Here is a 72,089-nt window from a genome sequence, read left to right on the forward strand (position 1 = left end):
GAAGAAAAACAGAAGTAGAATGTTTGCATTCTGACTCTGAGAAAAGTAAATTGTTAGTAGCTGCAGGGAATGAAATATTTTGTTTCCAAGGAACAGCATATATTTTCTGTTACACAAACATTCAGTGGAAGTATGGGGAGGAAAAGACTGAAACAAAAGACAGTGTCTATTACAAAGAAAAGGGGGAAAAGGTGATACATAAGCACACATGCTACATAAGATCAGTGTCACACCATAAGAACTCAGAACTTCCTTCTTTCCTGTTCCTTTCATTCCCAGATTTCCCATCCCAAACCTTCCCTACAGGTCAGGATCAGATCCTGTAAGCTCAGGATCACATTCTTTCAAAATTTTAGCATCAAACTCTAAAAACCTTCAGCAGAGACAGGATTTTATGCAGGATTTATATGGACAGAAAGACATTGAATGAACATATGACAATAATTCATTGATTTGGATTTTATTAAGAAACTTATTTTATGTGCCTGACAAAATGTTATGAATAATGTTTGTTTTGTAGTATATTTCAAAGTCCAAATACAAAGAGCACCAAAGAACAAACTGCAGACTGCTTTATTGTATTGACTAAAGAAAGCAGAGTATAATTGCTGAAACTCCATAAATAAATGAAGTAATATAAAAAATATAAAAACAATTGTTGATAGAAGGATTAACCTTTACCAAACCTGAAGCAAATATTATTCCCTCTTACAGAAATAAATGTATTCCCTTTTCCATAAATAAATGCCTGCAGTATATTTCATATATGAGTGGCTGTTTATGGTATGATTCAATATACTTCAATCTGCTACCTCAGTTATGGACATGCTGGTTTTATTTTTCTTCTTTTGACCTTGCAATAAGACACTGACAAGAAGAAAATCATTTTTCCTGTTTACTCAGTTTTAGCTGAGAAATAGGCCCATTTAAGAAGGCAAGTTTCTGTGACTGTGATGCATCATTGACTTACTGTAACCTTAGGCATGCTTCTTCTGTCCTCAAGCTCACCTTCTGTAACCTGAGTGTATAGGGATAGAATAAGAAGTGTTTAGGAGACTAGAGTTGCTGAAAGATAACTGTAAAGAATTAATGCTTTTAATTTCTTTAGACATTTGTGTAGATCTGAAAATCCCACTGCTCTTTGCTCTGCATCTTTGAACAGGGAAATAAAGATAAAAGTATGAATTGTTTTCCTTGTTTTCTTATTTCAGTTAAAACCTTACTGTTAACATGTTTTTATTGGTTTTAAGTCATAAGATGTCAGACCTTCTTGTTTTCCCAAGGATCATCAGCCAAAGGTTGGTTTTCCCTAAAGCTCAGGATGGTATTTCATTAAAGCTTTAAAGCTAAATTAGTTTTACATATAGACTTTATAATGAAGCAAAGAAAGTGAATAGTTTTGAGTATAAAATTATTTACTTATTCTAGGAAAGCCCTGTGTTTAGTGTTAGAAGGAAGCAAATTTATAGCTGTTTTAACTAGTTTATCAAGTTTCACAGAAGTGTTTTCCTATGTTTATTTTAAAAACTCCTTTAAAAAAAAAAGTTTTCCTCTTTTCTGTTGTTATACAAATAACCCTAACAGTGACAGAAGAAACATTTAACTACAATGAGGTCATTTTAAGAGTTAACCTTAAAGCAAGAAACTAAGCCTCCTATATGCCGCCTTTGTTACAATGGATAGAAAGAAACATAAGAGGCAGTGGTTAAGACCACTTCAGCTTCCATTCAAACCAAAACTGTTTAGAGGAGCTTTTTTCTCTACAATTTTAGCTTTCATATTTCTATCCAGTTGCTGATCATTAACAGGTGGACTCTTCCACAAGCATTTGCCCAAGAGGTTTTATTTCCCGGAAATGATAATAAAAAATTCTAGCAGACCTTGAAACAAACAGATATATATGTTTTTTTCAATCAAGATTTCATATGCAGCAAAAGCAGTATCATGTAAGGAAATGGATATTTAGTCCCACTGACTTCCAGAAAAGAATTCATGGAACTTTTATTACATCCTTCTCATACTGGTAACTGGGGAAAGTTAGCAACAGAGCTTTGGAGAATAACTGTGTGCCCATGACTTCAACACACAATGCTACACTAAGACCTTAGCATCACAGTAAAATTACAGTGGTTTCAGGAAGCAGGGGAGAACAGGCAGTCTGGACAGCTCTTTTGGATATACTCATAAGATTTATTTAATCTAACTCATCTAGGAATTCTGTTCATGTCTGAGGGTGATCACCATAAGGGTCCTTTATAGCAAAGGATGGAAACTAGGGATCTTCAGAGGATAATAAATTGCACCCTACTTCCCCAATTCCAATTCTTCTCCTAGGCACCAAACTAGACCTGAAAACCATTTGTATTCCTTTCTCGCTTTTGAAAATCATAGCTTTTCAGGTTTTAGTCACAGTCCAACTGCATGTTTTCTTCTTGAACTAGCTGCTTAAACTACTATGATTAATTTCTAAGATAGAAAAATTGAAAATTTTACTTGAGGTCCAACCTCAGCCATTGCAGTAGATAACCCACTCTCCTCAGTTTGCACAGTCTGAAGAAAATACGCCTAAGATGCCTGTAACAGTTTTCTCTGTACATAGCTGAGAGCATACTGTACATATTTGTGGTTTATTCATCCTTTCATGCAAAAATACAACTAGGTAAACATGGCATTTACTCAAATTTTGTCTCCTGAGAAAAAAATTAGTGTAGCGTGAAGAGCTATACATAGCTTGTCTATGAGGGTCTTATCAGTGTCAAAGGCCTTCCTGAAGTCCAGGTACACAATATCCACTGCTCTCCCCTTGTCTGCCAGGACAGTCATTTCCTCATAGAAATTATCAAGTTGCATAAGCATGGCATCCCCCTGGTGAAGCCATGCTGACTACTCATGATTTTTTTGTCCTTAATGTGCCTGACTGGCCTATAGTTCCCTGGGTCCTCCTTCTTGTCCTTTTTGAGAATAAGAGTGTCCTGGTTTTGGCTGGGATAGAGTTAATTTTCTTCCTAGTAGCTGGTACAGTGCTATGTTTTGGGTTCAGTATGAGAAGAATGTTGATAACACACTGAGGTTTTCAGTTGTTGCTAAGTAATGCTTAGTCTAAAGTCAAGGATTTTTCAGCTTCTGATGCCCAGCCAGCAAGAAGGCTGGAGCGGCACAAGAAAGTGGGAGGGGACACAGCCAGGGCAGCTGACCCAAACTGGCCAACGGGGTATTCCATACCGTATGATGTCATGCCCAGTATATAAACTGGGGGGAGTTGGCCAGGAGGGGCCGATTGCTGCTCGGGGACTGGCTGAGCATCCGTCAGCGGGTGGTGAGCAATTGCATTGTGCATCACTTGTCTTTCTTGGGTTATATTTCACTTTCTTTTTATCTTCCTTTTCATTACAATTACAATTATTATTATTATGATTATGTTTTATTTCTATTTCAATTATTAAACTGTTCTTCTCTCAACCCACAAGTTTTATTTGTTTTCGATTCTCCTTCCCATCCCACTGGGGGCACGGGGGAGGAGTGAGTGAGCAGCTGCATGGTAATTAGTTGCTGGCTGGGGTTAAACCACGACAAGTAGTTACGTTTGCTTTCCTCCTTTCTTCAGGCACTTCTCCCAGTCACCATCATTGATCAAAGATTATCGAGAATGGCCTCGCAATGACATCTGCCAGCTCCATCAGCACTCATGGGTGCATCCCATCAGGGCCCATGGACTTATGGATGTCCAGCTTGCTTAAGGATTACCTGACCTGATTCTCTTCCACTAAGAAGAATCTTCCAAGCACCATCTTCCTTGCACCACACTTTCCCTCTGGTCTCTGGGACCTCTGAAGGCCGGTCTTGCTGGTAAAGGCTGAGGCCAAGAAGGCACTCAGTACCTCAGCCTTTTCCATGTCCTGACTAACCAGGTCACTCATCTTGTTGAGCAGTGGGCCCACATTTTCCCTAATCCTCCTTTTGTCACCTATGTATTTATGTAAGCCCTTCGTGTTGTCTTTGATATCCTTGGCCAGTTTCAGTTCCATTTGGGCTTTAGCTTTCCTAACTTCATCTCTGAATGCTCAGACAATGTTTCTGTATTCCTCCCAGGTTACCCATCTTTGCTTCTACCCTGTGTATACTTCCTTTTTGTGTTTGAGTTTGGCTAGGAGTTCTTTGTTCATCCACACAGGCCTCCTGGCATTTTTGTCTGACTTCTTATTCACTGGGAAGGAGCTCTCTTAAGCTTGGAGGAGGTGATCCTTGAATATTAACCAGCTTTCTTGAGGCCCTCCTTTCCTCCAGGGCCTTATCCCAGAGGAGTCTTCCAAGGTATGAAAGGCATGCTTTCAGAAAGATGCAGCCTTTTCATTGCTAAAGTAATTTATATTCTCATTCTATTTCTTTGTGTTACTCATTGATGTATCGGTAAATATTAGACGAAGGGAAAATTATCAGAGAAGTGTTCTAATTTCTGTGAAAGCAGAGGCTGTCTCTCTTCTTCCTGTGCTGTGTCCTTCCAAGACATCATCTTTGATTGAGTTCAAGTGCCACAGAGACTAGAATCCATTGGACTCAAGAGCACTGCCAAAACTGTACGTTAGACTATTGTAGCAGTCACCTGTGAAATAGAGTTGGGGAGCTGTCAAAAAACAGAGCTGCTCATAAAAGACAATCCTTATTTCAGTGAGATAAATCTAGAAGTCTAAAACAATATTGAGAATTACCAAAAATAAAATTCTCCTACAAATGTGTTATCAAACAGTTTTTTCAGGCTCAGGTGAGAAACAGTGAAAATACATTTAATCACTGTAATTGATTACAAATTAAAGGAAAGGCTGCCAAAGTGGAGCAAGCAGCTGCAGTGAATCTGTGAGAAGGAAATGAAATGATGCCTACAGGTTACTGCATGCTTCATAAAAGTTATTTATAACACCCATTTTTCATTAAAGCCAAACAACAACAGAAAAAGATAGCCTGAACAACCCTTATAATAAATTCAGATAAAGTTGGCTGTGCCAAAAAAACAGGTTTATTGAGCACATTCATTGCATTTTTGGAGGGTGTGGGAATGTGGGATATTAATTATTGTGCTCTATGCTTTGAGAACATTAGCAAATAAGCCACATATTTACTATAGTTCAGTCATTTTGACAGTTACGAGGCTGCAAACCATACCTGAATACTGTTAATAATATAAAGTGAATACTGATAATAATATAAGGCTTTATCTTTCAAAATTAGCTGGCAGAGGCAAGTAATTTAGTAAAATTTGCCAACCTTGATTATCTAAATTTCAGCCACTTAACAGTTCCTCTTACCTGAAAAAGACAATATACCCAACACCATAAATAATAATGAACATTCCCTCAAACTATCCAAAAGCTCAGTTATCTAAGCTGCCTTGCTGACCCCTAGGATTTTGGGGAAAATCAGGTCACATTGTAGTCTAGTCTTAGCTACATGTTATTCAGTATTTAAAACAGAAAAGGAAAACACAAAAGGGAAGGGAAAATACAAAAAGGAAAATACAGGAGAAGAGTACTTCCCTCATTATAACAATTATGTTCTTTTAATTTTAAATTAAAATTGCTGTGAAAACTAGCCATTCCTTGTGACACACAAATTACTAGAACTTATCTGATCAAACTCAACATGAACCTTATTATTGTTTTATATTGGTTTTGTTATTTGGTTTTGTGTGTGTTTAAGATGAAAGACTAGGTCTTAAAGAGGAATTCTATACCTAAAATTTCACACAATTCCATAGGTGACTTTTGGGGGACTGTCCCTTTGAGAGAAATGTGGGAGCCCAGGCTCTGTAACCAGTCCCTGAAAAGAGTTAAGGTCTCACTGGAGACCAAAATATACCAGGACATTGTGAGAAGTCTGACCCAAACTCAGTGAACTCTGTGTGAATTTAACTGAGAGCTTCCCTAAATGAAACACTGAGGAGAAACCCAGGTCTGAAATCCTGCCTCTTGCTTACCATGGCCAAAGAATCTGTGTGACCACTGTTTGATCAGCGCTGAGAAAGCACTATCCTTTCTTCCAAAGGACACTCTTTCACTTCACACTTTCCAGGTCTGCCCACATCATAGGGTTGAGGTGAGTATGGATCCTTGTGGTCAGTGTGTTCTCACAACAAGCAAGGAACCCAAGCTTAGTCTTTTCTACTGCCTATAAAGAGCTCAGATCTTGTATTCTACTTGCCAGCAGAGCACCTAAATTGCAACCTAAAGCACAGTGTGTGCAGGGACTCTCTCAAACCCTTATATCACAGCCTTGGCCATGGACAGAAAGGAACTCAAGGCAGTGTGGGCCATGAAGAGACCAGAAGGAGGAATTAACCCACTAGTACCTCCTGAGTGAGGAGGCTCCCTCACCTGGAAGAGGAACTTCTAAGTGTATTCAGCTCAGAAATCTCAGTATCACACACTGAACCATTCTGGGATACAGAGAAGAAAGAGGACCTGGATGATGGACACCACGGCTCAGTTAAGGAGGTGTTTCTGCAGCACGCCCAGCACGTCCTGAGCAAAGCAGGGAAGGGGTTTGCTGTAGACTTTGGCCTGACATCTTTTACAGTACAGCCCACTTGTATGTTGGAGATCAAAGCTGCAATATATGAGCATGAACAGTGCATGTCAAGCAAGCATCGTATGTCTCTGGCATTGCTCTTTCTTGTGCAAAGCGGTACACAGTCTTCTACTGTGAGGATAGCAGGAGCAGTGGTCTCAGCCTGACCAGCAATAGCTTCTTTCCGTGGTCTAGGAGAGTCTTATCTTTTTGCACACTTGTTCCCTGATAGGAAAAGAAACAGATGTTTTTCTGCAACTCTGAGTCTCAGGACTGATTTTCTGGAAGACCTTTATGCGTGATATATCTTGGATGCTGCTTCATTATCACCTGGCCCAGGAAAAATACCTTGCTTCTTCTCACGGTAAAAATAAAGTCAGAATTGTCCCTGATTATTTTTCATAATGGAATATAATCCAGTTAATGGGAATACACTCAGACAGGGAGGGACACTTTACTGGGACTTCTTACAAGATACCAATTTAATCTAATGGTAAGGACTATTGCTTAATTGAGATAAGATTGGCATAAATTCCACCAATAGGGTTACAGTCAGCTGGTCCCAAAGGAGTGCATGGTGCTCAATTAAGTGTTTAATCAATGCAAATTTCCTAGCTTATGTCAATTAATAAAAAGTAAGTATATTAATAATAAAGTAATAACCAGCAAAGCATAGCATTTATGAACCAAAGTATTCCAACATACTGAATAAATACTGTGTTATTTGTAAGGTAGAAGTTACCATCGCAAATTACAGGAAGAGAAATACATGTCAAATAAAAATGAGAAGCTGTTAATATACACTGCAGTGATGACAGGTTGAGGATGGAAATACACAAGTGTTTTGTTTATCAGATACCAGAATCATCTGGTTCTGAATGCTGAAGCCCTCCACGCAGTATGAGCTCTGCAATGGAACAGGGTTGAGAACAGTGATCATAGAATCATAGAATGGTTTGGGTTGGAAGGCACCTTTGAAGGTCATCTAGTCCAACCCCCCTGCAATAAGCAGGGACATCTTCAACTAGATCAGACTGCTCAGAGCCCCGGCCAACCTGACCTTGAATGTTTCCAGGGATAGGGCATCTACCACCTCTCTGGGCAACCTGTTCCAGTGTTTCACAACCCTCATTGTAAAAAATTTCCTGCTTATACCAAGTCTAAGTCTACCCTCTTTCAGTTTAAAAACATTACCCCTTGTCTTATTGCTACAGGCCTTATTAAAAAGTTTCTCCCTATCTTTCTTATAAGCCCTCTTTAAGTATTGAAAGGCAGCAATAAGGTTTCCTGAGAGCCGCCTTTTCTCCAGGCTGAAGAACCCCAACTCTCTCAGCTGTCCTCATAGGAGAGGAACAGCCAGAGACTTCACAGCCTCACTGTGCACCCAAAAAAGGTCAGCAGGAAGGAAAGGCTATAAGGTAGGTATTCTTCTAGATTTCACTGCCTTTAAAAATTGTCTTGTTATACAAGAGCTACTCAGTCGGCTGTACCCACATTTAGAGGAATGAAGCCAAGCCTGTATCCATAATGCCTCCTTTTCTTGGATCTGGGCACAGACCCAGACTGGACCTCCTTAGCAGAACACATGAAAAGCAGTTTTGCTACTCCAGAAAGAACAGTTCAGGTCCCTCCTGCCACCAGAAATGGAGATATAGAGGGGAGGGCAGAGATGAGGAAGACTGAAGAAAGAAATCAGGTGTTCAGGAAAATGTGGCTTGCAGCTTCTGCTACTGCAGCCATGACCAGCCTGACTTTACAGGACTTCAGTATAAAAAACCACAGTCAACTCAACAGCTCTTAGATTGCTCCACTATTCAACTTTTCTGTGCAGCAATTTTATTTTTGCTATGCCTAAAGCCAATTTAGTCTAGGCAGGTGACAAAACCAGAGATGTTGAGAAATGGATTTTATTCCTCTTCAGCATCAGTTCAGGCTGGCCTGAGGCTGCCTTCAAAAACAGTATGCACATTTTTTCTGTGTGATAATTTTGTTAGCTTTCAGCTAATGAGAATCACACTATCCATTGCACCTTTCATTATACAGTTGTATGACAGGACATAATCAGTGATTTCTGTGACGAGGACCTCTGAGACTAAAAGTTTGGCCCACATATCAAGTAGTTATAACAATATATCATAACAAGCATCTGCAAGGTATTCAAACCCAACATTTCAGCTGAAGCATTTTTCTTCATTTTCCTCTCAGACCACTACCAATGGTGCTGCAGGTATAAATTCATCCTGCTCTACGGCCATTTATACTCGGTTCTTCATTGCAGTGACTTTTCTCCATCAAAAGCTTTAATAACACACTTCTAGACTTTCCACTCCTTTCTCTGTCTCCTTTTCCTTGAAGAGTTCTCTTGTCATCAAATTTATCTAAAGATCACTTGTCATCAAATTGTTCAAGGACCTATATCTTATCCAAAATTTATCCTGACACAGAACCAGCTTGTTCTTCTGGATTTGGGGCAGGGGGGAGAAAAGGGGAAAAAAAAAAGAAGAAAAAAAAAAAAAATCAAAGCAAGTCCCTAACTAGAGGAATGTAAAGAGAAAAATTCAGATATCTGAAGATTCACCAATAATGACACTACATTAAATATTCTGTATGCATTGATTTTGCTGGTTTTTGTTTTAGTTTTAGATTTAAACAGTGAACTTCACTGCAGCTAGTACATAATGAATCAATGTCATCTATAATGACATATGTAGGCTGGCAAACAGGAATATAGCCAAGCAAGTTCTTTTATTCCTACCCTTTCTTGTAAATGCCCCTATGTAATTCTTTTGCAGCAGGTAGTGAGATCTATCTTTTATTTTCACAGACTGCTAGCTCTTCTCTTTAAGTTGTGATTATTTTAACAAGATTGATTGATTGTAAGGAAATGTAAGCACTACTTTCTGGAGAAATCTTGTAAACCCCTTTTAGCGATGCAAAAATCAGCTCATGTTAATGGTTTTATTAGTCATTTCTGTCAAATCAAATACCTTCTGCTATGGAGCAACAATGCCATTTAGAGGCTTAGAAATATTTAAATGCTTTCAGTTTTCATTATTGCAGTGAGTTTTTCCACAGGTTTAATTCAGTACTGTTCTAAATACATTTTACTAAATAGTTAGATTATGAAGTTATTGATTTGCATAACAATCCTAAAGCTTGTTCTTCAACCTTTCTCGAGGAAAAAAACCTCAACAACTTCTTTTTGTCTTTGAGAAAAGCCAGACTTGGAACTATAAAGAGATTATGATCCTACAGCAAGGGTTACATGTTGTATTAAAATTCTATTCAAATCTCTTCAGTGTAGGTTGCTGTACAGTGCTCATCACCATAGTTTCTAAGAAACATGTTAAGTGACAAACATCTCCAATGTATTTGTTCTCTTATACTTTTCTTGAGAAGAAGACTTATATGCAGTGAAACACTTGTTTTAGTGTTTTTAAATCTTGTAGACACCCATACCTTGCTAGTTGCCTGTTACAGACAGTGAGGCTAGAAAGGTGTTTAAAGTAGGAGGCATGCAACAGTGGCCTAGAGCTTCTGGAGCTGTTCTCACCATCGTCCTGAGATGGATGCAGAGAGCACTCTCAGGACAGACGAGCTGTATATTTTTTCTATGGAAAACTGCTTTGTATTAGAAAATCACAACTGCAATGAGTCTTTTGAACAGAGCATTTCTTAATCCTTTAGTTACTTCTGTTCACTGCTTTGAGCTCCTGGTAAGCCTCCTAACACAGAAAGAGACTTGGATTTAATGTGATACTAAACAGAGAGGAGGGGCAGGGAGGTCAGAAGACTTGTCTGACATAACAGCCATTGCTGCTAAGGAGGTATACTATAGTGTTCTGTACACACTGGGGTTTCCTAAATGCTAACGGCTTCATGGCAAGATATAGTATACTGCTGCAGTCAAGTTGAAAGCTGACAAAAGCATGAATAACTGAGACCAGGCCATTGAGAGTTATGATAGGACAGTTTCTTCTAGATAGCCAGAGATGATGGGAAGCATTACTCACAGATACTGTGATATCAGTGAAGATTCCAGTTTTGTTTCTCTGTTAGAAAACTAGATTGTTTAGTTGAGAATGCACACGTTCAACCAAAGAATACTACACCAGAGGTAAAAACTTAAATTGTTTTCTTTTCCCTACCAATGGAACATTTGTCTTGCTCAGATTTGAGTACTGAAAATCTGTATTATATCTTTGAACTGTCTACTACCTGTCTGCAGTGTTCAAATGTAGTGCAGGGTAAGAAGAAATTGTTTAGTACTTGTAAGTCTAAATACTAGTTACAGGCACAGGCAAACCAGGTCATTGACTATGGTGTCAATTATATATGTCAATTATATATGGTGTCAGTATATACTGCTGGGAGTAGCAGCTTTGCTGAGACCTTTCAAGGTTCTCATGAATACTTTGCCTCTGTCAGAGATAATGGAAATGAGCTGAAGGAATGCTGCTGAATACGTAGCTCTGTCATGTAACATCACAGCCTGACTTTTGCTGCTGCTGCCTCTAAGGGAAGAGGCAGCACATGAGATGGTAACTACTACCCTGGGCTAGAAAGGTAGTGTGGATGCTAAATATGACTAGGAAGTGAACTGACCTTCATGGGATACGAAAAGAAGGGTTCAAATGGCTGAGAGTAGGTTTCCTGTTTCTTCTCCCTTTAGGGGAGATTTTAATCATTTAAGGTTATTCATCTGGGTCTCTGTCATCTCTCTCACATGCAATAGTATTATATCATAAGCAGCAGTATTAGCTATTAGAAAGAGGATCCAGAAGGATGAAAGCCTTCAATTGACTCTACCTATTTAGTGGATGTTACTTAGCCGTGTCTTTACAGTGGTCTGCATCCTCTAGTATGCTGCATCTAATACATTTGTTTCAGATAGACAAGATCAGAGTTCACCATTGATTATGTGCTCTCTTTGCTCATTTGGCATGGTCAGTGTCAGCTTGCATATAATGTATCCCCAGGCAAGCTTTTTTAATTTTGGCCAGACTATTGCATGGTTCTGACAAGGCTCATGTCCCTGATGGTCTACTAAAATTTAAAAAACAGTATGTAGTGAAATAAACAAACCTGCACGTCACCTGTTGCAGCTGATCACCAAGCTTTAAAATAAACTCACCTTTTCTGGCTATAAGTTTTTCATTTCTGCATGTGACCAAAGTCCCACTATCACTCTTTCATTCTCATCTTTATTTTTCTATAAAAAGTAGCACAAGGCTTTTGTTACACAGCTTCTTGATATTGCCTCCATTTGTACCCAGTCAGCTGGATTTACTGAATACATTTGAACAAACTAAGACTGTATACTTAAGCAGCCTCCACTGAATTTCTAGTTTACATATTGTGATGATAATTTAAGAGCTTATCTTTTGTCCTCCAATATCCAGGATAAGGTTAGTTAAATGTTTGAATTGTGCTATGATTACCTCAAACCATTTGTTTTCCACTTGTTTACCTTTGAAGTATTTATGGAATGAAATAGCCTCACTTTTTTTTGGTTTGGTTTTGTTCGGGTTTTTTTTCCAGACAAAATGGTTCTTTTTTTTTTTCTGTCTTTTGGTAGCTGAACACATTGAACAGTTTATGGGTCCAGGTTACCTCTATACCAGGGAGGGAATAGTCTTTTCTAGGGTGTTCTTGCCATCCAAACTGCACTTCATTTGAATTCTGCAACAGCAAATAACTCTTTCTAGTGACTTTGCACTTGCTAGTCCAGGCCATCAGGTCTGCACACCGTTCAGAATTCACCTGTCTCATGCAAACCTCTTTGGCAACTACAGAAGGGTGGACAGCTGCCCCTGCTCCCAGGCTCCACTTCTAATTTGCGAGAACAACTACGTTGCTTGCTGATATCAGTGACCTCAGCAAACCAAGAAAGGCCTGCCAGCAAGGAGCCTGTCCTAGGCTAATTCTCTTCCTTTTGCCGGGAGAATGCATGAAGTAAGCAATAAGGCAAAAGTCTGTTGTTGGAACTTGTCTTCCACAGCACAGGGAATCCAAACTTGCCAGAATGGAAGGTTGCCTTCAACCTTTCTCATGCCTATAATGTACTGAGACATGATTTAGAAAAGTGTGTTCATAATATACAATATGTAATACAATAGGCCTCTGACTATTTTGGTAACCCACCAGTGGATTCTCTCCAGGTTCTCCACATCCCTCTTCAACTGGAGATTGGGGGACCTAAAACCCGACGCAATGTTCCAAATGCAGGTTCCTAGTGCTGACTACAGAGGGATGATACCTTTGCTAGCCACCTCTCTTGTAATACAGACTAGTAGCACACAGTGTGCTTCATTTGGAAGGAGTGTGATGTTGGCTCATATTTGATCCAGCATCCACCATAGCCCCCAGTCCCTTTCAGCAGAACTGCTACCCAGCAGTCCCTCCTCAGCCTAGTGTGTAAGGTTATTGCACCCAAGAGGCAGAGCTCACTGAAATTCATGAGGTTTCTGCTGGCTGAATCTTCCAAGCTTATCAGTCTCCCTCTGAACAGAAGCTCTACCACTCCTTGTGTCAGTCACTCTCCCCATCTCAGTCTGGTCCACAAATTCAATGAGGGAGCATGCTGTGTCCTCATTCACAGGGGTGGTTGAAGGTGCTGAAACTTACAGGTCCCAATATTGATGCCTAAGGTACTCTGTTGTTAGCTGCCAGCTGGATCTTATGTCCTTGGTCACTACCCTTTAAGCTCAGTGGTCTAGTCAAATTCCACTCCATCTAACAGTCCTTATCTTCCAAATGAGAAACCTGTGGGATGCAGTGTTAAAAAAAACCTTTTTTGATATTTCACAGAGTATTGTGTAACAAACTCTCCAGCTGCAACCTACTCTAGCCTATACTTGGTTCAGCACACAGCACAAATTTTTGGACTGTGGAGAGACCAGTACATACTGTTAAAAACCAATAGCTGGGCAAAAAAGTTAGGCGTCACTCACTTCTTCCCAGGAGGCTGGGTATCACCCTCTGAAACCAATCACTGATTACTGAAAAAACAGTCTCCGCTACAGTGAGAGCTGCCATGAAGGCATTGCAGTTTCACAGAATTGCAGAATAGTTGGGCTTGGAGGGCACCTCTGGAGATCATCTAGTCCAGCCTGCCTGCTCAAAAAAGGGTTATCTAGAGGAAGTTGCTCAGGGCTTTGCCCAGCTCGCTTTTAAGTATCTCCAAGGATGGACACTACATGTCCTTCAGTATTCAGTCATGTCCACAGTAAAAAAATTGGGTTGTTTTTCTTTTGTTATGTATAAATGGAATTTCCTGTATTTTAATTTGTGCCAATTACCTGTTGTGCTTTCACTGGGCACTGGTGAGAAGAGTCTGGCTCCACCTTCTTTACTCCCCCCCCAAGCAGGTATTTTATACACATTGATACGATCCCCCCCAAGCCTTCTCTTCTCTGGGCTGAACAGTCCCAGCTCTCTCTCAGCCTCTCCTCCTATGACAGATGCTCCAAATCCTGGCTCTCCAATGGGGCCATAGTGCAGTAAGTCCATGTCTCTCTTGTACTGGTGAGCCCAGAACTGGACCCAGCACTCCAGATTCATCTCTCCAGTACTGAACAGAGAGGAAGGAACCCCTCCCTCAATGTACTGTAACACTCCTCTTAATGCAGCCAGGAAGCTGTTGGACTTATTTGCCACAAGGTCACATTGTTGGCTCATGGGCAACTTTTTGTCCATCAAGGCCTCCAGTTCCTTTTCTGCCAAGAGGAGAAAAGGGAGTTAAAGCTCTAATTCATCAAGTTAATAAGACAGTAATATTTTCAGAAGGTGCTTTCTTTCGCGTCTTTTTCGAGTGGTAACATATCATATCAAACACTTCATTACCTTCAATTACATAGGCTACACTCACTGAGTACATTCCCTCGGTTTACTCCAAAATTCTGTCCAGACCATCAGACTTCCTCCCCTCCCACCCTTACAAGGAAGAGCACTGAGTGTTTTTTGCTGTGTCTGCAAAATACATCTGTTTGTTCACATCTATCATGTCCTACCATGAGTGTGCTACATGAAGGAGCCACAATATTGCTTTCTTCTCTCGCTTTTAGCAAGTAATCCTTGTGTCCCCTAGGAAACTGTGTCCACTTCCCTTTGGCCTCAGTCAAGCGCTAAGTTGTGAAGTAGCTGCAGTCCACCAGAGGCACTGTGAAGTCACTTTAGACAGATGCAGGTGTGCTTTGCTGAGCCTCCAAAGCACAATCCCTGTTAAGGTAATACATGTCTGGTGGAGATCTCATTTCAGAGAGCTTGACACCTCCTCAGAGTCTAAGGAACTGTTGCCTACATGTGTTCATAGCTGCAGCCTCAGGGCAAATAAAGTACCGAAAGATCCCAGAAATCCATAGAAAATATATCACTCCAGATGATGCTCTGGAGTCTGTAGAAGATACCACACTGTCCTCCTGCAGAGCTCCAAGCCTCCTTGTGGACAGCCTCCATGTGCAGTGTAGCTGCAGGCAAAATGGAATCTGATTCTTCTTTGAGACAGAGAGCATTATGCACTGTTGGCCAAAATTGATGTCCTCTCCTGAGCCCAAAGACAAATTTCTAGTTTATTATGGGGATGCTTACACTGGATTAATTTCCTTGCAAACTCAAATCTTGTCCCAGGATGACTGCATGGAAAATAGCTTTGGGCAGAAAAACATCTACTGGCACAGAAGTTACTCTAAGTCTAGGAGAAATAACAAGACTCTAAGGTCATCTTAAGTACTGGCAGTAAACTGTAGGCTAGAATCAGCAGAAAGGAAGGGGAAGGGGGAGGCGGAAGGGAAGGTCAGTAAGTTCAGTAAAAAACTTTTAAGTCATCTTGCTGAAGATTGATTACCTGCAACTGCGTAGCTCCATGTTTGATCTTTAACTCCTTAGGCTACAGTTAAGAAACGTGTGTTGAAATTTAGGTGTATCGTTTCAGTGTTTTCTTGTTTTGTGATTCAGAATGAAAAATTCACCCAGGCTTTGCTAAGGGATGTTACAAGTAACCGCCTCCTCCAGCAGTGCCAGCCCAGGACCCTCCTGCCCATCTGCTGGAGCTCAGCCCAGTGTCTGGAGAACCGGGGTCGCGCTGAGGGACACAGCTGCCACATTCCCATTTGTAGGTTCAACAGATAGTGAAGCTGAGCACATATCACAGACACACACACACGCAGACACACACGCAGACACACACAGACAGAGGACAGGGCCACAGCCGGTCAGACAGTTGGCCACAGAGCAGGGGGTGCCTGCGGCAGCCCCCCCACTCAGGACTCAGCCCAGCCACGTCCCCTCCTCCTGTGGGGCTGGCAGAGGCAGAAGGTCCCTGCTGCAGCACACACCCCGCACTCTCCACCTGCACCGGCGCCTTCGCCGATCCCCCCGGCACCGGCACGGACCCTCTGCCCGCCCGGCACCCCTGCCCGCGTCCCGGCCCCCCTTACCCGCCCCACGGGTCCCCGACTCGCCGGCCGGTCCCGCTGGGCGCTCGCTGCACACACGCAGCACTTGCACACTAGTTCCATGGGCACCCCACACTTGCGGGTCCCCCCAAATACCAGTATGGACTCTTCACCTGCCTGATAACACTGCCTGGACCATGGGCTGGTCCAGCTTGGAGTTTTCCAACAAATCCACACACACACCCCACGCACACCCAGTTGGGGAAGATACAGACTCTTGCTCTCACCAGCTGACACCCAGCACAGGGGCTGTGACCCACAGTCCTGCTCCAGCCACCGGCGCTGAGTCCCTCACTCACCTCACTCCCACCCGCCCCCCCCAGCAGCTGGCACTGGACCCTTGCAGCACTGACACACACGGGACAGAGAGACTGCAGAGAGATTGTTAAGAAAGGATTTAGTAAGACAGGACTGACGGGGGTGGTCAGGACCAGGGCTCAGCCAGACAAATGTACTGACCAGCCCTATGTTACGTGCAATCAGCCCCTTTTATACCCCTTTCTGTCTGCCTCTTTTTGTACCTCCCTGCTCCGCCTTCATCTGCACATTGCCTCATCAGTTGGCATAGTCCCACTGACACCCTTCCAAAGTTCTGGGGCCTCAGATTTGCATCCTTAGCTGTTGCAAAGTCCTGGCTTGCCTGCAGTTTCTTGATAGCCCATCAATTAGTCTGACTGACCAGGTTTGTTTCTGTTTATGGTCTTGGTTAATGCTAATTGATCGTGTTTTATGCCTGTGTTTGTTTCCCTCCCTTTCCTTATCTTCCCAACTGAGAAAGTAAACATCCTCACACTCCACATATCCTTACCAATTAGTGCGACTGTCCAGTTTTTTTCTTATCAAGACCTCCCTTACCACGTGTTGGTCAGGTTTGTCTCTGCATGATCTTGTATATGGCTTCTTTGATCAGACACCATTAAAGGAGCAGACATTCTCCTTCCACGTGCCCTTACAGGCTTCCATCTATAGTTGATGGATGAAGAAGGCACCCATAGAAGATGATTCATCTTTTCCTCAAGTAGAAGTCTCAGGGACTAATTGCTAGTCTTTGGGGGTGCATATTTCTTTCTATTGCCTTTTCAAAGGATGGAGATGACTGGATCACATACAACATCTAAGGTGAATCCCTCTCCCAATACAGGAAGGTTAATTGGGAAAAGCTATTGAAAGTGGCAAATTATAAGGAAAGTGAATAAATGGAGAATAATTACAGTCTTCTATTTACTGGTGCAGAAGGTTTTTTTATATATTATCTTTTGATATAATAACAGGTAAAAAGCAAGTTATTTGTAAAATGCTGAAATCCCTGTCATATTCAACCTTCAAAACTCCTTATCATGTACTGGGAAAAAGGGTCAGTTTTCATGGTTTTGTGACTTGTGTTGCAAAATGTTGTTGTATTTTTATTGACTGAATGATTGTATTTGATGATTTTATTAGTATGCTGTCTGGCTCATTACATCAAGACATATTTTTGTCTTCATAGTTTCAGACTTTATGGCTATTTCTTTGATTGCTTAACTGAAACGAATAAAATCGTAAAATTCATAACTTCAGTGATTTCTGTTTATAGAGATTTATGTACCATAGGTTGTTTGGGGATTTTCCTTCTTGTGTTTATCCTACTTCCCTGCACTCTTAGGGATGACTAATGGAGTACAAACATACAGTGTCCCTCAATGCTAGTATCATGCATATGATATTAAAGCATTAAAAAAAAAAAAAAAAAACAAACCAAAATACACCAAAACCACCACATAGAATCAAGTTGTAATTAAAAAATACAGCAAATAAAAATACCAGCTCCTGATGAAAGCGCTTTTAGTACATATACCGGGAATGTGCAAAATCCTTTTATTAATGTTGGTAGGTGAACCATTATGGTTTAGTTAAAATATGCATCCAAAAATTGATGTAGAACCACTCAGAGAAATTCTATGACCTGTTTTATATTCAGAAAGTTCAAGCAAATTTTAATGGTACTTTTTGGATTTAAAGACAAAATGGAGATGCCCAACATGTAGTGAGCTTGAAATCTCCGAACAGCTATCCTCCAGAGTTTTCATATATTTTCTGATTTATCTCATATTTCTTGTCAGAACATTTTACAAGTGTGCTTTAAGTCTTCAAATTCAGCTTACTTTTACTGTATTTTTATTGCCAGGCAAGAAAAGAGAGACTTGATACTGGAACAGAACTTCATTTCTGGTAAAGTGGCACATCTCTACTGACTTTATTGAGGTTAATGTATACAACTGCAGTATGACTTAAATAAATTTCCACCAGTTTTTGCTGGGTTTATCTTTGACTTTCTTCTGTTCCACAGATATAAGTACAATTGCGTCACAAGTCATAATGTGATTGGATTTCTTGCTCCTTGGGATGCCATCAGATAGATCTTGTAGCCAGTGTAGCTGCAGACTAAATACAACAAAAATGTCGGTTGTTTAAAATGGCAAAACGTGGATATTAGACCTCTAGCTATTCAATGAGAAACTCCTAAAAGATAAAATTTTACTCTGTCCTTTCCCTGCTTTGTTTTATAGATATTGCATGGATGATGTACAAGTTCAGGCTATGTGACTGTACAGCTCAGTTTGTGTCAGTGTTTTATCTCACTCTCACACTCTTTTTTGGTCTCTGCTTGAGAAGAGAAAAATCATCATAGAACTACCACATAACTATCAATATAAAGAATAACACTGATTTCACCACAAGTTTTGGTAATTTTGTTTTATAATATTAGCAACAGACTCTACACAGTGCAAGTATGCAAAAACCTGGACACATGTATGAATGTGTGCTCTTCAATATTACAACAACAGTCAAAGCAGGAAATCTCACCTTCTCCAACAAATCTGATGAGAAAGAGCCAATGTTTAAGGTATAGTCTTGACGTTTTACTGCTTGAAGTATCTGTACTGAGGGACTTTGTTAATGATACAATCTTCATGTCTTTGTGTAATGGACTACTGTAATATATTAAAACTTAGAAGCCAAACACAGAAAAAGACACCAAAAGGAAGGGGAAAAAAAGGAATAAATCCACTTTTCTTTCTTTTTTTTTGTCTTTTTTTTTTACTTCCAGTGATGTATGCCACTAATCAGGCTAACAAAAAAAAAAATCAATCATATTATTTAAGACTTTAAATGAGGTATTTAAGATAACTCTAGCAGCAATCAGGAGTGTATTTTGATCTCAAGTGGCTTAATGTACAATCAGCTAGATATATTATCGATGTCATCATGTCTCTCCAAAATATTACATTTTACAGAAGATATTCTATTCTATCTATCTGAGCTACTATTTTGCTCTGATGCTCTCATTCTTACAGCCAACAGGCAAAGTCTAGTCCACCCTGAAGTGTAAATTATGAACGGTTGCTTACCTGGCACAGATGGAATCCATTTCTGCTCAAAATCAATTTGTAACAGTACAGAAAAAAAGTAATTTTTAGATAAAATGAGGACCTGGTTCAGTCATTTACATTTAGATCAAGACCAGCACACTTTGGAAGTGGCCATGTATTTTGTTACTAATTCTTGTAAAAAAATTATACTTTCATTTTTTTATTAAGAAATATATTACAGATATATAGATATATGTATTAAAATGCACACAAATACAAACATGAATGGCACAATACTTCATGTATATATGTGTGGGGTTTTGCATACATGTACCTGTATTTCTATGAACTATATATATATATGAGTTGCACCAAAACAGATAGCCTTTTGGCCACAGACAAAACAGGAGTTTGTTCAAAGTGCTGACATCAAGATGGAATATTTTAAGCCAGGAACTGTAGTCCTTTAAATTAACAATGAGGGTACCTGCCATCTGCTTTGCTGTATGCAAATAGTGTCCAGAATTTTTAATTTCTGGCAAGGTACCAGTTTTGAAAGTTTGGGATCTCTGCTGCAAACATCAGTGAATACCTCAGAAGAATTAATCTATTTCCTCCAGTGCGCATGGGTGCAACTGAGAGTAGGTGGGTTGCCAGTCTCATAATATAGGTAAGCCATGTCCAAATCAAAGCCAAAATATCAGCCAGCCTGCCTTGCAAGACACTGTGGAACAATTAGTATTCATCTAGCCTTCCACCGAAGACATCAACTTTTCAGACAGCAAAGGTTAAACACAAAGACTTATCTCGGTCTTCCAGACTCATGTATCCTGTATAAACTGATTTGCCTAGCGATAGCTGTAATTAAATAACTGAAATTCCCATATCCCAGATGCTCTACATAACGTGGTTAAATTATTGTTGAGCCTTTTCATTCTTAAGTACTCAGAATAATACAATTACATTTCCAGTGTTCAGGTCATCATATTCTGTTCATTTTTGAACACTGTGAAATGAAGAATCACCAAGACTGGACATGTGGCTGTTTCTGCAGAGGAATCCCTGAGATTTTATACATCCATAGCTTCTACATTTGCAACATCTGATTTAGGATATTGGAAAAGCTATGAACCTAAATCTATAACTGACCTAAAATTTGCAAAAATTACTTCTTCCAAATCATAGCATAACTTCTCAGAAAACACTTCAAAATAGCCTGATATATGTCCCAAAACCATATTTTTGTTTGATATATATAAGTTAAAGTTCAGCTCTACTAAGAATCACTTTTTTTCTAGTCCCTGACCTAGGAATGCTGCCGTAAGGTTTTGTTCAATACTCTTATTAAAAGAGCAACTGTCAAGGAAGAAAGAAATATACATTATGCTTCAAACTGCTGGTTTTCTTTCCACAAGATTGCATTAATGTTGAAGAGAAGTCACAATGTAGAGAATACAAAAAATTAAAATAAGGCCAAAATACTAAGTCACCACTGGGCAAAATATTTCTCTTTCTCAGCTGAAGTAAATTCAATTCAAAGCAAAACATCTGGAGATGAAGGCATATTTCAGAAAATGGTATCCAAAAATTCACACAAAAGGGGCCTCAGCTGCCACGGAAGAAACAATCTATCAATCTTGCATTACCTTCACTGATGTAGAAGTAACATGAAATGCTATTAAATGGGCACAGTTCTTATTAATATGTTCAGAGAGGTTTGTAGCACAGAAAAAAAAAAGAGTCAGGATTTTTCTTTTAATCAAGTGAAACAGATGAGCTATAGTTAAGTTTAATACAACTTTAAAGCACAGTTGCTAAAGCCACAAAAAGCTTGTGGCCAGCACAGATATAGTCAGTGGCTGAACCCAATTGATTTAAATATTACGATTAAATATTTACTGTTGCTGGATGTCCTCGTGATGTAATTCATGTGAGTGATCATGGTCAGGAAAAACTTCAGTGAAAACTCTTCCTTAAATTCATTTAAATAAATGGACGTATTTCCACTAACGTGTTTTGGCTTCGGTTGGCTTTGTACCCACCTGTAAACAATCCAGACCTTTCAATAGCCAGGTTGAGTGCAAACATTTCAGAAGACCTTGTCAGGCCGTCCTCACCTTTAAAACAAAAATCTGGTCGTGTTGCCTTTGAAGTTAACAACCTCTCAAACAATGCGATGAATTGAAAAAAGCCATGAATTTTCTTCTTAGTAGGCTGAAAATAAAGATAGCCACAGGACTTCCCCAAAATACTTCTCAAAACATGTTACTAACTGGGCAAGAGGAGAATACAGACAAAAAGGCAACTCTGGCTTCTCTTAAAAATGTAGGCTACTTATCCTTAATTTTGGCTATACAGATTCCTTATCTATAATGGATGCTTTTAGAGAAAATTAGATGTTATATTTTATGCTTAAAAGTGTTATGCAGTCTCTAAAGTGTTTTTTCACTTGCCTCTTAAGCACCATAAAAAAACAGACTTCAAAATATCCTCCCCTTGAGTTGATAGAGTGAAACCTTCAAATAGCACTGCTTAATTAACACCTACAGTTGTTACTTTCCTCCGTCATTTATTGATGTAAATGGTTTCCATGCATTTTTGCACATGTACCTGGTGCAGGTGCCCAGGCGCTGGCAGTGGGGGGCCGAGGGGCGGCCCCTGTGAGGAGCGGCCGGGGCTGCCCCGTGCCGGACACAGCCGGTTCCAGCCGGTTCCAGCCGGTTCCAGCCGGCTCCAACCCGCCCACCCCAGGGCACCGCTCAGCCCCGCAGACAAGGCCGGGGCGCCTCGGGGAAAGTGTGCTCAGGAAATGGTAAAAAACACTGCCTGGCAGTGAGGGGAAAAAAATGTGTGAGGAACAGCGCTGCTGACGCTGAGGTCAGGGGAGGAGGAGGTGGAGGTACTCCGGGTACCTCCAGGAGGAGAGATTCCCCTGCAGCCTGTGGGAGAGACCACGGAGGAGCAGGTATTTCCAAGCAGCCCATGGAGAGGACCACGTTGGAGCAGATATCCACACCGCAGCCTGTGGAGGACCCCACACCGGGGCGGGCAGACATGCCCTGAAGGAAGCTGCAGCCTTTGGAGAGCCCACGCAGGGGCAGGGGAAGAGTGTGAGGAGGAAGGAGCGACAGAGAGGAGCTGTCATGGACTGTCCCCAACCCCCATTCCCCATCCCCCTGCACTGCTCAGGGAGGTGGGTGTCAGGTAAAGGGATTCGGGAACGAAGGAGTGAAGGATATCCTTAGAAAAAGGGGTAGAGGTGAGGGGAAGGTGTTTTAACCTTTGACTTGGTTTTTTACCATCCAAACCTGTTTTTATTGACAATAGATTAAGTTCATTTTCCCCGAGTCAAATCTGTTTTGCCCATGAAGGTGGTAAGTGATGTCCATGTCTTTAGCTTAAAGCATGAGCTTTTCATCTTAGTTCCTCCCCCTGCCTTGTTGACGAGGGGGAGAGAGAGAATGGCTGGGGTCTGGAAGCCAGCCAAGATCAACCCACCACAGCACACAAAAGCATTTAACGTTTCAAGTTTGAAAACTACAGAATGCATAAAATTTCACAGAGGTCAAGAAAAAAAAAAAAATCTTTCAAGCTATGCAAAGGAAACTATCAGGCCTCCATCTTCATGACATCTTGTTATTGTCTTCTAGAATGACAGCAATATGGAAAATGAGAACTGGCAGTCAAATTTGTTGGGAAAAAATCACTATAAATCAATTTAGCCAATCAAAAAAATCTAGGTCTTCAATCAGTAAATCATCACAAATTATTGTGTAAAATTATATTTGTTCCATGCTTGAGAAGAGAAAGGCTGAATTGTACAAGTGTTAATTAGAATTTGTTTGTTTATATATATATATCTGATTTAGAGAGCCATCAAATGTAAACTAGCATATTCCTCAAGAAATTTTCCTACTTAATTAATGTTGTGTTCATTGGGATCTCTCTTTTCTGCAGTATTTTTTCCATACAACTCTTTCGCTGTGTCTTTTCTTCTATCCCTTCACTCAGAGCTAACATTTGTAGGAATTAAAAGCCAAAGATGCTATCTTCAGAAAACAATTTATTCCTTAGTACAAAAACACGTATGAGTGCTTTTAACAAAACTAACTGCATACACAAGCAAAAAGGCAGTATTAGGTATGTAGGTGGATCTGAAAGTAAATGAGCTGTTAGATTATTTACTGTTATGTAGGATTCAAACCTTGAATGCCCTAGAAATGTTTTAGCAAATAATCCTCAACTAAGTGAAAATAAATCCGCTGCTTAAAATTAAGCCATTGTGTGTTAATGAAACACAATGCAGGGGCGGGGCGGGGGGGAGAAAAAAGTCTACTCTTTGCTCAGTTGGGTGTCTGCTCAGTGGAATACTTCAAGAAATGCTATTCAGTCTTGCCATGTCAGGTACTGCTCCGTAAATATGGCTAACATTCAAAAAAACTGCCTTATTAATTAAATAAAATTTCAGATTTAAAACAAACTTATGTGGCGATGGAGATATCTTTAATTCAGTCTTCTTCCTTAGCGTTGAGCTTGCTGTTCATGGGACAGAAAAAAGGTTGACTGTTGTCTGGGGAAGATGTTCAAATTAAATTCTCAAAAATCTGAAATGTGGCTATGTAAATGAGTAAAGTTAATAAGATTTTGATCCATATTATAAACATTTGTGTTGATTAATAACATCTCTAATGTAGCTGGTGTTTGACTCATTATCCTGGTTTCAGCTGGGATAGAGTTAAATGTGTTCCTAGTAGCTGGTACAGTGCTATGTTTTTGAGTTCAGTATGCGAAGAATGTTGATAACACACTGATGTTTTCAGTTGTTGCTAAGTAGTGTTTAGTCTAAAGTCAAGGATTTTTCAGCTTCTCATGCCCAGCCAGTGAGAAAGCTGGAGGGGCACAAGAAGTTGGCACAGGACACAGCCAGGGCAGCTGACCCAAACTGGCCAACGGGGTATTCCATACCATGTGACGTCATGCCCAGTATATAAACGGGGGGGAGTGGGGGCGGGGGGATCACCGCTTGGGGACTAGCTGGGTGTCGATCGGCGGGTGGTGAGCAATTGCACTGCGCATCATATGTACATTCCAATCCTTTTATTATTACTGTTGTCATTTTATTAGTGTTATCATTATCATTATTAGTTTCCTCTTTTCTGTTCTATTAAACTGTTCTTATCTCAACCCACGAGTTTTACTTCTTTTCCCAATTCTCTCTCCTATCCCACTGGGTGGGGGGAGTGAGTGAGCGGCTGCGTGGTGCTTAGTTGCTGGCTGGGGTTAAACCACGACACTCATCTTGATTAATTTAAAATATCTGGAATACTTATTTCAAATCAACCAAGTGCACTTGCATCATCACTTTGATCCTTATTACATAGATATATATGATACACACTTTTAAGAATACGAGGAATAAATGGATTCATGATAGTATCTTCAATGTGATGACTTAAAAAAAAGTACAGTATCAAAAAGTTCCCTGTCTGAAGAGTTGTCTCTTTTTCTTAAGACAACCATCAGTGTGACTTCAAGAATATAAGTAAATAGTAGAAATATCATCTCATACAAGATCTATGTCTAGCTTTAAAATTAACTCACTAAAGAAGGCAAATCCAACCATCTTTTTACATTCCCACCAAATGAGAAAAAAAAAAAAACCTAACACAATATCATTATTTCCTTTTACCAACCATACTCCAGGGACTACCCAAAGCATGACTGAAAGCTATGTACTGGTTTCTTAGACTTTGCAAAGTTTGATTGAAGTGTGAAAGCAAGCAAGAACAGAGAAGTCACTCACCCACCTCCTTGCCTACTTCAGAAGACAGTAATATAATAGCACAGAAAAAAATCAAACATCCCAATAGACAATGAGTTTCAAGAACTATCAACACATCTTCATTCATTCCTGAAAAACATCCCAAGAAGGACAGTTAGATTCTATCAGCTTTATATGCATGTTTTTGAACACAAATACACCTCCCTACCAGCAGAGGTGAGAAAATCGGGACCTGATCTCAGTATCTAGTAAAGTTTAGTTGTTTTTTACCAAATAGTCTGTCTTAAATGTATGAATCCTGTTTAATCATTTTCAGCAGTAATAGTCCAGAAATAGTGGGAAAACTCCAAGAGAGCAGATTTTGATGCTGACCATTCAACATCTACTTATGCATTCAATTTTGAGGAACTTTATACTGCCTATATTTCCTCTGGGATTAAAAGTTCTATTCATGCACTTCAGTAAAGCCTATGTATACACTCAGAATCTCCATGAATCCTATCAGAAGCAACTCATCACCACAGGACATAGCTACACAATTAACTTGGCTAGTGTCCTAGGTGTCCATTGATTATGACTCCAGCTTAGATAATACCATTTTGACAGGTGGTTTTCTAGATTTAGCTGTCTAAAACAGTTAACTGAATTCAATCCTCTAGAATCACGTTAGCTGCCTAAACATAGGTGCCCAGTGCTGTTCGGTCATCTCTGATGCACCAATTCATCTGAAATATTCTCATAGTGATGGCACATAGGACATAGAAGCTACTGGAAACCCATGCTCTTCTGGAATGGGAAATGGCAGATGGGTGGGAATGCCTTACATCTAAGGGGCCACCGCACACCTGCATTTACAGAACTGAGTCCTTTTGCTTCACTACATCAGCTGCAGTGTCCCAGCTCTGTGATGTTGCTCACTTGCCTGCCAGCATCCTGAAAACTCTCAGATGCTCCCTGCCTTAACACGTTCAATGATTTTCTAGAGGATGGTATAGCACCTCTCTTTTTTCAAGGCTTTCCACTTCAGTTATTCTTTTCAGAGCAGCACAAAACTAATTTTGAGCAAACAAGTATAATACACACATCCCTTCTACAGTCCTGAGCTACATTTGCACAGATGGAGTTGTCCTTTCACTTTCCTTTCCCCATCATTACCAGCAGTGCCAGCCTGTGTAATGAAAAAGTGTTCTGTCCTTCTGCTACCTGTCTGGGTAGACCAGTTTGTAGACTCTGCAACACACACCAGGGTAAAGTGATGTTATCACACTTACATGTTCAGCCTACTAATGTTTTCTAATTTGCATTAAGTTGAAGCACACTCAGCTGAAACCCTACTGGGGGCCTGGGTGAAATGTCCATGAGGTTAAACTGCAAGTGTGTGACCCACAGTAGTGGTGGGCATGAGGAAAACCATAATGCACACTAGCACACCATCTGCTCCAAATGTTATGCCTTCTCTGGAAAGAGAACCCTGCCAAAGGCCCCTGTGTTCCAGATGACCAAAACATTGAGTTAATCATAGTGTCCATGATTCTCCTGTGGTGACGCAGGTCTTGAATGCATTAAACTACAAGGACACAAAGGGTTTTCAATTAGTGACTCCCACTCAGACATACTAAGGATTTTTTTCATGAAAACATCAACTTAATGCTTGCCACTGATAAAAACACTAGCATAATAGAAAACAGAGAACAAAAACCAGCATTATGTCAGTGTATTAATCCAGGATGCACTTGTTTAATGAATAAGATGTGCATTTCTGGTGCTGCTCCATCTCAAGCAAGGTTGATTAGGTTAAGAAAAGCTATCAAGAAGTGCAGTAAGGAAGATCAAAGGAATTGAACAGCTTCTGTACAAAGAAATATTAGTGAGGTTCAAATACCTTGAAGATACACACATTCATCGACAATACAGTAAAAGTGAAGAAGCTGGTTTTCATAATATGAAAAGCAGGGGGCATGCTGCTTAAATTTCAGACAGAAGCTTTAAACCCAACAAAATACAATGTTTCCTACATGATATAAAGTTAAATTGTGGAACTTTTGCCACAAAAATCTGTGGATACTAAAAGTTTAAGTGAGATTTTAAAGTGATTAGAATAATTCTGAAGCAAAAAAATGGGCATAACCTCCAGCTGAGGAAGTCCCTGAACAGCAGATTGCCAGAAGCTATAAAAATGCCTTATTCTTGTGCTCTTTTCCTAAATATTAATTGTCAGATGCAGGCTTTAAGACTAGATGAACCCAACACAACCATTGTTATATGCTTGTATAAATATAGTAGAAGTTGGCGAAAGGAAAAAAACAAAAGCACTGAAAAGCAAACAAAAATAACTATTTTTATGTAATTTTAGCTCTCATTATTTTTCTTAAAAGAAAGAAAATCAAAAGCTATCTTCAATAAGCACTCAGGTATGTCCCTTAGGTCCAAACAAATGAAAATTATAAGCCTTAGTGAGAAAATAATAGAAGTTATTAAATGTGTATGTCTGTGTGCACATACCTGTATGTGCAAAAATGTACAGGTAAAAAGAAAAAGCTTTATGCAACTTTTATATCTTTTATTTCAGTTTTCAGTAATAGGTTTTTGAGGAATATACTTCAGATGTTTTTAGTACATTATTTCTGCAAAATCCCATTTGCTGTTCAGTTTTGCCTTCAGTATTTTACCGGGTACTGCCTAAGCATGGCAATATTAAATGGGTTTGCTCCTTGATCAAAGGACACATGCTTCTTAGCATTGCTCACTTCATATAACCAAACAACAAAGATTTGTGCTACTGAAAGATGAGTTCTTTCGTAGCAAAGCTTGCAGGTACTGCACTAAAAATTAAATCATTTTGCAAGCCGTTGTATATGAGGATAGAGATATATATATCCATAATGCTAGGTGTAAAAGAAATGAAAACATCCATCTTAACCTTTACAAGATGGAAGAAAGGACAACAGACTTTTTAGCTACTTGGGTATAGCATTTAGCTGAGAGTGAGGAACCACTGTCCAGTTCCCTGCTTCCAGGATTATTTCTGCCTTTTAGCCAGTGGCTATTTAATATAAAGTGAATTTGCAAGGTTCAAAGGTTGGGATGATCTTTTCTGTGGCAAATGACATATTTACTCAACTGCTGCTTCTTTGGGTGTCTTTCAAGCCCCTCAAGTCTTGTACTCTTTCTTGAAAAGTAGTCTGTCTTCAACAAAAGGAGTTTACGACTAGTCCCAACAAGAGGCACATGCAGCTACACTCATTTGTAGTGTCACATCCTCCCTGCCTAAGCAGGCACTAAACCTGGGCTTCTAAATCATTCTTGGATGTTCCCATAGTACTCAAAAATAAGCAAGTCCACCTTCCTGCAGTGGCCACTACGTACAACCTAAATGGCAATATAAAACACATTACCAGTTTGGATCCCAGAGAACTGAGGTGCCCCTTCTCTAGTTTCTGGATCTCACATGGATTTAGGCAAGACTATCTGTTAACAAATTTATCTTCCTAGAAGAAAATACTGGTTTACTTTACTTGCTATCTGCAGAAGGCTTGGAAATAATGGTGAGTGCAACTTCTCCACTGTATTTTTAGCCCTTTCAGGAACCAAATGATTTTTTTTTTTTTTCTTTGGATTAATCACCAAGTTCAGGCTATTATTCCATTGCCTGGATAAACCTCCACCAGGGCAAATGATGTGAGGTAGTTTACATTGTGGATATCGGCAAACCTATTGTGCCCCAACATTACTTTCAAGAACACTCTAAATTTCTATTGGCTTATTTAAAAATCTGTCTCCCGGTGGTCTATTTTATTGTAACTTAAGTTCTGTCCGTTCATGTAAGATTCCATTCGGTTTAATACACAAAAAAAATCCATAAATCCATTCTGAACTGAAATACCAGTATCGTAATGTCTAAGTACCTGTTTTACATTCATAAACAAATAAACTAACATCCAACTCCTGCTAATTACACAGGTCGAAGAAGCTGTAGTGAATTCAGTATGTATTGAGATATTTTCCCTAAACAGTTGCCATCAACACAGCTAATGATTACAAATTCCGTACTTTGAGAGAATATGAAGCATCCATTTTCAAAAAAAACCAAACCCAAAACAGGTAAACAAGTTTTACAATAAATTAATATGTGATTTATTTAAAGATATTTGATTTGGAAGGAACTGATTTTTGTGTGTCATCGAACTGTCTTTTAAAAACCTTGAAAACCTTACTACATTTTGACACAATTAAAAAAGTAAGTGCATTTCTTGCATTTTTTAAAAAAGATTCTGAATTTTTTTCCCAAATTGTGACACAAATTTATGTTGGTGATATACCGAAGGAAAGCATTCTTTTTATTGTTCTACCTCCTGTTTGCTCCTTTACATTTCTTAAAGTAAGTCTAAATTAAAAAAATATTTAAGATTGGAAGGAAATATTTTTCTTTTGTTTTCACATGCTGTAAGCTTATAACTGAAACTCTGGCAGTTTGGCTGAAATTTTAGGCTTTTCTCCAGTATATCTGTGAAATTGCAAATCCATAAAGATTCTGCATACTTTTGTGGAAACTGTAATAAATATGTCACTGAATATACACAGACATCATGATCACTTACTAAATAGGTGCTGCAGTGTTGATAGAACTCATACTCCTGGTTTCAAAGTCAATATACTTCCTACAACTCAGACATATGAAATGGAATATGTCTATATTGTGGAACATATGGGCAATTTCCAGAGTTACAACTGTGTAGAAGGAAAGACTGAAGTGCATACACATCATCACTCTTCTCACTCTTGGTTCCGGAGAAACGACACATGAGGTTATCAGCTTGGTAGGAACATGGTGCACTCCACTATAACCCCATTCTGGGCGACTGGGGGACCAGAAACACCGAGCTCATGATAAGATCTATGTTCAGATACAGACAGAGCCAATAAATGGGATTTATATTTAATTGTCTCACAGAATCCAAAACAAATCTTGTCATAATCTGTCTCCTAATTTTAGGTGTACAAGGCACTTGTTTAGCATTCTGTACTCAATACAGAAAGAAATATTTGAAAAATAAAAATTTTAATGTAGTGACCCTAGCCTCCATAGAGTTACTCTGAGCTCAATATAGATAGCTAGTCTTCCACGTGGAGAAACCCAGTGGAAACCCTCCATTTACTACACAGGAAAGTTAGAGTCCTATAGGTCATCACTAGACTTTCTAAGAATCTCAAAAGTTTTGTGCACCTCAGTTATGTGTCTATAGTTGTAGAACCGACATCGCAATGTGGCTCAGCGAAGTCATACCCATCTTGTACTCAGAAATGATCTTGGCAAATAAATAAGAAGTTTCTCCATTAGCTGTTTTCCCTGCTATATCTAGTATTCATGCTCCTAAAGCATCTATAATAAGCCTACAGGGGATAACTAGGCACAGAACGGAATTGCATCCAGCCCTGTTTTTTAAGAGGAGGAGGTAGAACTAGAACAGAAAAATTTACAGTTCAGCAACTTAAACCTAGGCCAAAAAGGTGTGCACACAAAGTAGTTGAACTTAAATATTTTAAACACTTTCAATATATGTCTGACACTTTAATTTACTCGGTATCCACTGTATAGTAGCACTGCTGAAGATACGAGTTTACCTACTTTCTACAAAGTAGTGAGAAACACTCTTCTTTTAAAGGAAAACTAGAGAAAAAAATGCTGCTACCCAACTCTGCATAACCTCACAATTGCTAAAGCATTTGTTTAGGAATCAGACGACCTGAAAATTTAATTGTGGATCAGCAGAAAATGTTTTGCTTAAAACAACCCAAAATATCATATTTTATTTTCCTGTTAGATAGCTCTTTAAATGTTGTTTTCCTATTTAGTAAATAAAAAGCCATTTTAAAGTAAAATCTCAAAAGCTACTTTTATCGAAATAAAAAGACAGCTTTTAAAATCTTTAAAACAATTCAATTTTGAAACTATTTCTGTTTTAGTTTTGACCTTTTTTTCAGTCTTCACGTCCATTCACGAATGGTTTGGGGTTTTTTTTTATTCCTTTATAATGGATGTATTGTTTTTTATAAAAGTGCTCAGCTATAATTCAGATCCATATTTTCCCATATTCCTTGCAAATATTTTAATCAGAGGGTTAGAAGCTATTAAATGATGAGGTTTCTTATTGAACGTGTTCCATTTTGTTTAGAAAAAATAATGGATATTCAAGGGCCAAATACGTTGAACAAGGAAGTTCCGATTGTCAGTTTGGTAGTTAAGCCTGTGGGGGAGAGAGCTCATTTCTGTGGAGCTATTTACATGTTTTATTTGCAAGAGTTGGTTAAAACTGCTAAGTAGTACTTGGTACTGTGGCAACATCTACACTACAAAAAGCATGTTCTGCAGGAAGTGATCGTTGGCGCCCAATCCAACTAACAAGAAGTTGTCTCCCTCTGTAGAGGACTGGGAACATTCACATCATATACGTGGCTGTGATTTCCTGCTAGTTCTATCTGGTGCTCATGCCATCTTGGTCAAAATTATTATTATGTTGAGTCTTTTGGCATTCAAAATGCTTGAAATAATTGGAGGACTGTGTTGAAGCTCACCAGAGGTGTTTTTGCAGCAGGAAACTGCTGAGATATGGCATGAGCTATGGCATGTGCTGAGAACAGTGCTTTAGATTGCTTTCTGAGCAGTCTCGTGGGACGGTAGTGGAGGAGTATGTATAGCAGAGGGTACCATGTCTGGTACCCTTTCATCTATATTACCTATAGGAAGCAATCGTTAGAATGACCAATCTCAAAAATCACATCCTGTTTTGTTCAGTTCTAAAGAAAGTCTGGAAACTAACATTCATGAATTTCAGGGGAGCAAGGACATGAGGAACTGAGAAGCTAAGTTATCTGAAAGGAGAAAGGAGATCTCCAGAAGATGATCTGATCTAGCCCTGCCTTTGTCCTGAGAGTTTCACAGAGGATAGGTGAAAACACTAACCTTCGTGTTTGCTATGTCTTTGATATCCAACCCTACACATTGTCAGCCTTGTTTTCCAAGTCAGAATCAAGAATTACCTCTTGCAACAGTGAGCATAATTCTTCAGTGTGAAACAAACCAAGAAATTTTTGGTGGAGTCATTTGAATGGAAGGAATCAGCTCTTGCATAGCAGCAGCATATCCTTTCAGCTCTGAAGGTCTGTTGAGAAACAGCTAGACAGTGACTCCATAAGCAGTAGTCACCCAAAATTCAAGCGTAACAGAAACCGAGCAGAATCTTCTTCTTTCCAGAATGAGCACTTAGCCCTGTTTTTAGAGTATTGCATCTGTCTCTATGACTGAGCCACAGAGAATTCTGCCATGTTCCCCAGAAAGACATTAAGGCTTAGTTCTCAAAACTGTTTAAGTGCCTACTGGAATTCAAAAGGCATTAGGCACCTAATCAAAATTTTAAAACTCGATACAAATACTTAATTTGTGTATTTCGCAACGTGGGCTTCTTCTGCCAATGTGCATACTGACTATCCAGTGATGTCCTTCGGACTCCTAGCACTGACTTCTTCAGGAACTCTATCAACGTAAGTATATACCATATACTTATACTGCATATAAGCTGAATATTTGATGTAGATATCCAAAAACAAAATACAGTATCTGTTGTTCGGAACTGCCTAAAGTTTGGCAACCCTTTCAGCCAAAGAGTACATCTCTGTAGGCTGAAATCTTTTGAAGTTGGAAAAAAAAGTAATTACTGTAGAATGAAAAGAGGATTTCCAACAGCCAGCTTGCCAATAGGAATAAAATATGCATCAGCATCCAAGCTCTTCTGAGTGATTTATTTAATCAACTAATTGAAAAGGCATAAAGCTGACAAAGACAGATAATTGATACTATAGTTCACAGTTCATAATTCCATGCACTCCCCCTGGCCTCCCTTGCACAATACCTCATGCATAGTGCCATAGTTCTGCATAGATATTGCTCAGGGCATTACAAAGTTTGTTTTTTAAGTCTAGGCTTTTGGCATGAGTTAAAATTTCCTTCTCTGTAGTTGTCCTGAATAAAAGCAAATAACTGCAGTTAAATGTACTAATGCAGGTAATGTACTACCTAAATTCTTTTCTGAAAATCATAGAATCATAGAATGGTTTGGGGTGGAAGAGACCTTAAAGATCATCCAGTTGCAACCCCCCTGCCATGGGCAGGGACACCTTCCACTAGACCAGGTTGCTCAAAGCCCCATCCAACCTGGCCTTGAACACTGCCAGGGATGGGGCATCCACAACTTCTCTGGGCAACCTGCTCCAGTGCCTCACCACCCTCACAGTGAAGAGCTTCTTCCTGATATCTAATCTAAATCTATCCTCTTTCAGTTTAAAACCATTACCCCTTGTCCTGTCACTACATGCCCTTGTAAAAAGTCCCTCTCCAGCTTTCCTGTAGGGCCCCATTAGGTACTGGCAGGCTGCTATAAGGTCTCCTTGGAGCCTTCTCTTCTCCAGGCTGAACAACCCCAACTTTCTCAGCCTGTCTTCATAGGAGAGGTGCTCCAGCCCTCACCATCTTTGTGGCCCTCCTCTGGACGTGCTCCAGCAGGTCCATGTCCTTCTTATGTTGGGGGTCCCAGAGCTGGACGCAGTACTGCAGGTGGGGTGTCATGAGAGCAGAGTAGAGGGAGAGAATCACCTCCCTCGACCTGCTGGCCACACTTCAGTGGCTCTTAGTCTATTAAGATGAACGAGTCACCCTGTAATTGGGATGAAATGACAGCACTGAGAATACCAAAAAGGACCCTATGGCTTGTGTGTCATTTGCATTTGTGGTTTTATATACTTCTCTATTAAAAGGTATCTGGTATTCTAAGGTATTTCTAAGTATAGAAAAATAAATTATTGGGAAAAAAAACCAACAACAAAACAAAACCAAAACCCAACCATACCTTCCTATGAAAATAAAAACATGGGACAAAATTAAAAGGCAAAAATGAAGATCTCCAAAACCATAATGTAAATTGTATGTAGCATAGCGCTCCATCCATGACCCATGTAGTTCTACTATCTCTTGAAGGTACTGACTCCTACCACAAACCATGATAGCTCAAGTGTTGGTTATGCTTTGTATAAATAAATGCAGATGTCATGGCTATACATGAAGAGCTGGGTACCCTAGGTTCCCCTTAAATTAAATGTACAGTCACTTCTAAGGCTTTTATCTTCTCATTGTGATGTCCAAAATAAGTTAGATGACTCAAACCAGAAGAAATTCAGGATAATTATCTCGTGTGCTTCAAAATGAAGTTCCAGTAGTGTGTTGCAGAAACTCCTACTAATTGCTTAAATTTCTTTCACTATTATTAACATGATCAGTTAGTGTATACCTCATGGAAAGCAGTTTGAGAAGGTTGAGACATGCACAAAGATTTAGGATTGATGCTGAAATTTTTAACTATTTAAAACAAACTGAAGGAAACTTCAAAAAAATCCTTTAAAAATGTGACCTATTTCTCCTCGGAACTTGCTGCTAGGTTTTGGCTGTGGCTTGGCTTGTTTTGGACATTGCTGCCTCTGAATTGTATATTTCATAGCTTGATTGTTGTTTTTTTTTTTTTAAATTAACATTTAAAACAACATGAGTTTATGGTTACATGAAGTGTTTTGGTAAAGATGTCAAAAGAGAAAACGTGAGAGTACGTCAGGCAAAGGGAAAGGTAGTTAGGTATAAATAGAAATACTTAGAATGGAGTAAAGAAGTGAGAAAAAACCAAATCCTGAAGTTCTCATGGTCTGTCCCCTTAAAATGTCATTTTCAGCTCTGTAAAAAATTGTGAAGACACACACACATACCCAAAACAAAAAGCAGCAGCAATGTAGCCAATGGAAAATAAGAGTTATGGCTCTCTTCTCCAAAAATTATTCTAAGGTGAGTATTACCTGGGGGAATCAGTAACAGCATGGAAGAAAATCAGGTGCTGTTGACTCAGCATTAGTGACTGAGTTATTAAATATGTCATATTGCTGAGTCGTGTTTCAACAATGGAAAATTATTTTGGATGTGCTTGAAAACATCCAGGAAAACATCAGAAGAAAAGGGAAGGAGCCTGATGTAATCATCCAACGTTTGGAAACACTTGATTCAAATGACACAAGACTTTTACACTGTTGTCTAAAGCTCTTAAAAAGCAGATGAATGAGCCCCTGATGTTAGAAAGAGGAAGAAAAATAACATTTTTTGGTTTTCAGAGAAGTTTAAAATGCCTCCACTGCAACAAAAACTGTACTTGGTGCACTTATTTTTATTTTCTGGAGAGAAAAATATGTCATCACAATACAGACTGAACTCAGGGTCAAGAAAAGGATTCTTTGTTTGGGACGTAAAAGGAAAAACATAAATAATGCTTTACATTGTGTCTCTTTCTCCTTGGCCTTTTCTGCCATCATGTCCAGGAGACACACTTAAAAATATTTTTTTGTTTGTTTTCCTTTTAAAGATTTTTTCAAAAATCTAAATATTCTTTTTGGGGGGATACCAGTCCTTCATACCTTCAACATCATTTCTCTAATATTTGCCCCAGAAGTGAACACCTTTAATACTAGTTTGGAGATTAATTCTTCAGAATGCCTGAGGTGGAAGTAACTCGCCAAATAAGAAGATATATATACGTTTCTAAGCATACTATTGTTTTTACTTAAAGAATTAAGCAAAATAAATTATAAAGGAATTAAAGAAAAATACCTACTTTTCAACATACTTTCCAAACATGAGGCCTTTTATTCTGCCTCACCGCTTCCCTGGAAGCCCTTTAGAACCTACTTATGCTCTGGCCTTCTCTGCTTTATTATGCCTCTGGGATATACAGCTTTCCTTCATCCTTAGCCGCTGAAGAAGACTAAAGCAGATCAAACAACTTACTTGCTTTCCCTTTTATAACTTTCTAGCTGCTCTGCCTGGTGAATCCCTGATCAGCCCTACAAGATGTTCTCTGATCCTTTCCAAATGACTTTATTGCCTCGGTGACAAAACAAAACAATTCGTCCTCCGTGGGCGTTAACTTATTGTCAGAGCAATTACATTTGAGTGACACATTTTAAGCCAGTAATACTACTGTTAGCCCTGGATCAGAACTCTTTACAAATTTTAGTTAAGGTTCAAGCTAAACTACTGCAGGAAAGCAATGATTGCCTTTACAGTCAAAATAAAGTTTGCACTTTGTCAGGCAGAAACAGAACACTTAGTTTTAAAAATTAAATACACACACTGTGCAGACAATGCCCTTAAACTGTTACACTAACTGAGTAAAAGCACAGTATTAAGGTGAGAGTTTTATTTTCAGTCACTGTTTCAGTGCAAGGTCTTGGGCAAATACTGTGTTGGAGAAGAAAACCAAGAGAAGATTATGGCTACCAGCTGAGAAGGGAGCAATATAAGAAATACAGGATTGATATTTTCTAATGGAAACTGAGTTCCCATTCCACTGGACACTGCCATTACTTGTACTAATGCAGTGATGATTCTACAGCAACTACAGAATGAAGATACAGGGAAGTGCTGAGTACACAAGGTACTGCTAATAAGCTTAGAGACATGACGTGAATATAAGTATCATTAATGTTCACTATTCATTTTGGTCTAGTAATAGGGGGTAATGATTGAGCTCCCAGGGCATATGGGGCCTCTTCTTCTCCCGCTGACACAGAGCACAGGGAGCACTTTGGGAAAGAAGCCTAGGGAACTTGAGGAACAGGAAAAGTTTCCATAGCATCTTTGTATAAGGAAGCATGGGCTACATTCACAGACATATTTCAGTTTCAGTCTAAAATATCGTGGAGGGCACTGCTTGAATTTCTTGTGCAAAAGCTATACTCCCTGATTTTTCCTCTGTTTTTTGCACTAAATCTTCTACTTTACTTCTCTTAGAAAAAAACAGCAGCTCCCCTTTCACTTTTGCAAAGCAAACATCCTTTGGCTTCCGTTCTACCCTTTGAACACTGAGTAGTTTAATGTCCCTTCCCACAAAATCATTTGCATCTTATCCCATGAGGCAGTCATTTCACATTTCAGCGAGTTTTGAATGTGTCTGATGCTTTCAAGCTCTGATCTGTATTTGTTGATAGACAGTGCTTTGTTTTCCCCTGCACCTTACAGTATCTGGTTGTAGCATCTGTCAATGCCTTCTTATTGTGCAAATTTTTGGAGCTAAAGGCCTCTTACTTATTTACACGGTATCTAACAAAAAGATCTTATTCATGGCTGAGCCCATTGGCACTTCCCTAATTCAAATAGTACCTGAAGAGAAATTTAGATAATCTTTCTTGAACTCAAGAATTTTGAGGCAAGTGAAACCGTAAGTGCTGCCATCCTTCTTCCCCTATGTGTGCATTGTGAAGGTTCATTAGGTCATGTCCTAAAGGCATAAATTGCCATAAATGGGAAATAGTATATCTATGGGATTATGTTAGACTATCTGTCTAACTAAATCTTGCCTCGCTTCTGAGAGTGCCAGAACAGATGTAAAACTGTGTCGGTGATCATGCTGTTTCTGAAAGCTCTGTTATAGCTGCTTTTCTATTCTATTTCTGTTCCTTATCTTAACAACAACAGCTTCTGAAGGCGTGAATACTAAACACAATTTTGACATATGGAAAAAAGGAAGGAAAAAAAAAATCCATGTGAGATTAAAGTTGTATCTTTGTAGGAACTAGAAATCTATTGTCCATTTAATTGAAGATTATTTGACAGATCATCTAATGAATACAAAGTCAATTCATTTTTCTGTGATGAGTGATATATATTCACTTTTGAAATGCAGCCTGAACCGTTTTCCCTTTCCATTTCAAGGACATTTTAGACATCTGTAAAACTCAACCTTTTATTATAATTTCATGCTGGGAAAGTACAAAGGATTGTCTGAGTCAATAAAAGACTATTCAGGGGAATAGACAAAATTTTAATAAGTCAATGATGATATATCTTATTTTAAAAGACAGAGATGATTTGGCCTAAATGTGCTAACCCTTTAGCATGCGGTGTGATTAACTCTTTAGATAGTAAGCTCCATGGGAGCTAGTGATCTCCTCCCCATGCAACAATCTTCTTCTTATATAAACCTTCAGCAAGGTATACTTGAGAGAACTGCAGATTTAGCAGGACTCTATAATGACTTCTGGAAAAGAATTGCACTGTCTGACTGTCCAACTGCCTCCCAGATGGTAGGTATCTAAAATGGATGAGCATTACCGTATAAATTAAACATGCTATGAGTGTAGCAGTGGCAGAACCCACAAAAGCTTACCAGCCTGATTTCCATCACAAAACTACATAGTGATATATTAAATCCCACAGATTAGATACTAATAGTGCAAAGCACCTTTCCTGGCAGAAGAAATATTCCATAGTTGTTCACTATGTGTGATTTTACACCTTTGTCTGAATCAGCTAGGTGGTGCTACCCTCAGAGCCAGGATACTTTTCTAGAAGAATCACTGGTGTCACCAGGAGAGCCTGTTCTTGTGTTCAGATCTTAAATAGTCACACATATTTTCTGAATAGTTAAGAGTCTATTAATAATAGATAAAAGTCCATTAATTTACAGAAGTAATGAAGAAGTCAGTCACATACAGGAGTACGAGATGAGAGAACACAATAAATGCACACCATCGTCATGTATGTGCTACACTTGTGATTTATAGCACTGCAGAAAAGAGAATAAATTTATTACCATTCTGTATTTTGGCTGCTTTTGGCATCTACACAGAGCTACAATAGCTGGCATCAGTCTGAAAAGCAGTTAAAAAGTTAATTCTGTATGTCTCTATACACTCAGAGGAAGTGCTGAGTGTCTGTGTTGTTACCAAGAGTACCAATAAAATACCTATGTTTCAATTGCATAAACTTCACTTTGCTGTTAAAAGGCAGAGACAGTTGAGTTTAAGTTTTCTCAGAGCTTTCAAAGGATGTAGTTAGGGGGGCCGTTGTGTTTTATTTTGTTTCAATCCCTTTGGAAGCAAGGAATTATTTATTTGCAAGCACAACCAATCATTCTTTAAAAATGAGAGTGATTATGAACCCCAAAGATTTAGCTGTATTCTATTAGATGATATAGAATAAAATACAAGATTTTAAAAAGCTGGTACTGCAATATGTGTATGATCTATTTTTTTATATAATGTAATCTAAGACTTGCATAGTATTCAGGAAGTAATCAAAAGAGATGAATGGGGATGCAATGGATATGAAAATAAGATGGCAAGGCCAACAGAGCTCTGCAGAAAAATGCAAGTCACTAACCAATGCCTAGAAATGCAATAAGCAGCACAAAGTATTTCATCAATGACTAATGAAGGTCAATCACACAAATCACCTTGTAATGCTTTCTCTTTGTGATTTTGAAGTTTAAGCAGCAAATCAAATGCTTTCAAGGGATACTTCTGTCACATTGAGAAAAACTAATTGACTGTAAATACTGACTGAGCATATACCCAACTTTTCCACTTCAAATTTAATTTCATTTCCTTTATGCTTTATACATTATTGTGATGACTCATATGTCAAAGACTTAAGCACATTTAGTGTAGCCAGTTTCTGTAGAACAAAATTCTGCTTTAGTTACTTTTCTGCCTGTATTTCACACGTTCACCTTCAATTGAATTATTTACTGGTCATCTCAGGGATTACCTGGGATTTTCAGCTGGTCTACATATATTTTTAATGTGTGATAGTAACTTTGAAAAAACATACAGAGTTAAAAATTCACTAGCAGGAGTGATCTCAGTAAAACCAGGACCCAACTCATTTAGAGCAGAACTTAGCAAGACTTCCATAGAGTAGTGATAACCTTCTCATAGGGTCCTGGGAACAGCCTGGTTGGTGTTCCTTACAATGAAGGCAGGAGAGCTATGTAGGGCATCTGAACTTTCACTACGTAGAAAACAGTATGAGCACCTTCACTTATTCTTCAAACGTCCCACGAAGGACAATAGGATCAAATAAATTTGTGTCATGAAGCGTGCTGGTCTGAAGCACTCAATACCCCAGGATCAAGGTGTTTAGTACTTTGATGACCTCACAGAGTCATTATGCATCCGCTTGTTAAACATAAAATATTTATTAAAAAAAAAAAGAAAAACAGTCCAAAACTTTTAAAAGCTTTAAAAATTCAACAGTATTTTAGATAATATGTTTAGGACAAGTCTTAGTATCTTTTAGGCTAGGCTTAGTATCTTTTAGACTAGGCACTACTCTAACATAGTCAAGTAAATAGATACATATATCTGCTTTATTAGGTTCTCTCCATTCTGAAAGGGTGTTTCAATGTCAGTCAATTTTGAGGAATACTTCTTATTATTAACTATAAAAAAAGCTGCTTCTTTTTTAATTATTCTGTTAAACTATTAAAAGTTATTTAATGGGTTTTTATTTTAAATGATGGAAGATTTTCATAGGAGTTCAATTGTAGGCATGATCAAAAATAATCTTTTCCCGAATTCTACCTTCCATTGAGTACTATAGCCTTGGGCAATAGATTTCAACTGAAAAAGAGATGCGATCTGAATGCTGTATGAAGAAAAATTATTAACCAACTACTAACTTATAAATCAGATTTCCTTAATATCCCCATACTAAATATCTATACTTTTGTCATTTTGCCACAGGTTGTGCTATACTTAATTATCTCTGCAAAGAAGACAGATGGCCTGTGTTTTACAAAGTCTCAGCTTTCTTTCCCCTTGATTGACCATGCAAGCCAGTATTCACAAATTACAAAACTTATACTCTCATTTTCCTTAATTAGCCTGAAGCAAAAATAAATCCTGTCTTTGGATCTTTTCTTTTTCTCATGTAGCATCAAATCACTTGAAAAAAAATCTAGAAATCTCAAGCAGACTTCCATTTTTATAAGAAATCCCTACAAAGTCTATCAGTCTGTGTTTTGTCTATAGTATAAAGTATTGTATTAAGTAATACTTTTGTTCCTGATACACTTTATGTACTGCACTTTTACTACATTAACTAGTGATGTTTACTGTATTCAGTGAAACAATGAGTGCTCAGGGAACTTCTGCTAGTTCCCTTTAGAAAATACTCCTTTATACATATTATTTAGTCTACTTCCATGACTTTCAAAAAAGATTTTCCATTGCACATGCTCCATCACACTGCAATGAATGCAAGGTCTTGGACCATGCAAACACAGCTGAGTGTAAGCATCTTTAATTTCAATGGGATTTAAATAGATGCTTGCAGTTACACACAGATTAAAAGATTCCAGTGTGACAAATTTTAAGATAGATCACTGCTGCCTAATTTAATCCTATGTGAGTTGTTCCCTTAAATCTAAAAATTCTGTATCCACACTTTTAATACTATATGGCTCTTGTTTTCTATTTTTCTATGAAAAGTTTAACTGTTTGGTGGGTCCCCAGAATGGATGGTAAACAGACAGCAATGATCCTAAATGTGAAGGTTTGGGGGTTTTTTTACTATATCATGTACAGAAACATAATAGCTGGCATGTTCATTCTGTTGCTAGGCTTATTACTAAACAAACAAAAATGTTATGATTGTTATGATTCACTGTAGGATGTACATCTGATTGTAAATGAAGGACCTTTACATTTGAAATTTGTCAATATAAGTTTCACATAAAATAATTAACTTATAGAAGAAAGTCCCTCTTCATTTTGACATAGATTAAATCAGCTACTCTTTGTATTTCCAACAGACCAGTCATGATTATTCAGTTCACTGCTATACAATATTGTTCATCACTTCTTTTGGTACATATAAATGGCTTTTTCTTCTTCACTGAGTGAAAGTTTGATCTACCCTCTTGCCTGTGTGCCCATTCTTCCTACTGTACTGTGGAGGCTATGTCTACCCATGGCTCATTCTCAGGCTTCTGCTGCTGCTGTTGGCCTCCTTTTCTGCTGTGTCTTCATGCTGGGGCAGTGCTTGCGGGATTTATGTTATAAAAATGAGAACCAAAGCCCTTCACAGGTGGAGAGGGACTCCTTCTCCTCATGCTAACTAAATAGCCTCTGAATGTCATTCTTTTCTCCCATAGGTCCGAACTACTTACTGTTTGTTGATGCAGACAGAGGGATCCCAACACACCTGAAATGCTTTCTCATTCTCTGCAGTCTTTTTATACCTGCAGTAACTAGACTGAATGTGATTTTGACTTGACTCAATCTTCCATGTCACCTCAATACCTTCATCCAAGCTGAGAGAGTCTTTACACTCACCTTCAATTTATTTTGCTATTTTTTGACCAAACAGAAAATAAAAACTGTAATTGAGAATACTTTGGCAATAGCAAACCCATTATGCTTGCTCCACTGCAATTGTAACTATTCCAAGTGATCTTTAATCCACAGTTCATTGTCATGATAGCCTAGTCTGATTCCATAAGAGTCATTTGCTTTATCTTATGAAAATGTACTTGGGGAGTCTTTAATCCACAGATCATTGACACAGTAAACTGTAACTCTTTTTGTCCTTTGAGCTATTACTATCCATTTGGTCAATAGCTGCTGTATTTAAAAAAAAAAAAAAAAAAAGAACATATAATCCCCTTAATTTATATATCAGTATATGCACAGCAGGTATGTATATTCAAAATTGCTTTAAAAAAATAGCTAGCATATATCTGTAATTTTTTCTTCTTTAAGCCAAATGGACTATTTAATTTTATTCAAACAATTCAGCACTAATCCAAATTACAGACTAATATTTCTATCTGTAGACTGCTTTTGAGATTCACTAATCCAAAAGTGCATAAAACAACTAAGGTAATATTTTAACTGGAACAATTCTAATTAGTACTGATACATACAAATGACTGAAAGAATAAGAACATGTTTTGAAATGTCAGGTATGCAGGTGAAAATAGCATCTGTCAGTCTAACTTGAAAGTCTAAAGCAGAGCAAATACCCAGTGACACTCACTTTTCTAGTATTACAAAAATAATATTTTACCTTAGGTAACTCCTCTTGTAAGTTTTTTTTCCCCAAATTCTGGACATAAATTTGGGTTCTATGGCCACGTGGCTCATGTGTGCTCTCTTCTAAAAGCACATGTTTTTGTTACACCCAAGGAACACTGTAGTTAATAAGTAACAAGAATCACCATTTTTTCAAATGTTTTTGTTTCTAACAGATCTATTAATCACATGGTTCTTTTGCTCAACTTTTCCCGGCCCTTTCCAGGTTGCCCGACAAAAAGGTAGTCCCTAGAACCTGATGACCCAATTTCCATGAATTAAATACAGGTTAAGGCCATGAACTTCAGTTACTGTCTTACTAATTATATTATCTCCTCAAGAAAGAGTTGCAGTCCCCTTCCATGAGACAGAGGGAATATAGAGACAAAATGCTTATTGTGAAGCATAGTTAGACGTGGTCCTGTAGTTGGGAAGCTGCACTTATGTGAATCCGTGATTGGCCACAAGTCCCAAGCAACCAGGACAGCTTTCAGGAGGCCATGCTTTGAAAAAGGTTTCTAAAGACATCACTTCTCTGATGGGTGCAGGAAGAAATGAGGACTCATATACTTTTGAAAGGCAGAAGACAGAAAATAATGTAAGGTTGGTTTGTATCTTAGGACAATGGGGAAGAAATTATACTCTTTGGGTCAGGAAGTGAAAGAAAGTCATACCGAGTAATACAGAGGAGGTGGAAATAGTGGAAAGTGAGTGTGTCCATACAAGATGGGTAGGGATCCTCCTAGAAGATGTATAAAAGTCCCCCCTCACTCCTGTCCTCCAGAAAAGACGAACCAAAGGCAGCACTCTTACAGTGAGGTAGACGTAAAGATGTAACTGGAGAAAAAGGTTATCACCTTTAAGACGCATGCAAGATAGTCATGATTTAACTACGCTGCGCAAGAACAGCACAGATCTTGGGATGGTTTGAGCGTCATTAGACTGCCAGGAGTTGTAGGTACTCACTGAGGTAGCAGGAACTCCTCACCCTCCACAAGTTCACTCCATCTAGTTGGGTGTGAACTGTCATTGCTTAATTACACCTTCCTCCAGCAGGCAGGAATCAGCCAAATCAAAAAGCATTGACAAGGTGCATGGTGAAACTCCCAGTCTATGTGCATACCTGCTCCACAAAGCAACACTTTATCAGAATGAGGCCAGTTTCCACCCCATCTGCCCACTCTTCCTACAAGCGCTGGTTTCCACACAGAGAAACCTGGATGCAGAGGCCAGATGAAAGTCAGGTCCAAATCTGAAGAATTTGAGTTCTTCTAGGGAGACCACAACACACATCAGATGCATTCACCTGCAGGTCATCTTAGGCACAGCCCAGGAGAGCAGTTTGAGGGACAGGAAGAAAAACAGTGGGTTTTCTTCCAGAAAAAAAGGAAACTAGAGTATGAAAGCCAGAACTATTCTGCTCCTATGTCATGGACCCTTCCTTTCCAGCTATTTATTATCTGTATAATAGTCCTGCAATATTACTGTACCTTTTTCCTTCTAAAGTAAGGGAATTGAAGAAGATGATATCAGGCAGATCGTGTGCAGATTAGATTAGAAAGCAAAAGCTTCTTTTCAATGCACCTACTATATTGTAACTTTATTCTGTTCTTGTTGTCTAAGATTTTCAATTCTTGTGTTAGAGGTCCAGTGTTACTAGATATTTCACAATTAGCAGTGAATTTCCTTTAGAATTAGAAAAATCAAAAGGTTATTTTAATGTTTCCTGTGTATTTTAACTGTTAAACGTTTGTAATGAAACACTGATGTCCTTTTGTTTTGTGTCTGTTTTACCAACTGAAATCTCCCAAGGTTTCCATGTCAAGTGTGATCTTTTGTAATGCATGACCTTTCCCAGCCTAGCCTCATATCACTTTCCTTGTAGCTACTAAAAATACAATTTGCTTTTTTCTTAAGGCAAGCTTAAACCTGAATTTTAGCCCTAGAAGACAAGAGTGAAATCTATTTTTTAAGGACATTGCTTAATTTCTCATTAGACAATCACTGATTAAGTTCCAGTGTCTGCTGATTTAAAGCTTGAAAATTAAAACCAGATTTTTTTTCCCCAGACTGAATAGAATTATTGTTGACTGGATAATTAACTATGGTTATTGTATCTGAAAAAGAAAAAGCTGCCTGCAGCTGCAGCTGAAAACATTTTCTCTAAAATAGATTGATTCCAGAGTTAATTGTCTTGGGTCCCAAATAAAACTAAATTAAATCTGGGCCTGCAGTGTTTTTAAATATATGAAATACTATTTTTTAAATTTCTCAAGTAACCAGGCTCTGTATCAATTAATTCAACAGAGAAAGGTGCCACCCATCCTTGACCAACTGTCGGGGTGACCATTTCAAGTGACACAATAACACGGAAGTTTATGGTTGCTGTTCAATGGCTTAGACAAAATAGTAATTATAAGAGCTTCTTTCTCCAGCACAGGCAATTTTTTATACTCTTTTAAGCCACGTGTACTTCAGCTGTTGCAGATTAATCTAAACTGATTCCATCTACTTTATCTCCAAACCCAAGGGAATATGGATTTGCTTGGAGGGATTGAGACTATGGAGCTAAACTCTGCCACTAATATAACCATGTGCTGAAGTTACCTTAGAGGTTGCAACGTGAGGTTGTGGGCACATCACCAAAGAGCATACCCAGCACCCTTAAGGTAACACAGAGCTGACACACCCCAGCTAGGCACATATGGACTGCCTCAGGTCCAATTACTTATGCATACAGGTAAATTTACACTGTACCCAAATCTCAGGAGACAGTCTTCATATCACTGCCCTGTGGCTTTCCAGTCCTTGTCAGAGCTGGTATCTGTGAACCACATTCCGTTTCATGATGTGGTAGACTGTAGATGCTGTACTAGTCTCAGCCTCACCAAAAATGTTACTAGGAGAGCTTCACTGTGAAGAAAGGAATTGCTATTATAAATTGTATCAAAGCTTAGAAAGACTGTCCTGGGGAAAAAGAAAGTATTTCAAAAAAGATCAGCGTCACTGTGGTTATATGCTACACCACCAAATGGTGTAGGGTCATGAACTAATCTTTGGCTCCACCACCAGTTGACACCAACTGGCATACACTGCTTAGGACTACTTTCCTTTAAAGTAAATTTATTTTGGAGAAGGCTAGTGGAAGCAGACCAAAACTGATCTGTGGAGTGGGCTAACACCTACACATACAGAGCAAATCAGGGTCTTGTGTCAGAGCCTGCCCTTTGGACATGATCATTTTATCAGTATAGACATCTGTCAACCACATCAGGCCTGCCTGTGGACTTGAATACAAAGAGGACAAAACCATGAAGTCTGACCAAATGTAAGCAAGAGACAGTTAAGGAAATGCCAAGCTTACCCAAAATTATGATATTTGTGTACATGCAGTAAGAAACCATGTATACCATTTTATGCTTCCTTCAGCTTTGCTCCTTACAAAGAGCATCACAAGGAGATACACAATTCCCTTAGGGTCAGCTAGACCAGTTGAACCTACAGAATCTTAGCAAACATAATGACTAGGCTGAAGGGAGCCAGAGACAATTAATATCTATTAATTTAGAATTAAATGTCAGTTATAACCAAAACACATTTCAAAGGAGGAGAGATCTTGGCTTTATTTTGCAGACAAAAAAATTACAAGTAATGCTATAGTAGAAAAGACTTAAATAGAGACAAATCTATAGAAAGACTGCATACTGGATGGAAGAAATTTTAGAAGAAGTTAGCATCATATTTTATTAGCTAATTTTTAAATCAACTCTAATACCTACAAACCGTCATCCTAAGCTCCTGTTGTAGGATGTAGAGATAGAGAATCATTGTCCCTGTCTCAAAATACTAATAATCTTTCAGCCATTTTTATTAGAAACATTCTTAGACTTCCTTTTTGATAGACTTCAGATGACAAGGTTAAAGCACCTGTGTTTCAGCATCTACATACAGGTTTTTACCTGAGAGTTAAGCGTATACTCACTATAATGAATGGATGTCTGGCGTTTTTAGCAGTGATGTAAAGCAACACTTCTAGCACCAGCGAAAGCCATCCCAGCTGGCCTCTAGCTGCTCTTCCCTAAGGGTATGAGTCTCCCCTGCTTCTCCTATCATATTTGCCAGCCTAGTGTGGATGCCTAGGGTGTCTCAAATGACATTAAGGTCTCAATTAAGTTACCTCAACATAGCGTCTAGTATCACCTTAGATGCCTTCATGTGCCTTAAGATATCCCCCCGGTGATGACTCTGAAGCCGTACCCTTGTAGAGTAGCATCCAGAGGTCTGCAGACATACCTTAGGGCATCTCATAACACAAGTCACCTATATTTAGGCAAATAAGCCCCACCTCTAAATTCCCTATGTGTGGGCAACTAAATCAAGCCTCTTGACAATACAGTTGATGTAGCCTGGATGCTTAACTGAACTGCCCACTCATAAGCATCTAGTGCTGTTTGAGATGTCTTAAGGTATTCCCACTGTCCACACAGTCTTCTGTATGCCTCACGGTCTATCTGAAGCTCTAACATGATAACTCAGATTCTCTATGACATCCCAGATGACACTAGACACCTATGTTTAGTCAACTGAATTGAGCCCCGTAGAGCTATTAATCTCACCCTAAACCAGATGTCTGGTGGCTGGACAGCTGAACCATTATCCAGGACACGTTAATTGAATGGGACATGGTTGAGCTTCAATTGCCAAGAAAAACGTCACCTTGTGCTACCTGCAATACCCAGCAGTACACATGACATACGCATGGGACTGGCACATTTGACCCAGCTAAACATACAAATATTTGCATGCGGACAACTATACCTAGGTGCCTCAAACTGTAAACTCTATACTGCTCTGTAAAATACTTAATATTGTTTCATATTTGGAATCACAATATTAATGCATTTGAATTACAAGCATATGTTTGTCTTGTTTTCTATTAGTTAAACAGGTGGAGAAATTTTAATATAATTAGAATGGCTCCAGCTGTTGATTAAATATTAAATCACTTTTTGGTAAGAGACTATTTTTTTGTTTGTTTATTTGTTTGTTTCCTGTACACATCTGCACTTTATGATTGCAATCAATCACAGTCTTTCTAAAGTCAGTTTTAAATCACTATTGGATGGATTTCAGAAGTCAGGCTTGCAATGGTACATGGTGTGAATGAGCAGGAACTGAAGTGAAACTGTGCTGAAGAGAGTAAGACTTTTTGTGTGTGAAATGGCAAAACTAATAAAAACAAAGTGACAGTATTAATTCAGTTCTGGATTGTGGTATTGCAATATGCTGGTATCATGCATGTGGTATTGTGACAACAAATACACTAGATAGTAAAATAAATCTTTATTGAAATTTCTGTAATTTCAAAAATTATTTGTCTGTACAGTTACATCACAGATTCAAAGGTGTTTACCTTTTTATCATTCAGTGTGTAGGATCAAAGTCACATTCTAAAGCTTGAATTTGTTGTCTGAGAAAAAAAAAAATTAAAACACCCTCATTTTTCACTTCAGTAGTTACATAATAAGTGAACGATAAACAGAAAAAGGAATTTCAGCAAGGAATTTTTTCCTATGTCTGGACAGATATCAACATAAATAAATGACTGCATAAGCTTCTTCTCATATTTCAGGAAAAAGCATTAGTAATGTTAGTACACCTTTACCACATTAAATCTCCGAAGAGACACCAGTGAGGATGAGCATTTAGTACAAATCTGTGTGTGTATGAAATAACGCTCAAGAGCCTTAATAGGCATAGATACTTTTACAGAAAAACAGCATGGTTTTAGTAATACACATCATTAGTATGCACGTGGATGAGTACTTCTGATTTGCATGAATGAGTGTGTTCCTACCACTCTTTTGTCTTTGAAGACTAAATAAACATAAAAAGAAAATTAATTTTTAGTGTGACATTTTGAAACCTGTGACAAAACTTTTTTCTACCTGTTCTTGCTATCAAAGCTGCTAAAGAAATAAAAACCATGAATTTTCAACAACATACATGTAATTAAAATTTCTGACAATTATTTGAATATATATTAAAAGGAAACTTCTGAGTGTTTCATTGCTGTTCATAGCAAACTTCCTTCAGAATGGGAGTTACAGGGTGAATTTACTTCTTGCAAGACTGTGCAAGCAGTGCTTTCACTGTGTTTTAATGTGATTTACTCTTGCTTCAGTGAACAGAACATTTACATAGTTTCAAAACATGATTATCAATAGTTTTGTTCCAAACATGCAATAATATGGTTAAGGTGATGCATATGATGCAACATGATTCCTCTGACAAGGTAAATTTGACTGAAGAGTCAGATATGGATTACAAATTTTAGTGCTGACCTGAGTTCTGATATTTAGGGATTTTTCCTAGGAATATTTTACTGATCTGCACTTCTTCAAGGAGAATATCAAAGTGATTCAGTCAAATTCAGGAGCCTCATTTTTATAAACCCACTTGTTTCTTAGATTCCTTGTGGATCCAGTATAGATCTGATTATAATTTTCCTTAGACTTCCTTCCCTGGCGTCATTATATTAGGAATATTTTCAACAGTAAGCTATAGAGTATATGCCATTTTTTTCATTTATAATATGGTTACCCTACACCATCACTTTAATGTAAAGCAATTGTAAAGAGGAATGTAAATTCACAGAACTCTTAATGCAAATGAGAAGCCAAAATAATGTGCTTAACATTTTCCAAGTTTTTGTCTGACCTTTTACTGATCATTCTCTATCATTCATTAGATTTCATTAGATCTCACATCAGATGCAAAATGTTTTATTAATGACATATCTAGGTGCTGTTCTTGATTTGGGATATTCAAGTAATTTTTTATTGGTTGTCTGAATATTCAACAAAGTATGCAGTGCACAAGAGCTTTGAATTCACAAGGAGGTTACTGAAATTCATATGCGAAGCATCACACTATTATTTCTAAAGCAGTTGGAACACCACTTCTTTTCCCATTCTGGTCCCAGATAATTCTCAGTATTTGATACCGTGTTTGTCCTTTTATCCGTCAATAAGTTTCCAAGGAAAGGATTCCTCACCATCCAGCATTCTCTCCCCATACCTGGGAGCAGAAAGGCAATGTTTGCAGTTTCTCATCTTCTGATTTTCCCTCCCTAACCAGCAACCAGTTCTTGGTGTGAAATAATAGTGCTTCTGGGGGAGATGAAATGGAACAGGAATACCATATGAGGAATGGCTAATGAATATGACTCAGAAAGTGTCTTAGACACAAAATAAATGTTCTAGGAGGCAGAAAAATGAGGCTCCCCATGGCTGTTTTTTGGTTTCTTTGATTTTTTTCTTTTAAATCTTCTAGGAAAGATCATTCTGTGCTTCTGATTTATGACTCCCTGCTTTCATTGGAACATCTCTTGGTAGAATTAGAATAGTGTGAAAGATTCTTGTAAATTAAAAACCTTGAGTTCAACATACTGATAAATACTGCAATAAAGTTAATGTTTGTTCCATTTCTGGTTCTACTACAGAAAAGTATAATTGTCTGTGTTGGCCTTAACGTTTCTGGATTTCATCATTCAGCTTATTTTGTTTACACCAAACAACAGAACTAATACAGTTGCCAGAAAAGCAGCTTGAAAGCATTTGCATTTGAATAGATAATAGTTTGGTCTTTCAGCATCAAAAACTGAGGATTATAAAATAACCTATCACCCAAGTGGTTCTGCTAAATTACTGACCCTTGCAATCATTAATCACCTCGATATTTAAACAGGAAACTCTCAATAAAGAGAGATATTTCACACCTTTCAGAGTGATTGTTTCAAGATTACATTAGTCAATGCATTTTATATTTGTTATGAGTATGAAAAATATGATGAAAAAGATGGCCACTTCATTTCCAAATGAGCCTTCCTAATGTACCACATTCCTCAAAAAGAAGAGAGAGTTAAAACTGGTATATGAAAGGTAGGAGATTGTGGCTGGGAAGATTGCTCAGGTAGGATTTAATGATCCAAATAGAAAAGGAGAGAATGAAAGGCACCATATGGGGGAAACATCTAGAAGATAAACCTAAGAGCAAAGATGGCAGTCAGTGCCAACTCCAGTGCCAGTGAAGAATCTTCAGCTTAACATCTAATTAGAGTAACTCTAAACAGTACAATGAATGCTGTGCCATGAAGACATATCTGAGCTGAAAAATTAGTTTGTTTAATGGCAGTAAGACAGTTGAGTTACCTTCACTTAGGCTAATAAATCTCATTACTCTGTAGAAGTTATTTGTCCCAGTGGAAAACTACAAAAATGCAGGTAGCCATAAGACAATGCAAAAGCTTCTGTCAAAACAGGGAGGGGGACCAGGCAAGAGAAAAAGCATGAGTGAGTGAGGTGATGTATAGGCCAGGACAGGGTTAAGTGTTTTCTTTTGATAGAATTAACAGTTTAATTTGGTTTTGGAATTACAGTCCCAGTATTAACCAGTGCAGAGGATAAGAGGTATTTTAGTACTGCAGACAGATGGGAGAGTATCCCATTTTATTGGGTGGTAACAGTCATGTGCGAAATTTTGTTTCCTTAGCTGATCTTTCACAGTGAGTTCAGAGTTTTGTGAGTTTTTTCCAGCATTCCTAATTGACCTAACTTTATTTCTCTTGTTAAAGGCAGCTTTGGCACAAAATTTCTTTATCTCAGCCATTTCAAAGTCATTAGTAATTTAATTCTCCATCTCATTTATTAATGGACCTACTTTATAGTGGTACTGATTTTCCCCTGATACATTTACACAAGCCTATCTCATTCTCCTGCCATAACCTCATTAAGGGTGAGATACTGCAGTTTGATTACAGACAATAATAAGTGGTACTTTTAAGCTTCCAGCCACTCTGTAAGGTAAGGTTACACTGACAGTCAAGCACAGGTCTCTTCAAATTCAGACATGTCATTGTTCGTGAACAAGAACTAGCTCAGTCTCAGGCTTAGACCGTATTCAAGAATCCTCCCAAAGGGAAAAGTTCAGTCATCTCATGGTATACTCAGCCACCATGCTTTTTCTTCAATTTTCTGGACATAGTGAGAATAGAGGAGCTCAGTTCAGCAGCTGTACTTCCTAAGAATAGTGTTACTTAGTGATTTAATCTAGTTAGCATCTACTATTCTCCTGTAAAGGTAGCTTGTTTTTCATAGGCCAGCGAATTTCAGACAGCTTGTATTTGGGAGGAGGCAAGCAGATAACCCTCGTTTCCTTGAGATACAAGGGCTGGAACCTTGGCTAGCATTTAGACAGACTGCCTGAGTCGGCAAAAGCCTCCTTCTCTCTGCTGCTGTTCAAATACATAAACCCCTATCTTAACACCTTTTCCTTTGTGAACATATTTATTACTGCAGGAATGATCCAACTGGCAAAGCTCTTAACAACTCCTTTACTGGTCCACCTGGAGTTCAGACACCTGTTTAGGGCTGAATCCAAACTATTTCCATCCCACTTAGCCCTCTTCAAAGGCATGCTGTACTGCTCTTCCCTAAACATGAGTTTGTCTTTGAGATTCTCCATTTCTTTTCCTCCCAGGTCTTGAATTCTTCTTCCTACCATATCATATTTAACATATTTATTAAGTCTTTAATATTTGCTTTCCTAGAAATGAATGATTTTGGTATTCTTACTGGTGCTTCAGAAAAAAAGTAGAAAAAGACTCTAGGAGCCCTGTAAAAACACAGAATGGGAGAAATGTTGGGTTGGAATGGACATCTGGGGGTCTTCTTCCCTAATCTCCCACTCATGGCAGGACTACTGTGAACCCTAGACAAGTCAGCCATGGCTTTGTCTATTCCTGAAAACCTCCAAGTTTTTTGGATTTTGTATGGTCACTCTGGTATTGTTTCCCAGTTCAGTAATTCTTCCTGTCTCACCAGCAGAGATCAGATAGAAATGGGAGCCATCAACCATTTAAACCCTGATTTTCTGCTGGCATATAAATAACGATGCACTTTTTATCACAGTAATACTTTATATTCTGACAGCACTTCCAGGGATACAGTACAAAACTTTTAGGAAAAACTTCTAACAAGGTCAGTATAAAAAGTAGGCCAGTTCCCATAAAAGTTTAGTTATTTAAAAGTTATGTATCAGACAATCATAAGTTATATATCTGTAACTTACAGGCAATTCACCCTTTCAGTGGAATTTGCTTAGGCTCTTTATACAAGAGAGGTAGACACCACAGAAAAAGATCTAAAGGAGTCAGTACCCTCTGAAGTAAGCCAATGACAATCAGCATGCTCAGCATGCAGTACCCTAGTCAAAAATGACTCCAGGCTTAATCAGAACAGAAAGGTGCCTAAGGCAGCTGTCTGCTTGGGGGGCAAGGGAAAAGGATATGCAGGCACAGCCTAGCTGCCTGCATGTTTGGTCCCACTACGTCTGCATGCCTCCTTTACTCCCGTCTTCCACCGGAGAAAGGGGATGGTGACTCTGGTCATCTCTTATCACACGATAGTCACCTAAAAACAGTAGGCAAGCTCCTGACTTTCAAACACCTTGGCTGTTTTGTTTTGTTTTTTATTTCTCAGTGACTAATCTACATGATTTTTTGGCTGTCAAGACTACAGACTCATCTTATAGCAATCATTTCTTTAAAAATCCCTCTTTATGTTTTAACAAATGTTTTTCCAAAAATCAACCTATATAACCTCACATAAGCATTTCTTCTATGCTTACAGATAAGTATGCTTCAATTATATCATTATGTGATGAGTCCTCCCCCTGAGGAGGATGAAGCGGCAGAAAACAACGTGTGATGAACTGACCGTAAACCCCATTCCCCGTCCCCCTGTGCCGCTGGGGGGGGGTTGGTAGAGAAGCCGGGAGTGAAGTTGTGCCCGGGAAGAAGGGAGGGGTGGAGGGAAGGTGTTCTGAGATTTGGTTTTATTTCTCATTACCCTACTCTGGTTGATTTGTAATAAAGTGAGTTAATTTCCCCAAGTTGAGTCTGTTTTGCCCGTGACGGTAAGTGATGAGTGATCTCTCCTGTCCTTATCTCGACCCACGAGCTCTTTGTTATATTTTCTCTCCCCTGTCCAGTTGAGGAGGGGGAGTGATAGAATGGCTTTGGTGGGCACCTGGCAACCAGCCAGGGTCAACACATCACACATTACTTAACTGTTCAGCCAGCATGTCTTCTAACGATGTCTTTGGCTTAATAGAAGTATGTTTTATATGTATATTTACATACAAAAACATATGATGTATATGACATTTTGGTACAAAATTTACAGAAAAATCTTCACAGTGTTTTTTTTTTTTAAATAAATGTGGTCAATTTGTATGGGGTGGGAGAACGTAATGTTATTAGAAAACTGTATAGAAGCAAATACAGTCAGTGCTCATCAACAGGTTGATGTACATTTCTACATCCAATCAGGATTGAGCTCTAGCTTTTTTCATGTGGAGGTGATTACAACAAAAGAATAAAAGCTTCTTATCCTAATGAACAAAATTATGTCACATCACATGAATCCCTGCTAAGTCCCTTTCAATGAACACAAAATCTCCCCATACCTGCAGGTTCTTAATTACACCCAACTATTTCCGGCTCCAAAATAGCTACAACAATAACCACACCTACAATCGGCTCATAAATTTAAGACCTGCATAGATCACACAGCTGGCAACAATTAACTGATTAAAAGCATTGTAGAAAAGCTGGCAGGTTCCACTATGAACCCTGATTTCCAAGCCTCTGTGACTCAACCAATATATTTTTATACCAAACTAATTTACATGAGGTTGAAACCTGGAATCAAAGTTGTAAATTTTTTAGATGAAGTACAGCATTTTTTATAAACAACTTGGATTTTTTTCTTATTTTAATTTCATAGGGATAGTCATAAGTCAGGGAATAAGGATGTGGTTTGTGTCAAGGGAATTCACCAACTCTCCCCAAAATTACTGTGCTTTTAATGAGTCTGAGGGAAGTCATTATACATTGCAAAATAAGTGTTAAGAAGTCAAACCTGAAAAAGGCATATAGATCTCTTAAGGCTAGTTTTAAAAAGTCACTTAAGTACATACAAAGGAACTGTTGTCGTGGTTCATACAAAGGAAGGTTCTGCCTCCCAGATTCATTGGGCAAGTCACTTATCCTCTATCTTCATGGCTGGGGGAGAGACAGGCGTATAAAAGACTAATCTAGAAAGACAGCTGGGAGTCAGCAGGAGTTTCTGAACAAAGACAAAGCTACCTCTCGGTCAAAGCTGAGGCAGAGTGCAGGTCATTAGGAGGCCAGCAGAAACTTATGTCAGCCAAGTATTCAGAAGCACAGGGAGGGCATCTTCCGCTGAGAGCCGATGCCTTAGCTATCCCTGTAGAAAACTTAGCAAAGCACGCTCTTTTCCTTTAAAATGTGTCCAAAGGAAGTGAGGCCACTTGCTTTACAATATAATGCTCCAGTAGTTAGATCTCTTGCTCAGTGAATGGAAGACCAGACTTGTTCAGAGAGTTCAAACCACACAAGGGGTTTTCCTTTCAATATCAGAGAGTTGGCAGGAACTGATCTCCCCTTGTATTTACATGTGCCTTCATACAGGGTTGGCTGGGATCACTGAATGTGAGCCTGTGCAACTGTGTGGGAGGAGAGGTGTCTCTGGAGAACTGTTCTTGAGAGCACTCCCAACTCAACAGGAGCAACAGCACCGAGGGGCGAGATAGGGATTGAAGCACCAAACCCAGGACCCAGCTGTAATGTCATCACTGAACATAATCAGTTTCAGTTTCTCCCCATATAGAAACAAGCATACCTTGCCATGCAGGAGCATTTTCTAATTGTAGGGGACTCCAACTGATTGAGAAACCATGTCATCGAGCAAGAAATTATGCCACATACTTAAGATCTGTGAAAGCAAAGAACTCTTCAACCTGGTCTAGTGGAAGGTGTCCCTGCCTGTGTTGGGGGGGTTGGAACTAGATGATCTTTAAGGTCCCTTCCAATCCAAACCATTCTATAAGTCTATGATTCTTGTTTGAACTGTCACCCGGGTGTTACAGAGAAAAAATCTGAGGCACAGCCATGGCCACGCCATATAATCAGCCTTATGAGCTAGGAAGTGACCCACAGTTTAGACATATGTATGTATTTCAGGATGGCTACTAAACTAGGTGCATAAAATTCCAGCATGAGTCAGTTGTTTAAATTACATTGACAGGATTCCAATCAGAGTGTAAATTCACAGTATTTTTTTACTAACAGGTGACTTGAAAGATGATAATCAAGTAACGATTGATTTCATTTGGTACACAAAGAGATTATTTATAAAAACAAGAGACTATATTTTCCCAAACAAAATTTCACACTGTACCATTGGTGGAAAAAGAGGAGTAAAATGCAGTTCAAGCTGTGGGCTTCAGAGCTGCTGTTGAGACTACAATACTACGCATTCAGACAATGTCACTCAGTGATCAGTATGCACAAATAGGTATTTGGGGACAACCCAGGAAACATGAAACAGTGTGAACATGTTTTGTAAGTGGGTCTTTCAGTATATAAGCCAAATAGAATCTAACTTTACAAAAGTGGAAATGTTACAGTTGTTTAGAGGTAAATTATCTTCCGAGATGAGTTATTTTTTCACAGAGGACAGCTAATTCACTGAGATTTGACCTCCTGCCCCTTTACTGACACACACTGAATGCAAGTCTAGCCCAAGGGTAATGAATGGTGTTTGAATGAGAGATGTTTTACACCAAATTGTGACAAGGGTAATAGCATGTCACTGAGACTACAACAAATGTCAGCAAAAGGCTGAAATCATAATGACTTTGGAGTAATCATTATTTGCTAGTGGAAAAACTGCAACAGACTAATTCACCACATATCTAGTATGAATGTGGTACAGCTCAATGTAATGTGAGTACAAGTATTGTGTCATTGCTCACTAGTCTCAATACATAAAATCCCAACTGATATAGCAAGTTACGTATCAACTAGTAGCATAGAACTTGCTTTGACGAACCATATTAAAATTCATTTTGCATCAAGTTCTTCAATTCTGATAGGAATAAAAAGAGCATGACACTGATTATGTATACAATTCTTATACAAAATCCTGGCATATAAAATGAACACTGAATCAGAACCGGGAATCCAGATGATTTGAGCAGACAGAGAATTTGTTTTACAAGTTTTTTAAAAAAAAGAAGGAAGGGATGCAGGAAAGAAAATAATTTTAATTAAATGTGCTTGTTACTTTAATAAAATCAAATTAGATTACACTTCTGGTGGTTCTGCTATCCTTTCCTCAAGTCATTGTGACTCAATAATGTAAGAGACAGGAATAAATACATTTAATGTCTTTTAAGATATATTTTTTTAAAAATTCCCTAAATATTGAGTTGAGCAAGAGAGGGAGAAAGAGAATTCAAGACAGTAAATAAAATAGGCTACCAAACTGTAGGAAAAACTAAAGAATGCATCACAAATGGATACTTCCTACAGCTGCGGTCCCCAAGGATTTCTTATGATGCAATAGTCTCTTTTCCACAGAGTCTTCATACATCTAGTTAAGCAATTGTATGCATATATTGTTAGGATTTTTTATTTTCTACAAAAATATTTTAAAATAACTAGCATTCTAATAAAACTTGTAAGAACTAGCCCTACGCAAGCTGCTTCTGACAGACATTTTCACTGAAGCTGATATATCTTTGACAGATCCTCATGTCGTTCTTCTGTCCTGGCACCCACATCTCAGTCCTAACTGGATTGGATCTTACCCAGGCATTTTCCCTTGCTGCACAATATGGAATAATAAAGATAAGCCTCAGAACACAGAAAACCTCTATCTATATGCTAATCCTGCTTACCCTTAAAGGCCTTAAAACCCTGGAGTAGCTCATTTGGGAGAGTTTGTAGGATCAAAGACTAACTGCCTGCATTTTTTTTCAAAAGACAAAACATACCTCTTGGTGGTCAATGACATCAAAACCAGAGACATTAGGTGCTACACTTTCAGTCTGTGCAGCAGCAGAGTCTACTCCATACTAGCACAAGCAGTAATTAGAGAGGATAAAAGCTAGAACTACAGCAAACCCCACCTCTAGCAAGATACACAAAGGTATGGTGAACTATCAAAGAAGGTCCTTTACTGAACTGGAGACAGTCTGTAATCAAGATTTCTTGGCCTAAAGATAGTTATCACCATCAGTAAGTCACCAGGTGAATTAGAAATATATCTACAGTGTTGCCATTAAAGGGAGGGAGAGCACTACACACGACAAGCACAAGCCATGGCTACTTGGCGTTTAATTTTTCAGCCATATCAAACCTTTCACAAACCTGGAACTCACTTTTTTTAAAAGGAAATTCTAAGGCATAATTAGCCCTGGGTTTTTCAGTTAGATTGCACAGTCATTTAAAATAATTGTAAGAATTACAGTCAGATTTAATCCTGAGATGTGAAAGCATCAGGAAAAAACAAAGTGTTATAAAGATTAAAATAGAAAAATAGTGGGCTAACCCAAGTTTTATGTCCAGCAGATAGGTTCTACGTTTAAATTAGCTGGCTCATCATGAGAGGCCTTGTGTATAATGAGCATAAAGGTAAGAATTGCAATGGTGCTGAGGTATCTGAATCGATATGGCATTAGAATATTGGACAACTCAAAAATCTTGTGTAGGAAGTGCCTTCATCTTAGTTCAATCAGTGCTAACCTGGTAATGAGAAAGCATCTTATTTTCTGTTCCTTTCTGCACTTTATAATGCTTGTACAAAGTGGATTTTAAAGCCACCATTTTGATTTACTAGTGTTTTTTTCAGAAAACCTTTTCTGGGCTCAAAGATGCTGATAGTTATTGTAAGCATCTAAAGTAATACCGAAACCTGTAAGTGGGAAATGAACATTAAAACAAGAAAAAGAGGGTCTAGAACAACAGTATTAGAATTGAAACAAATAGCTGCCTTTGTTTGCTTGTTTTAGAGCCCTCGCCCAAAATCACAGTTTAGTATCAGAATGTATTTTCTAGCTAAACATTGGTATCCCATTTCTTAAAAATCGGAGCTTTCATCTCCTAACTGCAAACTTCAGCCAGTGCCTCTAGAATAGAGGTGGATAAGAGGGCTCAAGATGAGTCTTGAATATCCAAGATAAGAAAGAGGACCTCTTCACTCAGCCATGAATCTGAATAGTTTCTGTAGGATATGGATCTAAGCACCTTTGATACTGTTATGAAGCTTGTTTAGACTGCTTGTGATACAAAACCAGAGAACTTGGTTTCTAATGAATTGCATAAATTCATGTTTCTAGTCAGTGTACCTGGAACAAAATTTGAAGAAATCAGACTCAAGCATCTGTGTTAAAATAGTAAAGCAATCGCAAAATAAAATATAGACAATGGTTTTTGTTCATTTTTTAAATCACCCCTCCATCTGAAAGGCAAAGAAAACAAAAGGGTGAAGCTGCTAATATTGACAGGTCTCGGTTAAGAGCCGGAGCTCCACCGACCTCTCTTGGTGTTCATGAATCTATGCTGACTTACACAAAGCCAAGACTCATCTTTTTTAAAAATGTTATATGTGACATGGAAGTGCTTTAATTTTCTTTCAAATAGACATCTTCAGCTCTGTTAACTCTATTGAATTCCACTCTGTACCATCCAGGTCATATCTCATTTCCCAGTTCCAAACATCCATCAAAGACTGTAAAAGGTTCTGGCCTATTTTACACATTTTTAATAATGTTACAAAGACTAACATGACACAAAATTCAGTTTGTGCAAATCTAAACAGAAAATATTTTAATGTCAACGTCAAACATGGACACATAAATGTGCTCATCGCAAAACCATTAAATCACATTAGCAATGATTTTTAAAGAAATGAATGGCATTATCTCCCAGCCACAAAGAAAATGTGAAAAAAAACGGGACAAAAGGAACAAGCTGTGCTCCACTTTAGTAGGAGCCTTTTTAGAGCAGCTGTGCAAGTTCCCTGGTTGCTGTGCCTTTTCCTTGTCATTTTAGCTTTTACTTTTGTAATTTTACTATTTTATTATGCCAATGGATAATACGATGTGGGTGAGAGTATTTGCTCACTCTCAAAAATAGATTAATATGATTTCACAGTGCATTGCAATAATACACAAATGTCAGAAGTTTCTTTGAACTAAAGCAAAGGAAACTTTGAAAAAAGAAAATGGCAAAGGACAACTAAGTTTATTGCCTAGGAACAAAATTTACACCAAGACCTAGAGTATATTAATCAAACAAATAGCCTCAGTGCAATAAAAACTTTATTAAAAGATTGATGACAATATGCAAGCAATGTATTCTAAATTTCTCAGCTTTCTCTGATATTGAGTGGTTCTTAATTACTCTCAGCAAGAACTTAACAAAACAAATTCTGTGGCTAATAGTATAAATTTATGCTACAGAATAATTATAAAACCATGCAGCACAACATGCAACTTGAAGAGAAATTATTATTATCACATATACATATAAATTTTAAAACTTGCAAATTTTGTATAAATGATAGTGAATTGGTTAAACTTGTAATGTTTGGATAGTAGTCAATGACCCTGAATCTTACTCCCTGACATGTCTGTTTATCTCAAAGCTTTAATACACCTTGATTGACAACATAGAAAACTTTTTGTTAAGAATTTCCATTTCCTTTGTTACATAGTAGCCTCCAAACAACTTTGCACTGAACTTAGTGTTCTTGCATCATCTCATAAGTGTTTTTGATCTACTGCCAATGATCTTTTTTATCCTGGAGGACATGTTGGAAACATCTACACATGCCTGAACATCTTCTTAAGTAAATCTTGATCTTGCTTTTTTAGTTGTAAGGTTAGTACATATCATAAAGTAATTTGGTTTAAGTATCATCTGAGTAATCTTAGGAAAGGCTCATACTCTGTTGCAACATCTACAATAATCTGAGAAATGAAAGTAGATGTCCAGGACAAGAAGCTGGTTTACTTTGTCTCAGCTTACCAAGATGGTAGAGAATGCAAGGTGCTTTATGATGGGACTCTGTATCAGACAGAGCTGTGAGCTTGATGTGCCTGCACTTTTTTCTTAAAGTGAAAATACTAAGAACATCAAAGGGGCTTTGACTTACTAGTACTATTAGGAAAAAAAATGTAACAGCAAACTTCTAAATCGAGAATTATTTATTGTGTAAGACAAAGATTTTTTTTAAAGTCCCCTCACTTCCCTGTTTCTTTGCAAAATGTATCTTTTCCTTCAGCCTTGCTCCAGTAACTTCTACTGGCTCCCGGGATTGCACACACTCTACACAGTCCTCCCAAGTAACAGGAAAAATACTTTTGTTTCCTGATGCCCTGAGGTCTGGGCATCTGTTCAACGCTCTCATAGTCTCAGCTTATACTGCAAACTCCAACTCACCCTGCCTCTTCTTCATCTGCTCCTGACACTTCTCCCCAGAAGAGTTCACTTAGCTGACCTCTGGGAAGGCAGAGTCCCTCCCTCCTACAAGTACTTTCTATTGAACCAAAATACCAACAGCCGAACAATGAAAATACGCAACAGAGTCACAGCTTTTTAACACAGTGTATTGCAGAGCAAAGAGTAAATAAAGAGGACATCCAACACAAAACCTTCTACCACTTCGCTTCAGTCTCCAGAATAGCCTCTTGGAAACAGGGTCGAAGGTGGCAGCCAAATGCTAAGACGGAGGGTTAAGTCTAGGTGTACCTCTATAGGAGGAAGGAATCTTAAATATATATTGTAGGAGTATGACATTAACACAAAGTTACAGTGGCAGAGAGCAGTGTCCCTTCCTCCTGTTGAAGCTGGGCTGCTGCACAGTGAGTGCCTGGATGAAACAGAGAGCAAGCAAGAGAGATCTTGTCTGAGTAGCCTAGTGATAAGGTGTCCACCTGGGAGTGGGAAGTACTGAATCTGAGCCTCAGTTTTTAGGGCTCATTTAGGATTTCTCTACTTATCTTGGGTAAGGTGTATCGCCCTCTTGAGCTGCCTCTCTCCACTGAGCACAGACAAAGCATATGTCCATATACTTTTAAATTGGGGCCTAAAATTAAGCCAGATGAATCTGGACCTAAGTACCTATGTTAGTTAGACTCATCTAAGAACAGGAGACAGATAGAGAGGATATAATTTTTTAACTTATGTTCATAAGTTTTATCGTAGATTTAGCCCAGGTCATTCTGTATCAAAAATTTGAGAAATATCTTGCTCCTTCTCTTTCTTTTTCCTGCTTTTGAAGTCGTAAAAATTTGACTATCAAAAAAGCATAACATCTACACTTCAGATTTCAATTATTCTGTGGCTGACACTGTGCCAGTAGAAGAAAAATGGAGAAAGGGTAACATTTAGAGCGTAACTCAAGAGTTTGATATGTGTTTGCTTAGTGCAAGTGGTCACCAAGGCGAGCAGCCCTGCAGCCGGCACGATCCACAGCAGAACACTCCAGCGCAGTGCACAGGAGGGTCCGGAACTGCGGGAACGTCAGGGGCAGCCGACAGACCTGCCAGGAGCCCACAGCTCCGGCCACAGCGGCTGGTGGGACCTGGGCAGGACCAGGAGCGATGGTTGCCAAGCCCCCCCCATCTAAAGGAAGCCCTTGGGGAGCGCCAGCCACCAGGAGTGCTGCGAGCTCCGGTGGAAATGGGCTGCTATCCCGGTGTCGGGCTGCAGGGCTCCGGGAGGAGGTGAGTAGGTTGAGGAGTATCGGGGAGTGCGAGGGAGAGAAAGAGACTCCTGGAATCGCACCCTACCTTCCCTGGGACAGGCCTGTCAGGCAGACAGGACGCACGACACGGAGGATCCCCTGTCCTCTCTCCGCCTGGCAGAAAGCAGTGACATAAGGGACAGGGGACAATGGCGACAAGTTCCTGCCCGGCGCAGCAGGCACGGCTCCTCCGTGACTACCCCACCTTCCCAGGTGCCCTTGTGTAATAGGTACAAGGCTCTGAAAGTGGAACTGAACAATGATGAGGACAACAGTTCATCTAGCTTGGAGGTGTTGCCGAGGTTAGGTCAGCCTACACCTTGCATCAAAACCACTTCAATAAAGAAAAAAAGTCAGGTCATTGTTATAGGACACTCCCTTCTGAAGGGAACAGAAGGTTTAATATGCAGACCAGACCCACTTCTTAGGGAAGTCTGCTGCCTCCCTGGAGCCCAGGTTAAAGATGTGAAGAGAAAAATTCCTACCCTGTACAGCCCTTAGATTATTATCCAGTATTGATTTTTCAAATAGGCAGTGATGGAGTTGCAACAAGAAGACCAGGAGAAATGAAGAGAGACTTTGGGACCTTGGGACAACTGGTTAAGGGAACAGGAGCACGAGTAGTGTTCTCCTCTATCCTTCCAGTTGCAGGGAATGATGAAGGAAGAAACAGGAAGAACCAGCAGATCAATACCTGGCTCTGAGCCTGGCCTCATCAGCAGAATTTGGGTTTTTTGATCATGGGTTTGTTTACACACCACCAGGCCTGCTGGCAACATACAGGGTACAGCTGTTTCAAACAGGGAAAAGGATCTTTGTGCAGGATTTAGCAGGGCTCCTGGAAAGAGCTTTAAAATAAATTTGAAGGGGGAAAGTTATAAAACCAGGCTCACTGCAAGCAGCATGCCAATGTTTGAGGGACGGTGTGCTAGCACGGTCCTTCAGTCTGCTGTCTCAGTGGAGGTAGGGGATGGAGATCCATGTGGCAGCAAAGACATGAGCGTTATTGATGTGTTACAAACCATGGAAGTGCCTGAGAACTGTGTGGTGGGTTGACCTTGGCTGGACACCAGGTGCCCACCAAAGCCGTTCTATCACTCCCCCCCCTCAGCTGGACAGGGGAGAGAAAATATAACAAAGGGCTCGTGGGTCGAGATAAGGACAGGGAGAGATCACTCACCAATTACTGTCACGGGCAGAACAGACTCGGTGGGGAAAATGGACTTAATTTATTGCCAATCAACCAGAGTAGGGTAATGAGAAATAAAACAAAATATTAAAACACCTTCCCTCCACCCCTCCCTTCTTCCTGGGCACAGCTTCACTCCTGGATTCTCTACCTACCCCCCGCAGCGGCGCAGGGGGACGGGGAATGGGCATTACAATCAGTTCATCACACATTGCCTCTGCCACTTCATTCTCTTCAGGGGCAGGACTCCTCACACTCTTCCCCTGCTCCAGCATGGGGTCCCTCCCACGGGAGACAGCTCTCCATGAACTTCTCCAACATGAGTCTTTCCCACGGGAGACAGTCCTTAATGAACTGCTCCAGCGTGCGTCCCCTGTGGGGTCACAAGTCCTGCCGGAAAACCTGCTCCAGCATAGGCTCCTCTCCCCACAGATCCACAGCTCCTGCCAGGAGCCTGTGCCAGCATGAGCTTCCCACGGGGTCACAGCCTCCTTCAGGCACCCACCTGCTCCGGTGTGGAGTCCTCCATGGGCTGCAGGCGGATATCTGCTCCCCTGTGGGCAGGGATCTCTGCTTTGGTGCCTGGAGCACCTCCTCCCCCTCCTTCTTCACTGACCGTGGGGTCTGCAAGGCTGTTTCTCTTACATGTTCTCACTCCTCTTTCCAGCTGCTGTTTCTGTGCCCGCCGCAACTTTTTTTTCCCTTCTTAAACATGTTCTCCCAGAGGCACTACCACCATCACTGATTGGCTTGGCTTTGGCCAGCGGCGGGTTTGTCTTAGAGCCAGCTGGCATTGGCTCTGTTGGACATAGGGGAAGCTTCTAGCAGCTTCTCACAGAAGCCACCCTTGTAACCCCTCTGCTACCAAAACCTTGCCACGCAAACCCGATGCAACAGTCATGTAGGAATTAGAGCTGCTCCTCCCAAAAAGGTGATGGGATCAATAGCCCAAATGAAGTGCCTCTACACCAATGCACACAGCATAGGCAACAAACAAAAGAGCTGGAAACCATTGTGCGGCAGGAAAACTATGATATAGTTGCCATCACGGAAACATGGTGGGATGACTTGCACAATTGGAGTGCTGCAGTGGATGGCTATAAACCCTTCAGAAGGGACAGGCAAAGAAGGAGAGGCGATGGGATAGCTCTGTGTGTTAGGGAGTGTTTTGACTGTCTAGAGCTTGATGATGGTGACAATAGGGTGAGTGTTTATGGGTAAGAATCAGGGGAAAGGCCAACAAGGAAGGTATCATGGTGGGAGTCTGTTAGAGACCACCCAACCAGGATGAAGATGCAGATGAAATATTCTATAAGTAGCTGGGAAAATTCTCACAACCACTAGCCCTTGTTCTAATGGGGGACTTCAACTTACCAGATATCTACTGGAAATACAATACAGCTGTGCGGAAACAGTCTAGGAGGTTCCTGGAGTGTGTGGCAGATAACTTCCCAACACAGCTGGTAAGTGAGCCAACCAGGGAAGGTGCCCCGCTGACCTGTTGTTTGCGAACAGAGAAGGACTTGGGGGTGATGTGATGGTTGGAGGCCGTCTTGGGCATAGCTATCACGAAATGATACAGTTTTCAATTCTCAGAGAAGTAAGGAGGGGGATCAGCAGAACTGCCACCTTGGACTTCTGGAGGTCAGACTTTGGCCTATTTAGGGGCTGGTCAGCAGAGTCCCTTGGGAGGCAGTCCTGAAAGGCAAAGGAGTCCAGGAAGGCTGGACATTCTTCAAGAGGGAAATCTTACAGGTGCAGGAGCAGGCCATCCCCATGTGCCAAAAGACGACCCAGCAGGGAAGAAGACTGGCCTGGCTGAACAGAGAGCTTTGGATGGCACTCAGGGAAAAAAGAAGAGTTTATGACCTTTGGAAGAAGGGGCAGGCAACTCAGGAGGACTACAAGGATGTCATGAGGTTATGCAGGGAGCAAGTTAGAAGGGCCAAAGCCCAGCTAGAACTTAATCTGGCTGCTGCCTTAAAAGACAGTAAAAAATGTTTCTATAAATATATTAGCAACAAAAGGAGGCCTAAAGAGAATCTCCATCCTTTATTGGATGTGGGGGGAAACATAATGACAAAGGATGAGGAAAAGGCTGAGGTACTCAATGCCTTCTTTGCCTCAGCCTTTAATAGTAAGACCAGTTGTTCTCGGGGTACCCAGCCCCTTCAGCTGGAAGACAGGGATGGGGAGCAGAATGAAGCCCCCATAATACAAGGAGAAATGGTTAGCAACCTGCTACACCACTTAGACATACACAAGTTTATGGGGCTGGATGGGATCCACCCAAGGGTACTGAGTGAGCTGGCAGAAGGGGTCACCAAGCCACTTTCCATCATTTATCAGCAGTCCTGGCTAACCGGGGAGGTCCCAGTTGACGGAAGGTTAGCAAATGTGTAACCCATCTACAAGAATAGCTGGAAGGAGTATCTGGGGAACTACAGGCCTGTCAGTGTGGATGCTTTCATCTCCCAGTGTCAGTGCTGGAGCATGTCCAAAGAGCAACGAAGCTGGTGAAGGGTCTAGAGCACAAGTCTTCTGAGGAGCGGCTGAGGGAACTGGGGTTGTTTAGCCTGGAGAAAAGGAGGCTGAGGGGAGACCTTATCGCTCTCTACAACTACCTGAAAGGAGGTTGTAGTGAGGTGGGTGTTGGGTCTTTTCTCATGAGTAACAAGCGATAGGACAAAAGGAAATGGCCTCAAGTTGTGCCAGGGGAGGTTTAGATTGGATATTAGGAAAAATTTCTTCACAGAAAGGGTTATCAAGCATTGGCACAGGCTGCCCAGGGAAGTGGTTGAATCACCATCCCTGGAGGTATTTAAAAGACATGTAAATGTGGCACTTAGGGACATGGTTTAGTGGTGGACTTGGCAGTGCTAGCTTAATGGTTGGACTCAATAACCTTAAAGGTCTTTTCCAACCTAAACGATTCTATGAACAGCTAAAATGTTACATAAATTCTGTACTTCCAATTACACTTAATCTCCAATATTTTCACTGCTTATAACAGGGTTCACATTCTTACTTTACTTTCCTTGGGTCAGCAGTCTGTTTACCATATATGAATGAGGATACCTTTGGCATAGGACTGTTATTAGTTCATTCTTTTTCCTTTTCTCATATCAAATAAAGAACTGTATTTATTTACACAGTATAAAACAAAGGGAGATTGGGGGGGGGGGGAGATTAAAAGTGTCTGTTATTGGGCATTGCTTTTGAAACAACTGTGTTTGTATCTTCTGCATTATATCTCATTTTTGTGATTATCAATGCATCTGAAAATAGATCAAGCCATTAGACAGAAATTAGGAGATGAAAGCATCCACGAAACTTCTGTATCTGCACAAAAAAATGAGAAGGCGGTTTAGAGGGAAAAAAAAAGGATATGATTTCTTCACTGTGCTATGTACAGTATTCTGAGCACATATGAAAAATATTCTGCTTCTCATCTCTAGTAAGAACCTGAGTACGAAGAGATAGATAGACAGACAGACAGACAATGTTCTTTATATAAAAAAGAGTGGAAGTGAAGAAAGGCTGTAAGCAACACAAAAATTAAGTGGTGCATCAAAAGTTTGATGTATACAGAGAATATTGAAGAAGCATGGCAAATCAACCCACCCATGGACTATGTCCATACCCTTAATCCAAGAGGCTGCATTAAGTAGCCTCTCAAAAGGAGTATTCATGTTGTAAGGAAACATCTCATTTTAAAGAACACTCTCAGTTTTCATATTTTAAATGAACCAGGCAAACTTTGGCTGATTGCTGGGTAAGAGCTTTCTCAAAGACAACTGAAAGTAAAAAAAGCAATGATCTTGAAATTAAATATATAGCTGACACATCGGGGATGAAAATAACTTGCGGAGTCATGCAGAGTTTGGCAGTTTTGACTCATATTACTTTGTTTGTATCTAAAAAGATTCCTTTCTCCCAAATTTTGGCGTAAGCTTCAAACTTGAACATCTCAAAAGACAATTCCATTGAAAAACACTGAAGCTGGACTAATTTGAAACTGTGCCTAATTTCAGTTAAAATATTTGCTTGGTTTTTAAGGAATTCAGGTTTACCTTTAGGTGTTCCTCTTCATTTAACATTTTATATCACTACTGGGGAAAAAAAAAAAAAAAAAGTGGGATAAATCACTATAGATTACTGATGTCAGTAAATCAAGGACAATTTATACTATCTGAGTTTCTAAGAGAATTCTCCGCATAGACAAAGAAAAATTTCTCACAAAGAGAGAAAATTTGATGGGGGAGGGGGGAAATAATACTCTTTGGCCAGATATTTAAAAGCCAAACAAAAATCAGCCTTCAGAATGACTGTTTTTAACTTTCTGTACCTGTAGCAACTAGTGATGAGTCTTTACCTGTTGCACAGTTTGTTTAGAGGAAGGGGTAGATTTGGTTCAGAATCTCAAACCATTTCTTTATGACGCCAACAAGAACTGTATTGATGACACTTCACTGCTCTGAGATTAAAAATTAAAAAAATATAGTACCCATACCCATACCATTCATTTTGTAAACGTGCTCTTTGGTTCAGATTCCACTATATACAGATACAGTGATCCATGGCGGCAGCAGATGTAACAGCAGATATCACTGAAACTCTGTTTAGCAGAAAGACTTCAACCACACACACTTCTGCATAAGAATTACCTTCAGAAAGTCCTAATCCTGTTATGTCATTGCCCTGATGTGCCACAGGATTCTGGCTTTCAAGTTAGAGCTAAGTGAATCCATTTTCTGTAAAATTATTTAGATAGTACCTGCATACTTCAAAGCATACATCTGTGTTAGAGCTCTCCTAATGATTATTCTGAAGTGTTACTAAAGTTGATTGCATGCAATGATTTTAATGTACTTCTATATCTATCGAAAAATTTCATAGCTCCATGAAATCCACGTTAGTCCCTCAGCCTTTCAAGTGCTCCAGTCCGCTTAGAGGCCCTCCATTGAACTCTCCCTAGTTTGCCGATATCTCCCTTGTGCTGTGAGCCCTAAGCTGGACATGGTACTCCAACAGGCCTCCTCCAAGTGCTGAGGAGAGATAAATAATCACTTCCCCGGAGCTTTTGCCTTTACTAGTGCAGCCCAGTGTGCAGCCAGAATTCCTCTCCCCAAGGACTGAACATACTTGGTTTTTTCAAGTTATTGGAGAATTCCTCGGGTCATCACAACTTCTGAAAGATGATGGTGGCCTCACAATGATAGCAGCCTGTTCCCTCAACACCATTGAGTGCATCGTTTGTATGTTAAACTCCACCTGAACCCTCCTTTACCGTGGATACCTCTTTCCCTTGGACTTTGCTGACAAAACTGTGTATATAATGGATTAATTGTACTAACAGGAATTTGTGAGCTGACAGCATCTCCTCATTGACAGGAGTGGTACACAAGCTGCATTAGTAGAGTTTGTCAGCTGTCTCAGAAGAGATTCTCAGATAGCCAGAGAAGTGCCGGGCAGGGCTCTTCCTAAGGAACTCCTTTGACCATCATCACAGAAAGTACTAATGTTTTATTCTCCAGGAAAACTGGAAAATCTTTTTTATCTTGTTTAGGCCAGTAAGAAATAAATTTAACATTCCCTCTTACTGTTTTATTCCAAAACAGAAAATAATTGGTTTGTTTACATGAGTTAGTAGGGCTGTTGCCCTTTTATTTGACAGCCCTGCTTGCAGTGTGCTCCTGCAGATTCCGAGACATCGGAGTTTGTTTTCTTCTCCTACTTTAGAGAGTTCAAAATCTTTTGTCTTACCTATAAACAGGACCTCTCACAACATACTCTTAAGAGCAAAGGCAGCATTTTTTTAAACAGAAAAATAGGCATTCCAGAAGTCCCCAAGTAAATTCAAGCTTGGGTCTGAAGATGAGTCTCAAACACTAAACTAAATGAGATATACCAAGGCAGGATTTTTTCAGTCCTTGCTGTTTAAGTTGCTCTTTCTGAATTAGCTAAATATTTATTGACAAATGTAGAAGTGACCCTCTGGCCTGCTAGTTGGACCTTCACACCTTCTGTAGTAGATGGGATTTCAGGGTCTTGGTTCCAGTGACTGTGTCATATTTTCTGCAAAGATAACTAAGTAAGCAGGAAAGAATGAGGGCATCACTACTGTGTTGTGTTTGAGCCAGTTCCCTGCAAGGCTGAAAACCAAACTTAGGTATGTTTTCTGACTGATTCAGGACAGGCAAATAAAGACAGTTTAGGTCTTGGTGTTGAGTCGTTAACGTGACAGTAGAGCCTCATTTTCTTATGAGGAATCTAAAAACTCATTCTTCCAGTCTTCCTTCCCCCAAAATTCAGGGGTGCTTGGACAGTGAATTTTGCTTTAGTCTAGTTTTGAATTATTATTATTATTATTATTATTACTTAAAGAAAATAGATAATAATAATCAATACTGTATCACTTTGAAGATTTTAGAACTGCACAAAGAGTTCTTTAAAAAAAAAGTTACTTAGCTCTCTGGCTGTAGTTCCCTATTTTAGCTACCTACAGATTTTTGAAGTTGCAGCCAATGAAGCATTTGCTTTGTTCACAGAGAACAAATAAAAAGAATGATTATTAAGCAGGGAAGTATCATCTTGGTCTTCACAGCTCCCTTTTCGTAGCTCTTGAAAAAGTAGAAGCAAGTACTAAAAAGGCCAGTCTTGTTTGTGTTTTTTCACTTCTGTACAAGAAAGAGCATTGCAGCCTCAGGCTGACCCCAGTTTTTTCTACTTAAGGTGCTAGAACAAGTGAAAACATTAAAACTGTAACTGTAAGAAACTCACAAGGTGGAGACAACAAAGAAAAGAGTAGGAAGAAGGGGAAGAGACCTCCTGGAAAGAGAAGGAAAAGGAGAAAAAAGCCCTCAAAGTGAGAATTGTAGAGATAGCACATTGGATGTTTGACCTGCTCTGTTGCAAAAGGATCTATTGAGACAATATAGATTGCTATTGCTAGGGATTTTAGACAGTTGTCCCTGAATATTTTACTTGGACTCTCAAGTCTTCCTACAGTTGTCAGCAACTGTATTTTTCAGCCTAACTAGTATTAAAATGATGGCATGAAATTAAAAAGAGTTTGGCAGGTGAAAGGAGAGGAAAAGAGTGGAAACAGTAGTGCCACTAACATATCAGATAGTATTTGTTGAAGTATTTGGAAATAATGGGATGCGGAGAAGTAACACACAATGAAACTGGAAAGACTTCACAATAAATATTTAAAGGTATATGATCACATAACAGCAAGAATTTTGCCAAAGCAACCACTAATTTTCCTGCATTCTGTCTTAAAGCATTTTTAGCTGGTAAGACTGAGCTTGCCTAAAAATACTGCATGAGAGTGCTACTGTCCCCCCAAGCTCTCAAGCATAGTCATGAAAAATTCTTAGACAGTTGTAGAGTTTCACAGCCCTTCTATGCTATAACTTCAGAAACATAAGTAAATAAGCAAGCTAACTCAGAAATTATACACCACTTCATGGCATGTTCTGAGAGCAATTACACAAGTCTTAAATAATTAATATTTCCAAGATACCTTTAAGCTGTGATTACCATTTTTCTGATCACAAATATAATGCAAATAAGACAAAAGAACAGTAAGACATAATCATAATCAAGGTAAGACATTGATGTTCCTTCTAGCTCATTACATAATGTTTCCAGTATGTCCTTTTCTCTAATTCTTTGCCTCGATTAGCAAAGGCTGCAGTGTCTTAGAATGTCTTTGAGGGTAAAGAGGATGTTTTGATAAATGCCATTTTCACTTCAGGGCAAAAGGCAGACTAGATCACCTGTGCGGTACATGTGCCGCAAGGAAGCTTCACAGTTTCACACGTGAACTGTGCACACATGGCTCAAATACACATAGTAAATCTACCATGACAGGACACACAATTTATCATCTGGACAAGCATTGCTCATGCAATGCACAACACAAATACACTTCCCCCCCCTCCCAGAAAATCCAGGATAGAAATAAGAGATCCCTATGAAAATGAAAACTCCAGCAAGCCAGGTACATCTACTGAGAAATAAGGAATTCTCCATCAGTTTTTAAGTATTGCCTTTATTAAGGAATGAGCTCACTGAGAGTAGCTGTCCTAGCAACAAAATCTGGGTTAAGGAATGGAGCTAAGT

The sequence above is a fragment of the Aquila chrysaetos genome, chromosome 14 (assembly GCF_900496995.4).
Source record: "Aquila chrysaetos chrysaetos chromosome 14, bAquChr1.4, whole genome shotgun sequence".
Classification (NCBI taxonomy): Eukaryota; Metazoa; Chordata; class Aves; order Accipitriformes; family Accipitridae; genus Aquila; species Aquila chrysaetos.